The sequence below is a fragment of the Mus musculus genome, chromosome 5 (assembly GCF_000001635.26).
Source record: "Mus musculus strain C57BL/6J chromosome 5, GRCm38.p6 C57BL/6J".
NCBI classification, from domain to species: Eukaryota; Metazoa; Chordata; class Mammalia; order Rodentia; family Muridae; genus Mus; species Mus musculus.
This window is the reverse complement of record NC_000071.6, coordinates 33,584,118-33,653,639: the sequence shown is the minus strand read 5'-3', so window position 1 is coordinate 33,653,639 and position 69,522 is coordinate 33,584,118. Positions and strand designations below refer to the sequence as shown.

The following is a 69,522-nucleotide window of genomic DNA, read 5'->3' as shown; positions in this document are numbered from 1 at the left end:
TTAAGGTTCTGATGGACGCACATATACATAGATGTACTCACTTATCTATGGTACAGATGGGTGGGGAAGAGGTTGCTCTTTACTCTCCATCTCTGACACAAAGTGTAGCTGCTAGAGGGATGACCTCTCCTTCAACTTGTCCTGAAGCACTTACATTTAGTTGTTGAAAGCAGTAGTAGCAGACCAAGCTAGCCCCTTATCCAGCCAACACTGCACCTAACCCCAGGGATTTGCTACCAGAGCAAACTCAGTTCTGCCTGTCCCTGAAGTATGACCAGGAGACAGCCAGTTTCAAGGGCTGTCTGCCTAGCAGAGGCCAAGTGGTTTGAAGTTATTTTTAACCACAGAAGAGTTAATTTTATACAAATAAATGTAAATGTAGTTAAATGATACAGTATTTAATAAAGTGTTCCTTTTCAAGTGATGTACTTCATTTTGTTTAACCTGGTAGTAAAACCAAACTTTTGCAGTATTTTACATAGTGGCTGCAGGATGTTGGGAAAGTCAGATGAATATAGTCACAGATCAGAAAGTCGTATAAGAAACCAGTGTCAGTGCTTGGTACGTTCAGAAGGACAAGCCCTTAGATGGCTCCACATAGTTACCACCATCCCACCCTCTCACGCTGCTCTGGGCCAGATCCACTCTTAAGGGAAGGGTCATGATTGCCCACATAGGACAGGTGGGATCTGCAGGGGCCTGGCCTGCGTGCTGGAGACTCAAGCACCAGAGGCAGGGCAGATGGCCTTGCGGGGAAAAAGAGGCCACTAAGTTATTTGGCTGTTAATGGATGGCTTGTACGGTTTTAAAGCTATGGGTATAAGCTAGAGGCGGGCTCTCCCGCCTTACTGTGGCGGTGGGTAGGAGGGGCCGGTCGGGATCTTGGACTGCATCTCGGTGGGCCGGCCCTCGCCGTGGCCACACCTCCTGACTTTGAGAGGCAGTGGCGCGCACTGCCCAATCTCCCGCCAATATCCCTCGGGCCCGCGAAGGGGCAACCAATCAGAGGCCCAGCTGCTACAGCGCCAGCCTCCTGGAAGGCCGTGGGGGCTGGGGGAGGTCGCCAGTTCCTTTCCGCCTTAGTCGGGCTGTTCCATTTCTCCCGCCCTTCGGACGGCCGCATTAGGCGTTGTAGTTTAGCGACTGCCCGCAATCCCAAGGCTTGGGTTGGAGCCGGGTCCGTCAGGCGGGCGCGCAGAGCTGAGAGGGACTCCCCTGCAGGTGCGCGTCTCATGGTTTCGCCCTTCGCCGCGCGCGCGCGGGAGTTACCGAGGGGCGGGGCCGCTGCGCACTTAAGGGCGGTTGGGCAAGGCGAGCTCAGACCTCGTCAGTGCTGTTGCCGAGTGAAGTGCTTGCCGCCGAGCTGCCCTTCAGACTTCTGCCGCCATGGCCTGCAGACCTAGAAGCCCACCCGGTTATGGGAGTCGCCGCGACGGTGGTGCGAGGTAAGCGGGTCATGCGGTCTACGAGTCCTCGACTTCTCGCCGTCTGTAAGCTAAGGGTTCCCTGAACCATCGGTGCTTGGGGGCCCCGCCCACTGACCGCAGTCTGTGTCCTCAGCCCGCGGTCCCCTGCGAGATGGAGTCTCGGACGGAAGCGCAGAGCGGACGGAAGGGACCGGAAGCCCGAGGACTCCGAGGAAGGCGAGCTCCAGACTGCGGACCACCGACCTGAAAGGTGGGTCCCGACTCCTTGGAAACGGGTTGGTCACTCGGGGGGTTTGGAGACGGGCCAAGGGGACCCTCATCCCGTGGCACTCGGGTTTTCGAAGCTGGTGGAGTAGATTAGCTTACTCTGGAGATTCTCTTCAGTTTTGCTCAGTGTTAGAAGCATCTTACCAGCGACTGATAGGTGGCAGCAAAACTGGTTTTATCCGGAGTGGGTCAGCCTTTATATTTTTCACTCATAATGTCAGTAATGTCAAGGACTACTACTATGAACATCTTGTTAAAATGTTTCGACCTCCAACCCTCCCCTGCTTCCGGGGCGGGGGTGGGGGGGAGAGAGAGAGTGAGTGTGTGTGTGTGTGTGTGTGTGTGTATGTGTATTGGGGCGAGAAATTAGGTTTTATTACCTGAGTGAAAGCGAGATACAAACCAAAATTGAGTCCTAGATTATTCATACTTGTAGTTGGGTCCTTCCATTTGATAAGCTTTTGCCACGGTGTTTAGATTTTTTTCCCTGAGGCATTGTGCTTAAGTCAGTGAGGTCCCTTGGTAGCCTGATGGAGGCGGGCTAGCAAGTGAAATAGTAATTCAGAGAGACCAGGAGTGCCTTAAGAGTAAGCTGGTGATGTGAACTCTTCAGGGAAGTGCTCTCTTTGGGGACCTTTGTGTAGTGATTGATGAGAAAAGCGATCTCAGAAATTTTGACCATACCTTCTTTTATGGGCTATGGTGTTTGCTAGATGGCTGACTAGAAGGGAGGATAAGATAAGCATGGGGCTGCCAAGCCCAGTGAAGGGAATTAGTGACTTAACTCAGTGACTTCTGAATACACAGGCAATGTTGATTGAGGATAGAAAAGTCAGCCTGATTGAAACCCTTGACCATTTCTGTTGATGCCAGTCATTTCTCATGATAACAGGAGCAAAGGATGGGCAGATCTATTTTGGGAGGAAATCTTGTTAACCTTGGGGAAACTTTCAGGTGAAAATGTGAAATTACCAGCACATCTCTGAAGACATTAGACTAGTTGTGGGAGTATAGGAAAGGCCAGAGGCCAGCCCTAAGGTAGATTAAAGGAAGGTGATAGCGTTTATATCAGTGATCTCAGGTGTGATCAGGAGTTACAGGCAGGAGAATTAGAAGTTCAAGTTCTTTATTTGCTACACAGTGAGACTAGACTATCTTGTCTCAATGAAAGCAAAACAAAACCAACCAAATAAAAACCTTATTGAGCTGAAGCTTCAGACCCTGTCATGTTCCCAATTATCTGAAAATAAATGTTAGGGTTTGTTTGTGTGTGTGTTTGTTTTAAGACAGGGTTTTTCTGCATGACCTTGATGTTCTTGGAATTCACTAGGTAGACTAGGCTGGTCTTGAACTCAGAGCTCCACCTGCCTCCCAAGTTTTGGGATTAAAAGTATTTTTATGTGTATGAGTGTTTTGTTTGATAGATGTGTACCGCATGTGTGCCTGGTGCCTGTGGAGATGAGAACATTGGAGCTCCTAAAACTGGATTTATGAGTGACTGTAGGGGCTAGGAACTGAATCCATGTCCTCTGTAAGAACAGCAAGCATTCTTAATTGCTGAGCCATCTCTCCAGTCCCAAATGTCAGATTCTTAAATTCTGTGGGTCTTGATATCTAGACACCCCCCCCCCCCCTTTGGTTCATAGGTTGCCACATAGCCACTTCGTCATGCCAATGATAGGAATGCTTTTAAAGACTGGGTCCCATTTTGTAGCCTTGGTAGACCTATAATTAATTCATGACGTAGGCCACCAGGCTGGCCTTGAACTCGCAGAGATCTTCCTGCTTTGAAGTGCTAGGTTTACAGGAATGTTGGAGTATAGGAAATGGATGCATGAGAGTTTTCAAGACTGTATTGTGAGACTTGTCTCAGAACATAATGCCAAGTTCCATAGTAGGTCCTCTTCATGGTACTGACAGATCTAGCACTGATTCATAGTAGCCAGGTAGATTTCTAGTGAAGTCCAGACAGGCTTTGAGAGTATCCAGACACACCCGTTCTGCCAAAGCCATGGCATATTCTTTCCTAAAAAAAAAAAAAAAAGAAAGAAGACGACAGGAATACTTACGATTTAAATGCATTTTTATTTTGTTGTAGCTTTACAACTCCTGAAGGCCATAAGCCCCGTTCTAGATGTTCTGACTGGGCCAGTGCAGTTGAAGAAGATGAAATGAGGACCAGAGTTAACAAAGAGATTGCAAGGTACACACTTTGTTGTGGCTACTTTGTGGATTCTTCTACCTTTTATCTCCCTCCCCCGTTTCACCCTGTCACTAGGTAGGAGAGAAAGAAGCATAAAGGGGAAAGAGGGAGGGTCCTTTTTGAATCTTTCTTTCTTTGCACACACTACTAACAACCTCAATAACCCTCTGGACAACCAACAACCCTGCCTCATTTCACTCTAGCATTTATAGGCCCTCTGAAAAATTCCCAGAGTTCCAAACATCACACAATCGCAGAAACTACTGCAGCTGTCAAACCCATGCTACTGTTAAAGCGTGAGGCAAATCACAGCTGCTGCTTTGCAGCCCCATAGCCATACCTGGTATTAAGATGAAAACAGAGCCATCTAGTATTTTGTGGTTCTTGTTTTGCTTAGTTTTTGGGGTTTTTTTTTTTTTTTTATTTCAGAGTTTCTGTGTGGTCCTGACTGTTCTGGAACTTATCTATAGACCAGGCTGGCCTCAACTCAGCTGCCTGCCTCTGTCTCCCAAGTGCTGAAGTTAAAGATGTGCGCCACTACTTCCTGGTTTCAGCTTATTTTTGTGTGTGTGTGTGTTTTGTTTTTTTTTTTTTAAGGAAACCAAGATTCCAGAATTCTTTTTTTTTTTTTTTTTTAAGATTTATTTATTGATTATATGTAAGTACACTGTAGCTGTCTTCAGACACTCCAGAAGAGGGAGTCAGATTTCGTTACGGGTGGTTGTGAGCCACCATGTGGTTGCTGGGATTTGAACTCCGGACCTTCGGAAGAGCAGTCGGGTGCTCTTACACACTGAGCCATCTCACCAGCCCAATTCCAGAATTCTTATTAAACTTTTGTAATATTTTTTTCAATTACTAGCAATTCATAGGATATTTTAGAATAAAGGTTCTCAAAAATCTGCTCCTTGGTAATGAGCTTGCCTAGCACGATGAATCCCCGAGTTTATTGATCCCTTTACAACACAAAAAGGGAAAACTCTAGTCTTTAGGCCAGCATCAGCTTCCCTTGGAAGCTTGTTAGAAATACACATTTGCAGGCTTCTTGGGCTGCTGGAATAGGACTAGGTAGTTTTGTTTGAAAAAAAAAAAAAAAAAAAAAAAACCTTTAAGTGAGTGCTTCCTAGTTTGAAACCCCGTCTTAGTAGTAATAGGACTGAGTGGTGGTGGTGGTCTTTCTCTTTTCATCTTAATGTGTGCATGTGCGCATGTGCAGCTGTACAGTGAGAGCAGAGGTTGCCATCAGGTGTCTCCCTCAAATTGCTCTTACTGAGTTCAGACCTTGATAATTTGGATACTCTACCTAGCCAATTTAGTATGGGGAGCCCATATATCTGCCCCTCAAGCACTGGAATTCAGAGGTGACTTCTAAGCCCACCCAGGGTTTTTTTGTTTTATTTTTTTTAAGTAGGTGGTATAGATTCAAATTTTGGTTCTCAAATTTGTATGAAAAAAAGCTCTATCCATGAATTTATCTCCCCAAATTCTATAAGCTTTTTATTTTTTATGGCAGTGCTAAAAGTTGAATCCAGGGTTATGCTTGGATATGCTCTCTCATAAAAGTACTTTTTACTCAGTCGACATAAAGAAACTAGTCCACATCGTCACCCATAGTAGCCTGAGGAGTTGCTTTATTTTTTAGGGACCACCACTCAGGTAAAGCTAGATCCTTGGCGCTGCCAGAGAAGAGTTTTAAGTTGGGCCAGTATGAATCAAAGTTGGAGATTTATTAAAAGACATTTCTAACATAGATCATAAGCACAGGGACTACTAGAAAGAGATGCTGGGGAAGAAAGCAAAAAACTCCAGAGTTTGGATATGGGCTTTCTAGAGTGTAGTCATTTGTTATCTTACTGTAGTCAAATACAGTATGTTGGTGCTCTGGAATGGTTTTTCAGAGGATTGAAAAGATCTTGAGGTATGCCTGACAGAATTTCAATTACTAGTGTAAAACTAAGTCAGGGGAGGGGAGATGTCTCTGTGGATGGAGTACTTGCTTCACAAGAATGACACCTGAAATCGGGATCTCTAGCACCTTCATAAAAGCTGGGTGGACATGGTGGCTTGCCTATAATTAATACCAGAACACTTGGGAAGCAGAAATGGAATTCCTAGTAACAAGCTGGCTAGACTAACCAAACCAAGGCCAGCAAATGGCTCTGTCGGGAAAGGCACTTGCTTTGTAATGACCTGAGTTCAGTTCCTGGGAACCAGCTCCTACAGATTGTCCTCGTGAGAGCACACAGGCACACACACACACACACAAATACAAATGGAGTAGACTAGCTGAACTGTAAATTCTGGATTCATGCAGAGACCTTGCCTCAGTAAAATAGAAAGTGCCTTTGAAAAACAGCTGATAGATTCTCAAGGCCTGCTTGGTCTACATAGTAAGTTTCAGGGGTTATACCTAGAAGTTCTGTCCCAAAAAAGAAAAAAAAAAAAAAGATCTCAGGGAAATCTGGAAGAGTAAGAACCGACTGAAGGTTGTAGCACATAACCCTTTTTTTTTTTTTGGTTGTTGGAGACAGGGTTTCTCTGTGTAGCCCTGGCTGTATGGAACTCACTCTGTAGACCAGGCTGGCCTCGAACTCAGAAATCCGCCTGCCTCTGCCTCCCAAGTGCTGGGATTAAAGGCGTGTACCACCATGCCTCGCAGCACATAATAACCCTTAATCCTAGTTTATTGTTGGTGGGTGTTTTCTTGACTAGGGACAAGGTTTAACCTTGAATTCCTGATCTTTCTGCATCCACTTCCTGAGTGATGGGAATAGAGTCATGTCACCATGTCCTATTTATATGTGGAGCTAGGGAATCATATTTTTATACATGCTAAGTAAGCATTTCCAACTAGGCTATATCTCTAGCTAGAGAAAGGGAAGGATTAAAACTTACCTGGGACATAAATTGCAAACAAATAGACTTAAAGAAATAATGCTGACCCATTTCACCCATAGTTCAATGGGTGAAATTTGTTTCTAAGCTCCATGACCTGAGTTTGACCCCCAGAACTTAGATGAAAGGGGAGAACTGGCTCTCATAGTTGTCCTGGACCTCTGCACAGGCGTGGCATGGATGTACAGTGTCTGTACCCGCATGGTAGTTCACAGCTGTTGGTAACTCAGACCTCTTGTATATGAGCCTGTGTGTGGGTCCCCCTTCCTCCCCACCCCACCCTGCCCCCTGAGACAGGGTTTCTCTGTGTAGTCCTGGCTGTCCTGGAACTCACTCTGTGGACCAGGCTGGCCTCAAACTTAGTGCTGAGATTGAAGGCGTGCGCCACCACTGCCCACTGTGTGTGTGTTTGTGTGCTCCACATATGCCTGGTGTTCATAGAAGCCAGAGGAGAGCATCATATCTCCCTTTTGCTGGAGTTAGCCACCGTATGGATGCTGGGAATGGAACCTGGGTCCTCTGGGAGAGACGCCAAGTAATCTTAACTGCTGAGCCATATCTTGTCTCCAGTCCAATATGTTTTTAAAGAAAAAAGTAGTACATTTCCTGTTGTAGACCAAGTCCCTATGGTTGTCAGGGTCTAACATAATGAGCCCAGGCTTTCCTCATACTCAGCACTCACCCATTGCCAAAGCATGTTGTTCAGAAAAAAGGCTTCGTTTGTTTGTTTGGTGTGCGGTATGCTTTTAAAAACAGCAGTATTTTATTCCGTTCTCAGGTACAAAAGAAAACTGCTCATAAACGACTTTGGGAGAGAGAGGAAGTCATCATCGGGAAGGTGCGCCTGAGACATTCCTCGCTTGGGAATGAACACTTTCAGGGATGATTGCCCCAGCATTTATTGGTTGTTTTTCATTATTGTGTACTGGAAATTTCTATAGTACAGCACCTGAATTATTTTGTTGTTTGTTTTTTTGGTTTTTTTCAAGACAATTTTTCTCTGTAGCCTTGGCTGTTCTTGAACTCAGGTCTGCCTGCCTCTGCCTCCTGAGTGCTATGATTAGAGGTGTGTGCCACCACCTCCTGGCCCAAAATCTGGATTTTGGTAGGATTCCTATCATGTAAAATGGAGAGGGGGGACTGTTTCAGTTTTTTTCTTGGCACCTAGTAATCTTAAATTCAAAGCTTGTTTAATCTTCATTCTTTTCAGTTCTGATTCAAAGGAGTCTATGTCTTCAGTGCCTGCTGATGTGGAGACGGATGAAAGTGTCTTGATGAGAAGGCAGAAGCAGATCAACTACGGGAAGAACACTATTGCCTATGATCGATATATTAAAGAGGTGCCCAGGTAATGTCACATAGGCCTGTCCCAATCCTGTCCCACAGCGTTGTACCTGTTAAAGAGCTGCTTATAGTAGACACACATGCTAGGAAGTATTTATTAGTAACTCATAAAAATTTACTTGCAAACCAAGAATAGATCGACTGTGAACATGAAGATGTTACAACTTTGAATGTTAGGTAGCATTTCATCCTCAGGACTTACAAAGTGTGTCATTTTATAAAGTATGTAGTTATTAAAATGCACAGTAGGAAAATACAAGTCAAGTTAAAGAATGAAGTATCTTGGGGCTGGTGAGATGGCTCAGTGGGTAAGAGCACCCGACTGCTCTTCCGAAGGTCCAAAGTTCAAATCCCAGCAACCACATGGTGGCTCACAACCACCCGTAATGAGATCTGATGCCCTCTTCTGGAGTGTCTGAAGACAGCTACAGTGTACTTACATATAATAAATAAATTAAAAAAAAAAAAAAAAAAAAGAATGAAGTATCTTAATTGGAGAGCTGGGCATGGTGGTGGTGTAACGATTATGTGTATGAAGCCTGGCTGAGGCAGGCAGATCTCTGAGTTCAAGGCCAGCCTGGTCTACAAAGTGAGTTCCAGGACAGCCAGGGCTACACAGAGAAACCCTGTCTCGAAAAACCAAAAAAAAAAAAATATATATATATATATATATTTATGTTGGGGGTGTTTTGTTTTTGTTTTTTCCTCTCTACGTGAATGTGCAGAATACCATGTGTGTGCCTGGTACCTCTGGATACCAGATGAGGGTGTCAGATAACCTAGAACTGTAGTTACCGGTGGTTTTGAGCCACTATGTGGATACTGAGAGTCCCTAAGTGGAGAAAAAAACTCGCCATTACCCGTTTATTGTAGGTAACACATTCTGCTTTTATTTTCTCCCTCTCCCCTCCCCTTTGCCTTCCTCTCCTTCCACCTTCTTCCTTTCCTCTCTTCTTTCTTTTCTAAGACAGGGTTTCTCTGTGCAGCTTTGGCTGTCCTAGAACTCACTTTGTAGACCAGGCTGGCCTCAGAACTGAAGAGGCAGTGCCAGCTTTATTATTCTCTTGAACAGACATACAATATGGCTGTGTGTATCTGTGTCTTTAAAGCAGAATTGGAATTAAAACATTTTCTAGAATGTGGGTTTTAAAGGAAGAGTGAGATTTTAAGAAAGGGTCTTGTTCATTTACCATTCTGCCCCAGCCTCCCAAGTGCTGGGAGAACCTCCCCCCACCCCCCAAAACATGGTTTCTCTGTATAGCCCTGGCTGTCCTGGAACTCACTCTGTAGACCAGGCTGGCCTCGAACTCAGAAATCTGCCTGCCTCTGCCTCCCAAGTGCTGGGATTAAAGGCGTGCACCACCACCGCCCTGCTGAGATACTGCTTTTAATGGACTTCTTTGTTCAACTTATGGAATCTCAGTTATTACTGGGTGTGGTGGTGCATGCTTTTCATCTCAGCACTCAGGAGACAGAAACGGGAGGATTTCTGAGTTTGAGACCAGCCTGACCTATATAGCAGTATGAAAAAATAGAAAGAATAAAAAGAAAAGAGAATATGAGTTATTTGTTAAATGTTAACCCCAAAGTGTTCTAAAGTAATGTTATGTCCTGCAGACACCTGCGACAACCTGGAATCCATCCCAGGACCCCCAACAAATTTAAGAAGTACAGCCGGCGGTCATGGGACCAACAAATTAAACTCTGGAAGGTGGCTTTGCATTTTTGGGATCCTCCTGCTGAAGAAGGATGTGATTTGCAAGAAATGTATGTCTTTCTTTATCTCTTGTCACAGTGACAGGTTATCCTGAACATTGCTGAGAACAGGCATTAGCCTTTAGGCCTGATCTATTACACAGAGTTGTGGATGCCAGGGAGGAGTTTACCTCCTGTTCTGTATTTAGTCTTTGAGAGTTAGAAAACAGCTCAGTCTAGGACAATTGGCTGTGTGTGCACTTCAGAGGACAGCTTTGGGTGTCAGTCCTTACTTTATACCTGTTTGAGGCAGGTTCTCACGTTTGTTGTGTTTGTTACTATATTGGTCGGGGGCCTGTGAGCTTTCTTTGACATGCATTCTGGATTCCAGAATTAGGGCCTTATGCCTATTTTCCACTGAGCACTCTTCCCCAGTCCTATCTGAGTGGTTTTGGTTTAGATTTTGGAGATAGGGTTTCTCTGTAGTCCTGGCATCCCTGGAGCTGGTGGAGGTGTAGACTGTGTGGGCCTTGAATGCAGATGTCTTTCTGCGCTCATGAGTACTGGGATTAAAGGTGTGCACTACTATCTCCTGTCCTCTGTTTTATTCTTTTTTGTTGTTGTTGTTGTTTTGTTTTTTTTGTTTTTCAAGACAGAGTTTCTCTGTATAGCCTTGGCTGTCCTGGAACTCATTCTGTAGACCAGGCTGGCCTCGAACTCAGAAATTTGCCTGCCTCTGCCTCCCAAGTGCTGGGATTAAAGGTGTGCGCCACCATACCCGGCCTCTGTTTTATTCTTATTTATGCATTTTTTACATATGGGTGCTTTGCATATATACCTGCACAACGAAGGTATTGGATCCTATTATAGATGGCTATAAGCCACCATTCAGTTTCTAGGACTTGAACTCAGAACATCTGGAAGAGCAGTTAGTGCTCTTAGCCACTAAACCATTTCTTCAGGGCCTGTAGACCCCATTTGATTCATGTTAGGCAAATGTTCTTCAGACTGGGCCACACCCCTAGCTATATTTTTGGTGTTTTGATCAGGGTCTTAACTTTAGCACAGGCTCACCTTGAAGTTCTGACTTAGAAGGTATTGAGGCTCTATCATCATTCCCCTTTTGCTTTTCAAGAATGTTTATAGGGCCAGGAATTAGTTCCAGGACAGTCAGAGATAGATAGATAGATAGATAGATAGATAGATAGATAGATAGATAGATAGATAGATAGATAGATAGATAGATAAACAAAAAAGGAGCTTGGAGATGGCTCAGTGGTTAAGAGCACTGGCAGTTCTAGAGAACCCAGGTTCAATTCTTCACATCGCAGCTCACACCTGTCCTACTCCAGTTTTGGAGGGTCTGTCACTCTCACACAGACATGCAGCAAAACACCACTGCAGGTGAAATAAACAAAAAAAACCAAAAAAGGATATTTTCGGGTGTGTGTGAATTCTCAGACTAGTCCTCTGAGCTGGGTAACCTTTCTTTTTGTTTTGTTTTGTTTTTCGAGACAGGGTTTCTCTGTGTAGTCTTGGCTGTCCTGGAACTCACTCTGTAGACCAGGCTGGCCTCGAACTCAGGAATCCGCCTGCCTCTGCCTCCCGAGTGCTGGGTTTAAAGGCGCGCGCCACCACATCCAGCTTGGGTGACCTTTCACTTTGAGTTGGTATCAGTATTTTGTGTTGGGTTGATTGGTCAGGAATTAAATTTATCAAATATGAAGTGTTCCTTAGGAAACAACACTGTTGTCGTGGTGTTTGGCTTTAGCAAACTTTGTGATAGCAGCAGGTAATTGACAGGCTTGTGTTGTTTCATTTCTCAGACAACCTGTAGATCTTGGGGAAATGGAGACTGAATTCACAGAAAGCAGCTCTGAGTCTCAGACAAGTTCACAGGATAACTTTGTAAGTACTTTGGATCTGTCTCTTATCTTGGGTGTTTGAAGTCATTTGAGAGTACATACCACTTTACATACCCAAGGTTAGAACTGGAGTTTGATTATAATGCGTCTGAATAAAGGACTTTTTTCCATCAAGAAATACCAAATTGATCACAAATTGGGTTCTGAGCAGTTTACCTCAGTTTGGGCTTACAGTGGTGAGCTCCTGGTGTAGGGATCACCTGAATGCTTCTTAAGGGAATTGGTTAGGTTTTTTGTCTTTTCAAGATAGGGTTTTTCCAACAGCAATGCTTGTCCTGGAGCTCACTCTTTAGACCAGGCTAACTTCAAACTCAGACCTGTGCAGTCCTGGTTGTTCTGGAACTCACTGTAGAAACCAGTTTGGCTTTGAGCTCACCCAGGTCTTCCTGCTGATGCCTCCTTCATGCTGGGATTTGCCTGGCCTAGGGGCTAGTTTTTTTGTTTTTTTATGATAAAGCTAGGTGTGGTGGTGCATGCAGGAAGATCAGAGATTAACTCATCCCCAGTAAACTGTTTGAACTACACAGAATAGTCTTTTCACTGGCTCAGTAGTTAATGATCTGGTATAAGGTACCTTTATGTTTGTGATTAAGACCTTCCATTACTTTTATATATATATGTAAAATATCTAGGTTCTGAAGTGGCAAAATGCGAAAGACTTAAAACACAAGCAACTATAAGCTGTTCTTATGCTTTGTTTGACTATGGCAATAAACAAAGGTACCTTATTCTGGTTCCCATCTGTCACTCCAGGTGTACTCAGGTTTATTGATCTTTTTGATAGCAACAATGGTTGGGACAAGTCAAGTAACATAAATGTACACTATTGAAATGTCAAGACGATGTTGGTCTTGGCTTTGTCCTGCTCTTCTGGGCAAGTTCACTTGTGCTCAGGGTAACTACAAGGAAGCCTGTGTGATGGACTGATGCAGGTATGACTGCCTCTGTTTTCTAGGATGTGTATGCTGGCACACCCACCAAAGTCAGACACGTGGACTGCCAAGTGGAGGATGAGTTTGATTTGGAAGCTTGTTTAACTGAACCTTTGAAAGACTTCTCTGCCATGAGTTAACTGCCACCTGGTGGTTACTCAGAGAAATACGTGGCTCTGCCTGGCCACCTGGAAGGCCTGAGTTGCTCTGCATTTGTTTTTGTTGTCTCTGTTAAGAGTTTATTTTCTCATGATAAATTGTTTTTCTTGCCTTATTTTTATGTATGGTAAATGTGTTAGGCATGTTTTAAGTTGTAAATGAAGCTAAATGCAGTGGAGACTTAGCCCTATTATATTTTTGCCCCCCAAGTTAGACAACAGGAAACTTGAGCCTTCAGTTGCCACTTTTCAGATGTGTTGGCAGTGGATTTTAACCATGTGTCTATGGGACCAATTTAGAATCAGTTGCCTTTCAGGTAACTGATAAAGAATTCTCAGTCAGGCAGCTGCAATGACTCTGTAAAAACTTATTTTCTGGTCTTTTATCAATGTGAATGTAGTTTTCCCTCATACAGAGCTCTGGACAAAGGATGCTAAGCTATTATATTAATGGGCTGTATGTAAGTTATATAGTTTTAATTTGGAACTTGAAATAGCATTAGTGTGAGGTAAGTATCTTAGCACATGCTCTATGAGAGTTGAGGCAGAAGAGAGGGACTTAGAAAGAACTTTGTTTTTTTAATGATCAGTTAATTTACCATGTAATATTGCTGTAAATGATAATGTGTACAGTTACTCTGTTCATGTATCCAGTTGTAAACTTGTCAATATTTGCATTTCTATTGCTTTTGTATGGAATGATAATTGCAAAAATAAAGACCCTTTAACTGACTTGTAACATTGCCCTATACTGTTTGGAGGGTCAGGGCAAGCCTTTCTTTTGTACCTGAACCACTTGTATGGCATATGGGAATGTTACTTCCCTTCCGTGAGAAAACCATGCACAAATCTGGTCGGTAGTGGCCAAGTACAGACACTGTTTCCTTGTTAAGTTCCTGTCCGTCGGATCTGTATGGAGACCATGATGATTATAATGCTCTGACATGGGACCTGCTTACATGTTCAGGGTAAAGCTTCACCATTATGTGCCTAAGCACAAAGGGCGGGTGCCTTGGTATTCTTGACCTCTGTCCACCTGCAGGTTCTATGTCAGCCACAGTAGTGGCCCTGAAGACTTATAGTAGGGCTGAGACCATCAGGTTGAGATGAGTGAGCAGGGGGTAGGGGGTCTAGTGATGCCGGGTAGGTGGCATTGAGTCATGCCTTGAAAAGCAGCCAGTGCAAAGGCCCTGAGGTGGAGTCGAGGAGTGGATAAGTTGGCTCTCTGAGACTAAATGTGGAGGCTAGGAGGACTTGAAACAGTAAAAGCTGGAGGAAAGTAGGGGGAGCAGTACCTCCTGGCTCTTGCCCTGAATAGTGTGGTTACTGATAGTTCGATAGGCCTGCTGAATCCGGAGTGGAATCTGAGTGACTTCTCTCCAGATGGCAAACCTGGACCTAAAATTAGATGTATTCCAGAGTACAGGTTTTCTGTTAAAGCTAAGAATTAAGATCTAGAAGGTTGAGACCTCTAAGCCATAGTGCTGATGATCTTACGTGTTCCCCAGGGGAAGCCCCCGAAAAATAACACTTCAAGAGCACATACATGTATACAGGAAGGTTAAAAAAATTATTTTGATAGTTTGGCAGAAATATTAGAGTTGAGAGTAACAGGAACGGGCAGTGGAAGTGCAATCAGCCTTTTAGGCCTGGGAATCTTGTAAACAGGAAGCAGGCTCCAGAACCCGAGGCACATAGGTTATTCTCCATGCACAAGAGGGAGTACCTAGCCACCTAGGGAGAAAGCCAGGAGCCCGGAGTCAGCCCTCCGGGAGGAGCTAAACCCTGCTTAGGAATGCTTTCATGGCATGAGCTGATGGGAGTTGAAGATTTCAGGGTTGCTGTGGGCTGGCCACCACAGACAGAGCATGTTCCTTCTAGTATGCCAGCTGTAAATTGTGGAGGCAGGCAAGCCTGTTACCAGGTCTTTAGCTTGTAAAGGAGCACAGGAGCTCATACCCACCACTTGCTAAGTTCACACCTGATGACCAGCCAGCCTCAGCAGGGTGGCACCTGCTTTACTCTGAGTGGGATGGGCAGCCAGGGAAGCCTGGAGCCCAGGGATGACTCAAGTCTAGCAGTGCCTGAAGAAAGCTACTAGACTTGCCATGAGTTCTAGAAATCCCACTCCCCTCCCCCGTGCCCCGTTTTTAAATACAGGATCTTATTAGATAGCTCTGGCTGGCTTGATAGACAGTCTAGAAAGACCAGGCTGACCTCAAATCAGTCCACCTCCCTAAAGGCATACCTTATTACACCTGACTCTAAGTTTTGAGTGTTCTTACGCAGCAAGAAAAATCAGTCTTCAGCCTTCAGGCCCTGCCTCTCAATGCTGGTACTATAATCTAATACTCTAAATCTACTTTCTATATGAATTCCTATTTTAATAACCAGTAAGCTAGGGACCGAGTTATCTTTTTAATGTGTACACTCTGTAAACACGTGCTATTGTGTGCATGTGGAGGTCAGAAAACATTTTCAAAGGTTGCTTCTCTCCTTTCACTGCATTGCTGAGATTGAACTTGGGTCATCAGGCCTGAGCAGCAAGTGCCTTTACCACTGAGCCATCTTGCTGGCCCTAGCTGACTGTACGACACAGAGGCAAGAAATGTCAGAACTAAATTAAGTTGGTAGCAGCATGATTAATTCTTCACAGTCCAGGCTGATTGCTATCTCCTCTGCCTGTGTGTCTCAGGGTAGATGGGTCAGCTTATCAGGGTTGTCATCCCTCAGCCTCTGGCTGGTGCTCTTTGTTGGGAAGCTGTCCTTGTTTCTGACTGCCGTCAGGATCCTGTCTTTTTAGCAATTCTGCTGCTGAATTGCTAACATGTCTCTTTGGATGGAGGCTGTCAGCTGAGACTCAAAGGCAAGTAAGTAATCAACTCTGCCTGGACCTAAGGAGTGTCTGAGCTCTGGGCAGCTCTTCTGGTGAGCTCATGAGGCCCAGGGTCCTCCCTGTCATTGGCAGGGCATATTATTGTCATTGGCATGGACAACTGGATATTTGTCCATTGGCATGGACACGTCATTGGCAGGACAAATGACATCCCTTGTAGGTTGGCATGTGAGCTTGTCTACTTTGAGGCTACACTGGTGCACTCTGCATACCTCAATATATTTTAAAATGTTGGTTTTATTTTTGTTGTCATTTTAAACTTACTGCTTCATTATGTGTACTGCATGTATGTCTGTATACCAAATGAATACAGCATGCTCAGAGGCCAGAAAAGGGCATCAAGTCCCTTGGGACTGGAGTTAAAGATGGCTCTGAGCTGCCTGCCATGTGAATACTGGGGAACTACACTTGGATCCTCTGCAAGAGCAGCCACTTTTCTTAACATTAAGTCACCTTTCCAGACCCTCTGTTTGGTTTTTAATATTCGGACTTTAGACATCAGCCACTTTATAAAAGCCATACTTCGGGGGCTGGAGAGACGGCTCAATGGTTAAGAGTACTGACTGTTCTTCCAGAGGTCCTTAGTTCAATTCCCAGCAATCACATGATGGCTCACAACCATTTCTAATGGGATCCGATGCCCTCTTCTGGGGTGTCTGAAGTCAATGACAGTGGACTCACATACATAAAATAAATAATTCTTGATAAGAAAGCTGGGGTGGTGGTTCGTGTCTGTAACCCCAGCACTTGGGGTGGTGGTGGTGCAGGATCAAGAGGTCTAGGTAAGTTTCAGATTCATTAGACCCTATCTCAGTAAAACAACAAAGATGCCTTGATATTTTTAGAAAACAACAAAACCCTTCCTCTAAGTAGAAGTGCGTACAGGAAGCAAAGCTTCAAATATGGGTCTTTAGGAGTTGATGGATAAGGGTCCAATACAGAATGACTACTCTGTCATTAGTGTCTGTGGCCTATCATACATGGGAGTTTTCAGTGTGGTGAGATCTTTCCTCCCAGTCCTGTGGCTTTATGGCTGCAGAACTTATCTTCAGAACTCCATTTATAAAATTGGCACAATAACATAATCTCCCCCCCCCGGGATGAGGATTCCAATGCCATGGGGTGATGATGCCCAGAAGGGATACATTGGTGCCTCTGAAACACCATGCTCCTGAACTCAGGACATACTGAATTGTGAAGTGGTGTGAGTCACCCTCTCCAGGCCTCCTTTAAGTGCTTTTTCTTTATAGAGACTTTGGTGATAATGAGTACTCACTATTCAATCTGAGGTAATGTGCTAACCAACCACAGGAAATAGGCTTCCACTACATAAGTGGATGCGCATGTGCCACCAACACCTATCTGCAGGTTCTTAAAATCAGGATTCACAGGAGGGCTCACAACTGCGTTCACTCCATTCCAGGGGATATGTTGCCCTCTCCTAACCACTGTGAGCACTAGGCATGCATGTAGTGCACATGTGCACATGCAGACAAATTTATAGTTGTAAAATTACAAAACAAAAAAAGACTTACTGAGCCTGGGAAGCAAAGACAGCTGGATCTCTGAGTTTGAAGTCAGTCTGGTCTACAGAGTTCCAAGCTAGCCAAGAATGCGCTGTGAGACTCTCAAGACAAAACAATCAAAGATCACATTTAAGGTTGTTTTTGGAGTTGGGGATGGTGTTGAAAGGGTTTCTCTGTGTAGCCCTGGCAATCCTGGAACTCACTCTGTAGAACAAGCAAGCCTTGAACTCAGAGATCTGTCAGCCTCTGTGTAAAGGTGTGCACCATCACCAGTCCTAGCCATATTGTTGGCATGTTATTGTAATCTATGTAAAGATTTTCCTTGTATTGTTCAAATGCTGATTTCCGTGCCCCCATATCTGGCTGCAATTTAGACATGGCATTGTTTTTTGTTTTTTTTGTTTTTTGGTTTGTTTTATTTCAAGACAGGGTTTCTCTGTATAGCTCTGGCTGTCCTAGAACTCACTTTGTAGACCAGGCTGGCTTCGAACTCAGAAATCCACCTGCCTCTGCCTCCCAAGTGCTGGGATTAAAGGCGTGCGCCACCACCGCCCGGCTGGCATTGTTTTTGTTTTTTAAATTATTTGTTTATTTTTATATGAGTGCACTGTAGCTGTCTTCAGCCACACCGAGGAGAGCATCTGATCCCATTGCAGATGGTTGTGAGCCATAATATGGTCTCAGGACCTCTGGAAGAGCAGTCAGTGCTCTTAACCGCTAGGCCATTTCTCCAGCCCCCTAGACATGGCATTGTAATGCTTAATCTAAGACTCTCCTGCCTTTATGTGTAAACATTGCTCCCCACCTATCTCTGGTTGTTCATTTAAAAAGCCAATGACTGGGCAGAGGAGATAATTGAACAGGACTTCTGAGGGGCGGGGCAGAAAGGGAGAAGAAGAGAGGATTCACACAACAAGGTGGGGGGGACCAGAGGCCACCTTGAGAACACACATGGAGCACAGAGAGCCAGATCAATACTAAAATGCAAGTAGTTCAGGGGTTCTGGTTGGGAAGTAGCTGGATTAGAGGATTAGGATAGATTAGTATCTACTCAGTTATTGTGCCTTAAAGCCTGTGGAATAAATCTAATAATCTCTGTTGCAATTATTTGGAAGATAGCCTGGTTAGATGAAAAAACTGCCACTTTTTAAATTTGCACTAACACCATATTTAAACTTTTTTTCTCTCATGTTAAGAACCAGACACACCGGGGGCTGGAGAGATGGCTCAGCAGTTAAGAGCACTGACTGCTCTTCCGAAGGTCCTGAGTTCAAATCCCAGCAACCACATGGTGGCTCACAGCCATCCGTAATGAGATCTGATACCCTCTTTTGGTACATCTGAAGACAGCTACAGTGTACTTACGTATAATTAATAAATCTGAAAAGAACCAGACATACCTATAATGTCTGTCCTGGGTAATCTTTCCTATACTACTGTGAGTCTGTGCTACACCCTTCTCCATCCTACTGAACCCCAGGATTGCATCAGTTGTCTCTTTGGTCCCTGAATGATTTAGATGACACCTGGAATGCATTTTAAAGGAAGGAGAAAAGGAAGGCTAAGCATGGCCTCCTATGGAGGTGGTGGTGTCTCCCCAGGACCTGCTAGCTGCTTTGTCTCCAGGCCCTTTGCAGCTGGTAATAATAACAGGAAGCCGAGGCACAGCCTTTTCCCTGTGGTTTCTCCTGCAGTTGAAAATGTTGCTGGGGCGGTGGTGGCGTATGCCTTTAATCCCAGCACTTGGGAGGCAGAGGCAGGCAGATTTCTGAGTTGGAGACCAGCCTGGTCTACAGAGTGAGTTCTCGGGCAGCCAGGGCTACACAGAGAAACCCTGTCTGGAAAAACAACAACAAAAGGAAATTGTACTGGCTAGTTTTGTGTCAACTTGACACAGCTGGAGTTATCACAGAGAAAGGAGTTTCAGTTGGGGAAATGCCTCCATGAGATCCAACTGTAAGGCATTTTCTCAATTAGTGATCAAGTGGGGAGGTCCCCTTGTGGGTGGGACCATCTCTGGACTGGCAGTCTTGGGTTCTATAAGAGAGCAGGCTTAGCAAGCCAGGGGAGGCAAGCCAGTAAAGAACATCCCTCCATGGCCTCTGCATCAGCTCCTGCTTCCTGACCTGCTTGAGTTCCAGTCCTGACTTCCTTGGTGATGAACAGCATTGTGGAAGTGTAAGCTGAATAAACTCTTTCCTCCCCAACTTGTTTCTTGGTCATGATGTTTTGTCCAGGAATAGAAACCCTGACTAAGACTAAAATGTTCTGTAAACTATCTTGACTTAGCTGGGCATGGTGGCGCACGCCTTTAATCCCAGCACTTGGGAGGCAGAGGCAGGGGAATTTCTGAGTTCGAGGCCAGCCTGGTCCATAGAGTGAGTTCCAGGACAACCAGGGCTACACAGAGAAACCCTGTCTCGAAAAAAACCAAAAAAACGACAAAAAAACAAAAACAACTATCTTGACTTTAGGGCTCTCTGTATCCCCTGGACCTGCCTTTATAACCTCTGACCTATCTCCTGGATTTTTGTTTTGTTTTGTTTTTTGTTTTTGATATCCAGAATTTTAGTTACATGCCAAAAGGTATCCACCGTCTCTGAATCTTGTAACTGAGGCCTTATTTGGTATGTTACTTCTCTGGTGACAAATAATTGACAAAACCAATTTAAAAAGGAGTTCAATTCCCAGAACCCACCTGGCACCTCACAACTGTTTATAACTCACAACTGTTTATAACTGTTATATTAGGGTTCTCTAGAGGAACAGAACTGATAGTATGAATATCTGTCTGTCTGTCTATTGGGAATTTGTTAGAATGGCTTACAGGCTCTGATCCAAAATGTAGTCTAAAAGTGGCTGGCTGTGAAAGGTCCAAGAATATAAATGTAGTACACTGTTCAGTTCATGAAGCCAGATGTCTCAGCTGGTCTTCAGTATACATCAAAATCACAAAGAAGTAGTCTCTAATACTAATGAAGGAATGGACTTGCAAGCTGGCAAAGAGAGCAAGCTTCTTTCTTCTATGTCCTTTATATGGTGTGCAGAAGGTGTGAACCAGATTAATGGTGGATCTTCCCATTTCCAACAATCTGGATTAAAAGTGGGTCTTCTGGGCTGGAGAGATGGCTCAGCGGTTAAGACCACTGACTGCTCTTCCAAAGGTCCTGAGTTCAAATCCCAGCAACCACATGGTGGCTCACAACCATCTGTAATGAGTGAGATCTTCTAGTGTGTCTGGTGTGCTTACATGTAATAAATAAAATTTTTTTAAAAAGTGGGTCTTCCCATTTTAAATGATGTAATTAAGAAAACTCCCTTACAGGTGTATCAGCTGCTTGGGTTTTACTTAATTCCATATGTAGTTAAGTTGACCACCAAGAACAGCCATCACAACTGTCGTCAAATAAAGTACATAAGTCTTTTTGAAAAACAAAACAAAAAAATAAAACAAAAACCAAAGGAGATTTATCTTGGCTCAACAGTTAGATCAGAGGGGTAGTCTTTCAGGACAGGATAGGGCTGGTGGCTGGTGCAGCTCTGTCCTTGTCAGCTGGAGCTTGTGTAGCTTGTTCACATCTGCAGATCACGAAGCAGATACTAAGCCAGAATTTGGGTTGTAGCCTTCAGACAGTGCCTATGTCTGCCAGCTGGGCACATGTTCCAAAGGTTCCATAGCCTCCCAAAATAGTAGCACCAGCTGGGGATCACTGGCTAGACAATCCTGTAGGGACTGTTGTTTTACATTCATACTGTGTTTGGGGAAAAGGATTCTGCAGTGTACTTTAGGGGCTTGAAAGTACTGAGTTACTCAAATGACCCCTTAAATCTAATAATCAGTATCCTAAAAAATAAAAAATGAAAAAAAAATGCCAAGGGGGCTGGTGAGTTGGCTCAACAGTTAAAAGTACTTACTGCTCTTGCAGAGGACCCAGGTAAGATTCTCAGTGCTCAAACAGTGGCTCACAACCATCTGTAACTCCAGTCCCAGGGGGTATGACACCCTTTCTGGTCTCCTCGGGTGTGTGGTGCCTACATGCAGGCAAAACACTTATACACATCAAGTAATTTTTTTTAAAAATTAAAAATATCAAAGAGGAAAAAAAAAAAGTCCCAAAGAGGAGGAAAAGTGTCGCAGAGGAGAGGAGACAGAGACTGAAGTGACAGGGACACAGGAAACTGGAAGAAGCGGGAAGGATCCTCCCAGGACCCGTGGGAGTGCAAGTCTGGGACAATGCCATCTCATAAGTCCTGACCTCAGCAACAGGAGAAGAGGTTTCTGGAAGGTTTTCATTATATTTTGTGAGATTGGGTCTGGTTCTGTAGCTAGGCTGGCTTTGAATTTACAGTCTTCTTTCCTTAGCCTCCAGAGTGCAGAGAGTCCAAGCATATTTGGTAATTCTTTCTGTTGATCAGTGTCTGCTTGTAGCAGTTTTTTTTTTAATAGCAAAAGTACAGAAAAATAAGGCTACTGTTGTAAAATATTCAGCATCTTTGGACAGATAGGGTCTTCAAAGACTGTCTCAGACATAGCTGACTGGTGCAGGCGACAGCCATAATGGAGGGTGGCACTGGCCAGCTGGTTTGGCACAGAGATGTCATGCATTTGGGATACCTGTCAGCTCACTATGTCCCCTCTGGTCTGACCAGCTTCATGGGAGGCAGAGGCAATGTCCAGCAGCCTGAGGCCTTTCTTCAGGCCACCTTCCTCATCCTAAGCACTGTGACATCTAGACCCTGTGCTTAAGTGTGGTGGGATATGCTAGAGTCTGGCGGCGATTTGGGCATATTATATCTAGTGGTTGGGATTGCTGAGGTGTGTTGGGGTAAGTAAGCTGTTGTGGACCAAAGTGAGCTAGGGTCTGCTGGGGTGAGTTAAGGTGTGTTCCTCTGGCACCCATTGTTGAAACTGCACCAGCAAACTCATGTACTAGAGTCGTCCGGGCTGTCCCCATGCTTGTAGTAGTATACCACTGAGTAGTGGAGGTTTGGAGTTAGGCCATCACTGTCTTTCCCCTTCACATGGCCCACTGAGGTACACATAACATTCTCAGGGAGATGGAGGCAAGCATTGAGGAGACAGGCTGGTGACATTGCTATTCTTTGTCATGGAGGGAAAATGGCCCCTTGGTGGAGTAGCAGCCTAACTGTGAACCAAGGATGATTTTAATATCTTCCCTTGGCTGGTTACCTTTGGGACATGATAAACACTGATACTGGCACCTGTCCTCAGCATCACCAGTGTGGTTTATGTGGGACTATCAGACATTGGGTGAAATCCCACAGCTGGCTTGCAAGCCATTCTCTGCAATCTGATCTGTGGGAGAGTTTGAAATACTTTCTGGTTTTATGTGAATTCATCAACTCCCTGAAAATTACCCTAAAAGGGCACACACTGAAAGCCTTTAGGAATTACTCAAATACAGCTGAGCTGTGTGGCGTATGTAACTTAATCAGCTGCAGGGCTTGGGAAACACAAGGTGACCGTGGTGATTTGAGAAGGCCACCATTGGTCCAGATCTGCCCAGGGAGAGTGTGGTTGAGGACTGTTCTGGGCAGAGTTCCTCTTAGGCACAGGTGCCTGCCAGATGTCTCAGTCCTTATCTGGCTCCTGCCTGCTGTGATCCAGGTCGCAAGTCCCCTGTCCTCAAGAAACCTGGAGGAGGAAATGAAAGGTCTGTCGCAGGTGATGCAGCAGGTGAGGGCACTCATTCTAGTTGATCTTGGCCTCCCTTGGCTGGGCCTCTGAGCCTGTACAGAACTGGATTTACCAGACCCATAACGTGGTGGCCAGGGCCCAGACTTCTGGTGTGCCCCAGGAATACCCAGTGGCTTTCTAATGTCTTCCTTTTTAGGTCTTATTCCAGATGAGAACTATTCCATTTTCTACATCAAGTAGCTGTACCTAACCCTGCAACATTTTTTAAAATTACTTTTTGTTGTTTGGGAACAAGGTTGTCTAGGGATTACAGGCTTGTGAAATTGCAGCCTATTCCTAGCCAAGTCGGCAGGCGGTTTCATTTTGCTGCGCCTGGCCTCTAGCACCCTGAGAAGTGCTCCACCCCAGTCACACCCACCTGCAGAGCAGCTTTCCTTCACAGCACCGGTACCCAATGCACAAAAGTGCCTTCCAGTCACACGGTAGGTCCAGAAATGAGACTCCCAAAGGGAAGGGTCCTGCCCAAAGGCACATTACCAGCAAAGGACAGGAGAAGCTGGGCATTGGTGGCGCCTGTCTTTAATTCCAGGGCTCGGAAGACAGAGGCAGAAGGATCTCTAGGAGTTCGAAGCCATCCTTGTCTACAGTCCGAGCTTCATACTGAGATTTTGCTATAAAAGAAAGAAAGAAAAAGAAAAAAGGCAGGGAGATGAAGGTGGTCACATCGGACTTTGGAATCCGGGAGCCTATAGGTACCACTACCGGCCTTCGATGCCCCGCGGACACCCGAAGGTTAACGTCACACCCGGCGCGGGCCAGCTCGCACAGGGGGGCGGGGCCAGCAGCGGCGCACGGTACCCGTAGGAGGGAAGTGAGAGGAAACGGGGGCGGGGCGTCACGAGGCCACACCCACAACACGCCGGGCAGTGACGTCGCCCGCCTAGCGGTGCGGCTGAGGGTTGATTGCTTGCGGCGGCTTCCGCGGGCGGGTGCGCGAGCGGACGGCTGACGGCTCGGGGCGGTGGTAGCGGCGCGGCGACCAATGAGGGCGTCCGGAGGGGGCGGGGCGTCGGCTGCGGTTTTGTTCCGCGGTGACTGAGGCTCACCGTCCCCATGCGCGGAGCGCGGCCTGCGCGGCCGGCGCCCTGCCCCAGCTACGGAGCTCGGTGCTCACTCGCCTCGCGGAGAGTGCTCTGCGCCGTCGTTCGCCTGCTCATCGCTAAGAGCTCCAGCCACCGCAACGCCGTGTCCTTGCGCTGCGATCCCGGAGTCTCCGTACGTCGGCCGGCGCCGCGCAGCCGCACGTCGAGAGCCGGGTGCATCGGCACAGCGCGCGGAACACCCTCTAGGGCCAGCCGGCGTCTCAGCACCTTAAGGTCCCCGCGCGCCCCGGGCCCAGCACTGTCCTCGTGTCCCGTGTCCCCGACATCCTAAGGTCCTCGGGGACCCAGCATCTGAAAGAACCCTGGGCCCCAGCTCCCTAGAGTCCCCTGGGCCCCAGCTCCCCGAACTCGTGGCGAGTCCGGGGACCCCTCCAATTAGGCCAGGCCCCAAGCATTCTGTTGTGCGCGCTCCTGCACGCCAGGCGGTAAGGCCTGCCCGCTGCGCCTGGGGCGCGCTGCCACTTGTTGAATCACTTTTCATGTCGACTTTGAGACCTGTTGTCGCCATGCTGAGTCCGTGGGCCCGTGAACCCGCTGTTGTTGAGACTCAGTGATTGTTATTTTGTATTCAGGAAGCAGGAAGTTTGACGAGATATGATGGTCCCTTAAGGGAATCCCAAGAGCAGATCCTCCCCAACGACCTGTGGAAGGTGACTTGGAAGTCTATTCCGAAGCCACTTTCCTGCGTAGACTGAGGGTGTGTAAGTCCCTTTAAGACTTCCTGTGTGGAGGATGGGATGTGCGATGTTCACAATGTATTTTACCGCTCCGAATGCTATTGCCTTTGTACATTAGTCTTAATTACAGATCTGTGATCTATCACTCCAAATTAAAATCACTTTAATTTTTTGCACTTCAAGGTATTTAATCATTAGATATATCTTTAAGTATGAATCTAAGCTTATTCTAACCCTCCAGCCCCACTACTTAAGTTTATAATGATGTTTCAGCTCTGAGAATTTTGAAGATGGACTAGTTTGACTTGAAAGGTGTACTTTAGTTTTTACATTAAGAAATTTGACTTGTGCTCACTGATGCTGCTGCTTCAAATACATATTTGGTCATCTTAGGAAAGTGGGTCTTGGAAGGGAAGTTCAGCATCTCAGAACAAGGTAGGACCGAGGATAGTTTTTCCAAATTCTGAATATTACGCCAAGGTGGAAATTGAAATTGATTAGGAAGAGTAGATGGACTTTGCTGTTTTGGTTAGTGGTTGGTCGTTCTTTCTGATGACTCCTCTGGCACCTGTTCTCCTCTTTACGTCTCTTTGTTTAGTGAGCATAGCAAGCCCGGTCCCTTCTCATGGCCTGATAAATGATTCTGCTTGCTGTCCCTGGAGCTTAGATCTTGGTTCTGGAACTTTTTCCTCTGGTGTGTGAGCTTGTGGCTTGGACTGGAGCCATACCAAGTCACATGGCCTTTCAGATCTTCCCCTAGGTTGGATTTGGCAACCGTAAAAGAGAGAATTTTAGTTGCTACTCTTGAGACAGAAGATGCTGAACAATCCTTTTTTTTTTTTTCCTTTTTAAATTAAAACACTTGTTTCATGGGTGTGGGTGACTGTTTTGCCTGATTGTGTGTCTTCATCACGTGCATGCTTGGTGTCCTTGGAGGAGGGAAGAGAGTGGTGGTCCCATAGGACTGGAGTTACAGGAGTTTATGAGCCATCATGTAGTTCCGAGGGATCTAATACAGTCCTCCGCAAGAGTAGCCAGTGCTCTTAACCAGTGAGCTAACCCTGTAGCCCAAACAATCTTCTTTTCCCTTTCTTTTTCTTTTTCTTTTTCTTTTTCTTTTTCTTTTTCTTTTTCTTTTTCTTTTTCTTTTCCCTTTCTTTTTCTCTTTCTCTTTCTCTTTCTCTTTCTCTTTCTCTTTCTTTTTCTTTTTCTGTTCTTCAGGACATGGTTTCTCTGAGAACCATCTACCCCTGCCTCTGCGGTGCTGGGACTAGAGGTGTGGACCATCACTGCCCAGCTTCCTTTTTTTTAAAAGTAGTTGTACTTCCAACTTCTAGTTATAGAGATTATATAGACACACACACACACACACACACACACACACACACACACACTCGAGCACTCAGGGTTCAGGAATATCAAGAACTCCAGTCTGAGAATGAACATGATTTTATTGATTTAAAGTAAATCCTTAGGTATTTTCCATTTGTGCTTTGGAAACACTTAAAAATTTTTTTAAATTAAGCAATCCTTTACTTCCCAGGTGGTGATGGCAGACACCTTCAATGCCAGCACTTGGGAGGAAAAAGCAGGCAAAGAGAGATTTCTGTGAGTTCAAGTCTAACCTGGTATACAGAGTGAATTCCAGGACAGCCAGGGTTAGACAAAGAATCGCTGTCTCAACAAAACAAAACCAAACAAAAAACCTTAGTGTTTTTGAGACTTGGTATCCCAATGTAGCACAGGCTGACCTGGAAATTGTAACCCCCCACCCCTGCCTTTCAAATGCTGGAATTATATGTATACATTACAGTGTCTGGGAGCCTTTATTTTTGGGTGCAGTTTTAGGTTTACAAGAAATTGAACTCTACTCTTTCCTCCTCTACTTAGTCTATACTATTATCAATATCCCTATTGGAGTGGGATATTGATTCTGTTGATACTAGACTTTTTTTTTAATGTCTCTTTTAAAGAAAGATGCTATCTCTTTTTATGTTTTGAGTGTTTTGCCTGCATGTATGTATGTGCACCATGTGTGTGCCTGGTGCCTGCAGAAGTCAGAAGGGGATGTTGGGTTCTCTGGAGTTGAAGTTGTGGATGATTTGGAGCCAACATCTGGTTGCTGGAAATTGAACTCTGCTCCTCTGCAAGAGCAACAAATACTCTTTAGCTGCTGAGCCGTATCTCCAGCCCAGATGCTAGTCCAGAGTTACTGTGTTCATTCCTTCAGGTTTTCCCTGTGGATGACCCTGTGGTTTTGTTTCTTAAGCTGTTGGCTTTTTAATTTCGTTCTTTTTTATTAGAACTAACTAGAACTTGTAGTATGATTTTGAAAAAAACGATGATGAGGGGACATTTTTGCTTTAGTCTCAGTGCTTTGAGTTTTTGGCTATCAATTAGGAATGCTGTTGGGTTTGTTTTAGTTGTCAGTTGACTTTTTGTTAAACAGAGTCTCATTTTTATCAAGTTCTCATTGTAGTCTTGACTGGCCTAGAACTCACTGTGTAGAGCAGGATAACCAAGAATTTAGAGATCCATCTGTCTACCTCCTAAGTGCTAGAATTATAGGCACCACCACATCTGCCCTCTAGCCCTCAGTGTTTTTCTTTGTAGCTCTGGCTATCTTGGAACTCATTCTGTAGATCAGGTTGGCATGGAACTTGGAGATTCTCTTGCCTCTGCCTCTTGAGTTCTGAGTTTAAAGGTGTGTGCCACCACCGCTGTTTGGCTGTCTTTTTGTGTTTTTAATGGGGACTTTTTTGCATAGACATGATTGAAGCAAGGACAACCATGTTAAATGGGATTGGACACAAAGACAGTGACCTCATGCTGGCAGTCTCCATGGTAGCTGCCCAGATTCTTGAAGATGCCTCTCTTGAGCACATGGACAGGACCAGTTCTTAAGGGGGAAACCTTGCTATCTAAAGAGAACTTAGTATTAGAGTTTCTACTATTAAGTCATTTGGGGAAAAGATCTTAGCAGGTGAGGGAGATCAGAGACTGCTTCTAAGACCTGTTCTAACCTTATACTAATAACTTAGGTAATAAGTCCAAAAACATGAATGAGAGCCAAACTATATATGTAAAGCATATTACACTGAGTACAAACGTATATTACTAGTTCTGGAGGCTGGGAAGTTCAGGACAGAAGTCATTCAGCAGGGTGGACCACGTCCAAATGAAGCCTTGCAATTGCATCTTCTAGATGGAGAGAAGGATGCATTCTCGCCTGGTGGGAGTGAGGAAGGCCATGTTGTCATGAGGCAGGAGGGAGAAGGCTATGGCCTTACAAAGTTTAAGGCAGGAGGAAGGCTGCCCTTAACGTGGTAGGAGGGAGAAGGCTTTGCCTTGTGAGAAAGAAGAGGCATGTCCTTCCTTTGTGCAATAGATGGAGAAGGCTATATCTTTACATGGTGTGGTAGAGGAGGCCATGTTTTAACATAACACGATGGAGACAGGAGGCTGTGTTCTCATGTGATAGAAAGCAGGGAGAAGCCCATGTCCTTAATGCAGTAGGATGGAGAAGACCATGTCCTCACATGTACTGGAGGGAGGAGACCATGCTTTCACATGTGATAGAGGATGCCATGTTTTCATGTAGTGTGATAGCGGGAGAAAGGCATGTCTGTCTGGTGCAAGAAAGGGAGGCATGTCCTCACATTAGGAAGGAAGGACAGAGTCATGTCATTTTGTGATTGAATGGAAGGAGAAGGCTTTGTCCTTATGTGGAAAGGGAGGGAAAGGTTTTGTTCTTATAAGAGAGGGGAGGGCCCTGTCCTTATGTAGTAGAAGGCAGGGGAAGACCTTGTTCTTCTGGGAAGGTTATTTCTCTTGTAGAAGGGAGGGAAAAACCATGTTCTTGTAGGATGGGAGGGAAGGGAGCCTACAAGAAGGAGGTTCAGTCCTCATGAGGGAAAGAAAAGAGAGGAAATGCCGCCTCATGAACTGGAAAGCAAAACGGTGAGCTGCAGAAACCTCTTACATTTCATTAGGGAAGAGTTCTCATGATGTAATAACACTGAGACGGCCTGAGATATAGAAGGGACCCTCCAAATAGTAACACCCGTTTACCCTCTTCCTTTTTTTCTTTTCCTCCTGGTACTAGGGAGTGAAACCCAGATCCTTGGGTGTGCTAGGCATCTGTTCCTGTGGGGTTTTGTTTCCATCTATGTATGTATATTTTTTTAAAGATTTATTTATTTATTATATCTAAGTACACTGTAGCTGTCCTCAGACACTCCAGAAGAGGGCGTCAGATCTTGTTACAGATGGTTGTGAGCCACTATGTGGTTGCTGGGATTTGAACTCAGGACCTTCAGAAGAGCAGTCAGTGCTCTTAACCGCTGAGCCATCTCACCAGCTTCTATTTATTTTTTTAAGATACAATTTTTCTGTGTAGCTCTGGCTGTCCCAGAACTCATTCTGTAGACCAACCTGCCTCTGTAGACTCAGAGATGCCTCTGCATCTCAAGTGCTGGGACTAATGGAGTGCACCACCACCTGACCCTGCTTGTGTGTGTATGTGTGCGCGCGCCCCTCTGTCTGTCTGTCTGTCTGTCTGTTTCTCTGTCTCTCTGTGTGTGTTTATTACAAATAGGTTGTCTCCTGCATTTTATCAAGTGCTTCTTGGCATCTCTTGATCCCAAAGTGTGGTTTATTTTATTTTATTTTATTTTTGAGCTTGTGAGGGAGTACATGAATTGATGTTTACTCCTCTACACTTTTTACATAGACACCCTGCTGGCCAAGTCAGCTAGTCATGGGTTTTCATACTATCAAGACCTTGATTTGCCTTGCTGGGGGAGGTTTTGTCCTTCCCTCATTTTGTTTTGAAAATGCTTTCCAAAAAAACTTGTACAGTTTATCAGTAAGACCAGCTTTGTGGCACCCAAACAAGGCTTTGTTCCAGACACTCCAGAATCAGCATGACATCTAAATGTAACATTTCGGCCCCAGCTGATCAGTGACTGCCAAAGAAGGACGGTAATCTAAGTTGGTAGTCTGTACTGTTTTCGTTTGCAAGCCTTGTGTGGCACATGAGATTCCAGCCCTCCATCTTCCCTGGTTTCCTGTAGGAGTGGTGACTGGCCCCAGGAGAAGAACAGGGCATTGTTTGGGCTACTATGGCAGCATAACAAATCACCTCCACAGTTGGTAGCTGGAAACGGTAATAATCATTGATTTTTGTCCATTGTTGCTGGGGTGTGGAATTCTATAGCAGCTTAGTGGGGTAGCGCCATGTTTAGGATCTCAGGAGGGTTGGTCAGGTGGGTCTGGCTAGACCTCACATACATACAGGGATTCCCTAGGCCACTGTCACATGTCTCCTCGCATGCTGCCTTTGGGATTTGTCTCTAAGAGCCTGGCAGATGGAGTATCCTTTTCACTTTAGTCTGTACTGCCTAGCTTCTGACCACTGTCAGGGTGGTAATAGACTCTGCTTTTCCTGAGAGGAGTGTAGGTGTCTCAGGCCTGTTCTAACGCCTCTGCTCATGACTTGACAGGTATAACTGATGTGCAGTCAGATTATTGGTTATTTTTCAAGTGCTCTACATTAAAATTATTTTGTGTGTGTGTACGTGGTTTCTTTTTTTTTTCTTTTTTCTTTTGGTTTTTCAATACAGGGTTTCTCTGTGTAGCCCTGGCTGTCCTGGAACTCACACTGTAGACCAGGCTGGCCTCGAACTCAGAAATCCACCTGCCTCTGCCTCACAAGTACTGGGATTAAAGGTGAGTGCCACCACGCCCGGCATGGTTTCTTTTAAACACAGAAATAAGTTGATCGTGGTGGCACGTGCCTAGCATTCTGGAGAGAGAGGCATGTGGATCTCTGTGAGTTTGAGGTCAGCCTGATAGTTCCAGAATATCCAGGGCTACAATACAGAGAAAACTTGTCTTGAAAAACAGAAACAAAAACGCACACAGATGTACTGTTTTCATTTTAATCCCAGGAGTGGGGAATATGGTGCTGTTTCCAGCTGTCTGCAGTGATTGACTGCTTTGCCTTGTGTTTTAGCAGAGGTGTGGTTTTGCCAGCTGCAGATAGTTTCTGTAATTGTGTGACATTTGGAATTCTGGGAACTTTTCAGAGGGTATATAAATGTTAGAGCCAGAAGAGGAGGTGGCTGGTTGTTAGTCATTCAGGGAGAGGAGGTGGTTGGTTTGTTAGTAGTCGTAAGATATAAGAAATAAGTTAGATTCAGAGATCTCTCTCTCCCCTCTATCCTCTTTCTCTCTTACCTACTGATAGGAGGTGAAACTGGGGAGGAGTGTGATAAAAGGTGGGAAAAAGAAGAACCCACAAAGTAGTAAAGACCAGCTATAGTGTAGGAGTCAATTTTCTACCATTTCCGTTCTAGGAAATCAAACTTGGGTTGTTAGGCTCAGAGGTAAGCCTTTTACTCACTCAGCCATCTTGCTGGCCATCTTGCTGGCCCTCCTACGTTTTTTTTTTAAGATTTATTTGTATGTGTGAGAGCATTTTGTCTGCATGTCTGTATGTGAACCAGTTGCATGCTTGATGTCCTGAAGAGGCCAGAGAGGTCATTGGATCTCCTGGAACTGGAGTTACAGATAGTTGTGCAAACTGCCATGCAAGGGATTGGAATATAATCCAGGTCCTTTGGAAGATTGACAAATGCACGTAACTGCTGAGCCCGTCTCTCCAGTCTTGTATATCTCTATATCTACCTATATCTTTACCTGTATCCATATCCGTATCTGTCTATATTTTAAGAGATGAAAGTCTCTATCTGTTGCCCAGGCTAGTTTCCGGTCACTAGATTTGATACTTTTCCTGTCCCAGCCTCTGGAGTAGCTGAGGTTATAGGTGTGTACCATTGTGCTTAACTTTCAGATGGTTTTTTGAAAGAAAACTAAAGAAAGAAACTGAAAATCTGGCATTGTATGCCTGTGTTTTGGCTGCCTGTTGGATCTTGAATTTGAGATGACTTTGGTGTAACAGAACTAACTGGTGGGCTTCTTTGTTAGAACTACCTCAGGCTATGTGCTTTTGTCTGTGTAGTGGGAGCAGCATGATGCAGATAATTCTCTGTTGCCTAGTTTTTGTGGTTTAGGCTCCAGGTTTTGTGCTTAAAGTCAAGCTGTTTAAGCAGGACTTGAACACTTTTCTTCCTATGTAATACGTTAGGAGCCAGAATGGAGACGATGGAGTAGCTTACCAAGCGTAGATTTGAACTTGGTGTCAAGGTCTGTGTTGGCTGGGTACCTGCTTTGAGCCTGCTGCTCAAAGGTGACTTTCTCCACCTGTCCTTGCTATTTCCAGACTGGTCTGGAGCCTGTTGTTCACACAGATCCTATTGTGCTGCAAATCCTTATTAAATTCCACGTCAGGTGGCCTGCCTGTGGAAGTGCCAAGATGAGTTCTTCCCATTCAAAGGGTTTGTGACCCTGCAAGCTGGAGAACCCTCTGCAGTATGGTGGCAGTGGAGGCTTCTATCTCATGGAGTAAACAGGATGACAAACATCAGAGGAAATTCCTGCCTGAAAGCCTAGAAGTCCAGGGATCCTGAAGTCTGTAGAATGGGAGCAGTGTGGAGAAGTAGTGTAGCAGGTTAGGTGTTGTGTAGGCAGAGAGGAGAGACGGACACCAAAGCAGCAGAGATGAGGACGCACTGGGAGGGAGGCCAGGCACACAGGGTGCTTAATTGTCATGAATCAGAAAGCTTAGGATGAAGATGTGGATGGGCTCTAAAAAGAAGAACAGTGGCAACCGGAAAGATTGGAGAGGTGGCAGGAGAGACAGATGAATTCAGGGGTCTGAATAGAACAGTCTGGGACCGTTTCCAGAAGAGCACTGAGGACACTCAGTAGCCACCAAGTGTCTGAGGCCCCAAGGGACTTGGAAGATACCTGCAGTTCTTGCTCATTATCCTAACCCTGGAGAGAAAAGATACTGAAGCCAGGCAGGAGCCAGAGGTGTAAGCTTCCTGTGAGCACAAAGAAGCTACCTTGTTTGGGGGTCACCATTCCTAGGAAGCTGCAAGACGAGGCCAGTCACAGTGGGTAAGAAAGCACTGCTTCCCAAGATGACACAGGTAACTTCAGTGAGCCAATAGAAGTTAGCCTAAGAGCTTTACAATCCTGCTGGAGACTTGTGGGGGAGACTACTAGGCAGAGGCATTGTATTTGAAAATATAAAGGACTTAGGAGCAGACCTCAGTATGTCATTTAATTGGACTGTTTGTCATAGTGTGGTGTTGAGAGTAGTTTACTGAAAGTGTTCAGAGAGAGCTGGCAAGATGGCTCAGTGGGTAAGTACCTTTCAGTTTGATAACCCAACTTGAAGCTCCAGAACCCCCAGTGTGGGAAGAGAGAACCAACTCCTGCAAGTTGTTTCTGATCTCTACACGTGCTGTGCATGCATACAAAATAAATACATTAAAACTTCATTTTATGTATGTGAGTGCTTTGCCTCTCTGTGTGTGTGTGTGTGTGTGTGTGTGTGTGTGTGTGTGTGCACCACATATATTCATGATGCCTGAGGAGGCCAGAAAAGGTATCAGATTCACTAGAATTGGAGTTCCAGCTGGTTGTAAGCTGCTATTGTGAGTTCTAGGAACTGAACCCAAGTCCTCTCCAAAAGGAGCAAGTGCTCTTAACTGATAAACAATCTCCCTGGTTCCCAAATAAATAAGTAAAGAAATGTTTAACAAATTTTTAGAGAATGCTCATAGTGGCAGGCCTGTAAATCCCAGCACTTGGGAGGCAGAAGCAGGTGACTCTTGTGAGTTCAGGACCAGCCTGTACTCAGCCTGGAGAGTAAGTTTCAGGCCAGCCAGGGCTGTACAGTGATCCTGCCTCAGAAAGTCTTAACCCCAAGACCTCAGAATTGTGAACTAAGTTTAGAAATGGGGTTGTTTTACATGTGGTTAGTTAAGTCATACTGGTATGGGATGAGCTCTAATTCCAAATGACTGGAATATTTTGTACAAAATGGGACATTGGACACAGAGATGTGGGAACATGGAGACTGTGAGCCAGAATCCTGAACTCATTCATAGAGTCTGGGGAGGGACTGTTCAACAAAGGTGGGACTTTTACTGCAACCAGAGGACACTGATAGTGTTATACAGTGTCCAGTCAACTCCATGTGATAAACTGAATTAAACAAACAAAAAATAGAGAACCTACTTTGATGCTGTTTTTGAGGGTAGTTCCCCAGGTAATGAGGTCTCTGCCATTGGTGGAGCTGAGTTGGTGGGCACTCCTGTACTGTCTTTGTAGAGTACCTGCTCTGGGTGTACCAGTCTTGGTGCTGGCATGGCCATAGTTTGGGATGGAGAAGAACAACTTGGGCTAGGGTGAGGATTTTGCTCTGTATCCAGGAGTCCTGGAACAATGACTGACAGAGACTGGAGCACTAGCCTCACCTGCTGAGGTCAGGTTCAGAGCTGCCACGTGGGTCAAAGGACTGCCTTAGGAGTCAGTAGTAGCCAGGTCTGGAAGGCTGAATAAGGTGCAGTGGGGAGCTGGGTAGAGCATCATCCAAGCCACAGGCTTACTGGCAAAACAGTTTTGGTGAATGTATTGCAGAGGGAAGGGAAGTGAGCAGACTGTAGCTTGTCCTTTGTGGCATGCTCACTCTACATGAGGAGTTGACATTCAGGAGGGGTGGGTGTGGGTCTGGATGTATTTCCCTGAGCGCCTGAGTTTGCATGTCTTTGTCATCAGCTCTCATCAGAACACCTGCCCCTCTCTCCTGGGCAGGGCTGTTTAGTTCCATCATCTGAGCCATATTTCTCTGCTTTGGCTATCTTCCCTATGTCTACCTTGGTATCAGTCTTGGTCTTTGTCCCCCTCTTCTCTTGCTTACCTGTCAGTCTTGGTTAACACCAAAGAGGCTTTTTTTGGTTTACCCTTTTATTTATTTTATTATTTTTTTTGTTTTTTTGTTTTTTGTTTTTGTTTTTTTGGTTGCTCCTTTTAAATTGGCCTTTTGAACTATACCTCATTTTGTGCATTCAGGTTTCTGTAGATTCACTTGGCATTGTGGGTTGAATTGTAACCCCCAAAACTATATTCAAGCTCTAACCTCCGGATCTGTGAGTGGCCTTATCTGGAGATTGGGTCTTTGCAGGACCTGGCTAGTCCATTCCATATGTATACTAGAGTCTGTTTTGCAATGGTGGGGATGGAGCTCAGAGCCTTGAGCACCTAGGGACAGGTGCTACCACTGAGCCACACCCTAATTCCATGAGCTGCTTTTGAGTTGCCCCATCCTTGTGACCTGTGTTGCACACGTCTCCCTCAGCAGTTTCCAGCAGACTCTTTGTTCCACGTTTTAAACATCTGTGATTATGACAGGGTGACAGTCTATGCTTCATCCATTCCCCTATTAAGCAGCATGCAGAGCTTCCAAATATCCACGCCTTGCCTTACACCAGGTCACTGATAATAATAGAAAATAATGCCAGTAATATGTTGTCAGCTAACAGCAATTAGTCAGACTTTGGACGTAGTCTCTTTGAGGATCATTATTGTACATTTTGTGCCCTTCAGCCTGGGCGGGCCTTGTTCTGCTTTTTCATGACCCAGCATTTATTTTAAAAATCTCCTGGGGAGATTTTATTTTTGTTTTGTGTTAGGGGTGTCTTGGCAGCAATATTTCTGTGTACATGTGTGTGCATTGCTTGTAGAGGCCAAAAGAGAGCATCAGATCCTCTAGGACTGGAGTTTACAGAAGGTTGTGAGCTGCCCTATGAGTTCTAGGCATTGAATCTGGGGCCTCTGGAAGAGCAGTCAATGCTCTGAACTCCTAAGACATCTCTCTAACCAGACGTGCTGCTTCTAAAGAACTGGTCAGCTCTTTTGTTGATTGCTTCACTGGGTTCCCCTGATATTCTGATTAAATTGAGGTTCTGAGCTTTTGTGAAGAGCCCCACTGTGGGCTGTGATCTCCTTAGAGTCTCCTCAGGAGTCTTGTGTCCATATGTTGTGGCACTGGCTATAGTCACTTTGGTCCTGTGGTTCAGCCTGGTTTTGTTATTTTTTTCCTTTGTAGTTAAATGTCTTATGAGAAGGTAGTTGGACACTTCACTACTCTGTTGACCTTCAGAACTCACAGATGGTCCTTGATGGAGATTTCTTATATAGGATATTTGTAAAATGGCAGACTTTGAAGTGTTTCTGATATTGTAACTGTTGGTAGTTATAACTGTGCTATAGGGAAGAATTTCACTTATGGGGACTGATTTTTCTCAGACATTGACTCATTCAGGTAGATTTAGGACTTCTGGTTCATTTTGTGGGTTGGATTAAAAAAAACTTTATTTTTAATTTTTTTTTTTAAAGTTGCACTGTACTTCTGTGGCCTTTCTACATTGATGTGTGTGCTTTGTGTGATGAGGTTACAACAAGGTATGTGAGGACTGGAGAGAAGGCTCAGGGGTTAAGAGCAGTGTCTGCAGCTGGGCCTTGGAGGCTGCAGTACAATGACGGCTGCAGCACACACCTTTAATCCCAGCACTCAGGTAGCAAAGAGAGGTGGGTCTCTGAGTTGGAGCCGCTCCGGTCCACAGAGTTCCAGGCCAGCCTGGGCTATGTAGAGAAGCCCTGCCTTGGGCCAGCAGCTCCTCATCCAAAGGAGCTAGGTTCAGCTCCCCACCCTCATGGCGTCTAACGCCTGTCTAGCTCCAGGTTCAGGGGGTCTGATAACTCTCTGGCCTCAGTGGACACTGCATCTGCATGTAGTGCACACACACACACAATAAAATTAAAGTAAATCAAGGTGTTTGAGAGTCCATGTGGTGGCACGTGGGCCAGGAGGGACCACTTGTCATTACTCTTCTTGACAGAAGACCCTGCAAAGCCCTTACCCTGTTAGGGCATGGCTCAGAGGTTGGGTTGGGGCTTTCAGTTTAGATGAGCAGCGGGCCAGACTGCCCGTGGCCCTGCGTCCCAGCTGGCTCTGTCTGGCTTACGGAGGATCAGCACTTCTCCTAGGACATGGCTCGTTCAGATTCAGGTTCCTTTATTTGAAAGAAAGGAAAACAGGCTGACCCTGCTCTGTTTGCTCCTCCTCTAGTCTAAATTGGAGATGGTATTCACTGTGCTGGGGTAGACTAGACTAAATGCTGTTGTCTTTAGGCATGGTAGATGAGATTTCAGGTCAGAGAGACTAAACAGGAATAGTATGTGAGTGGTGTGATATACCCCGGGCTGAGAACATGTGTTAGTGGGACCTTTTATTGAACTGAGCTCACATGTGGGCCTGGGCTGGGTACCTGCTTCCTGCATCCACTAATGGAAACTCACAAGCTCTAGGCTAGCCAGTGTGTGGTTGGTATGCTGTTGGTGACATGAGGCCCTGATTCCTGTGCTTGCTACGTGTCAACCTTGCCTTGTTCAGTCACATGCTGGCTTTTGAGCCTCAGGTTTCAAAGTCACAGGGGGAAGTATTTGTTGTTTCTGTTGACAGAATGTATATATATTTTCAAGAATGAAAAGTTGGTATTTGATCTTATTTGAGATCTTTCTGATCTCTGTAAAAATATCCATATGATTTTCTCCTGTTGACAGAGCCCTAGGTTTGTACCCTCTTTGTTTGCCAGCATGACCCCTACCAGGCTTGTGATGTTACTTCCAGCAGGTGTGGATGTTGTGGTCATACCCAGTGATCTTGGGCAAACACTCCCAGGATTGCTCTCCTTTGGAGTGCCTTACTGGGTGGAAGGAGGTGACTTGAACCTCAGGGTGTTTTTTTTGTTTTTGTTTTTTGGGTTTTTTTGCTCATGGATACACCCTGCAGAGGCCCTGAGGTAGTTCTGTTAGGCTAACTCTTTTGAGTAATGTGCTTGTTCTGGGGTGTTGCATGACAGTGCATCATGTTGAGGCACAGCTGACTCCTGAGATATTTCATATTTATAGGTTTTTTTTCTTTGCACTCTAAGCAAGGGGTCACCACTGAGCTCCACTTCCAGCTCCATGTGTTGTTTCCTAGTTTGCCATGTTTTCCCACCCTGTGTTCTGGGTTCTTTGCTTTCTGATCTGGTAGCCCTTGTTCACACACCCACAGTGAGACAAGCTCCACATGCACAGTGGGATGGAAGCTGCAAAGGGCGCAGGGCTTCTGGATGCTCTTAGATGCTGACTTCCAGGACTGAAAAGCTAAGAGCCCATGGCCTCCCTTTTCACCATTACCATGGTGATCCTGGCCCCTTGCCTCAGGCTGGACCTGGTGTAGTAGAGCTCTGTGTGTGCCTCTAGCATCCTACCCTTCATTTTTTTTTTTTAAAAGAGAATCCCAGCATCAAGGGCTGGAGTTAGGGGGCAGTTTGGTCAACCAGTAGCTTACTGCTGGTGTTCTCATTGGATGCGGCTGCTGTTGTTTCTCTTCACGTGTTCATTGCCCTTTGAGGGACGGAGCCTGCCAGGGGCTTTCTTGCTGCTTCAGGAGAGGCCTCGGAGGCTGGTTCTAATAAGCATCGTGTCCTCTGATCTTCTCTAGAGCAGTGCTTCTCATCTTCCTGATGCTGTGACCCATTACAGTTCCTTGTGGTTTGGTGACCCCAACCATAACATCATTTTCATTGCTTCTTCTTAAAGATTTATTTATTTATTATATGTAAGTACATTGTAGCTGTCTTCAGATACTCCAGAAGAGGGCGTCAGATCTTGTTACGGATGGTTGTGAGCCACCATGTGGTTGCTGGGATTTGAACTCCGGACCTTCGGAAGAGCAGTCGGGTGCTCTTACCCACTGAGCCATCTCACCAGCCCCTCATTGCTTCTTCATAACTAATTTTGCTACTGTTATGATTAATAATGTCAATATCTGTGTTTTCTGATGGTCTTAGGTGACCCCCACGAAAGGGTTGTTCAACCCCCAAAGGTGAGAACCACTATTCTAGAAGATATTGCTAGAGGCTTCAGGAAGGAACATACTTGGTTATCTTAGAATTAGGAAGGCATTTGTCAAAGAGGGATATTAGGAACATTTTTTAAAAACAGGATGTTGTATATATATAACAGGAATATGGACTGAAGTGTATGGTCATGTGGCAATTTCTCTTTACAGAGACAAAGCCCTGAAGAGTCTGGAAATGGGTCCGCATCTTTAAGTCAGAGCTATAACCCTGAGTTTTGGCACAGACCTGATGGCTTGAGCCTGCTGATGTCCAGTGTTCTGGAAATCCAGTGCCCATAGATGTGGACTAAGGAAGAGCCCGGCCATGGTCACTCTCATCACAGAGAAGCTGCAGAACCAGAGTTTGGATGACCTCACCCGCAGGGCCTGTGAGGCTGGCCCGGTGAGTCAGCTTGGGGGTCAGAGGGGGCACAGCCCATGTGCAGAGCCAAAGGCATGAGGCGCACACTGTAGGGTGGAGGCAGAGCTGAGCTGGGGGCATTGGGCAGAAGCCAGTGTCTGTCACGATCATCACTACAAACCAAATAAACTTCTAATACAAAGCTGCCCTACACAGAATTCTGTGGCTGCTCACCAGATCGGCCAGAGTAAGTAAGTCATCCTGTGATCCTGCTACCCGTGTCCAGAACCCTGTCGCACAATTTGTCAACACAGATTCATTCACCTGCGTTAGCTTTAGGGAGTGGGTCTTTCTGGTTTTTATTTTTTTAACCATGAAGTCAATTATTTATTTTATTAATTTATAACTATTAGATATGTTGTTATTGTTTGAGACAGGGTTTCACAGTGTAACCATGGCTGGCGAGAAACTAGCTTTGTAAACTAGGCTCCACTTGAACTCACAGAGATCTAGCTGCCTCTGCCTCCTGAGTGGCGGGATATAGGTATGTGCTATCACATCTGGTGGTTACCTATTTTTAATGTTTAATATTTGTAACTTGCTTTTCGCCAGATTTATTTTGATGTTTTGTCTTTGTGCCTTGACTTGAAACTAACACAGATACACTCTGAGTACAGCTAGGGATTCCAGAAAGACAAAGCAAAGAAACTACGCAGGCAACTCTTAAACACCGTCCTTAAGGCCGTGTGTGATGATGTTGCCCAAGTTGGGCAGTGTTCATGCCCAGACTGCAGGCAGAAGTCATCCTGTATTTGGGTGTTTACTCTTCCCAATACATTTTTCATAAAATTTACTCTTGGAAAAGTAGATTCACTTTTCAAGCTAGCCTAAACGTAATTAAGAGTGTTCTTGAGCCAGGCGTGGTGGCGCATGCCTTTAATCCCAGCACTCGGGAGGCAGAGGCAGGCGGATTTCTGAGTTCGAGGCCAGCCTGGTCTACAGAGTGAGTTCCAGGACAGCCAGAGCTCTATATAGAGAAACCTTGTCTCGAAAAACCAAAAAAAAAAAAAAAAAAAAAAAAAAAAAAAAAAAAAGAGTGTTGTTGTTTTTTTGAGACAGGGTTTCTTTGCATTAGCCTTGGCTGTTCTAGAACAGACTGGCCTTGAGCTTACCTGCCTCTGCCTCCTGAGTGCTGGGATTAAAGTGTGTGTCACCACCATCCAGCGACAGTTTCTAATAACAAAACTGAATATAACTTTTAAAAGTAAAATTTCAAAGAGTTAAATTTTAATAAAGCTAAAAGTCATTAACTATTCATTGTCTCCATTGCTATGACTGTGGTGCTGGTCTGGGTGGTTTGTGCTGCCTGCTTGAGCCTCCATGTGCTGGATGGGGACGACTTGTAGTGGCAGCAGTTCTCGTACTTGGGCTACCAGAATGATCCAGCTTTTGAATCCCAAGTCAGCTGAGCTGCAGGGACCTCACCTAGTCTCTGGGCTGTGCTGGGGATAGTGTCTGACGTCTGATATAATGGACGCTGTCATTATGGCCTCACGATGTGTGCCTGGTCCTGGTCCTCTGGTCCTTCTTCAAAGCCAGTGTCCTCTAATCCTCTTGCCATCCCTGCTATCTGTGTCAATTTTATATGGTTACGTGGGCTCCTCTTTTCCCAACTTCTACACCCTGAACCTGAGGCACACTCAGTTTTTCCTAGTTTGCTTTTATGTACTTGAAGGATAGTGAATAGGCCAGCTGTTACAGAAAGACTGGAAAAATGAGTAGTTATGCCTGATTCACTGCTACCTCAAGGGAAGAGAGGCACAGATGGTTTATGACCATAGGTGGAGAATTGGTGAATGCAGTGGGCTCCTATATTGATGCTGCCAGAGACACAGAGAGCATCTGCCGTATGGTTTGGAGTGTACGTTGAAGATGGAAGGAGTGAGTGAGGGGTTTGGGGCAGCAAGGAAGGAACAGTTGACAGGTAGTGCTGTCCTTGTTTCCAGCTCTTATTGTCAGCACGAGAGAGCGGACCATGTGATGTGGCTGAGCTGGGAGCAAGCAGCACAGAGCATCACGCTGCTGTCCAGATGGATGTAGCACAGCTGCGTGGTGCCCTGTGTGTTCCCCGGCCTGTCCATCAGTAAGACTCTGCTATCTCAGCATCCACTGTCTTATCTCCAAGGAGGCTCAGCAGCCGCCATGTCTCAAGGCCCTAGGATGTGGTATAATATAGAGGCTGATCCTTGCAAAGGAATGCACTCAGCACACTGTTCTCTTGCGTTACACCCACTGTCCTGAGTGTCTGTGCCTGTGTCCTCGAGCTGGTCACCTGCACACCTCATCTCTCACCCAGCCAGAGCCCTGTAGGTACCTGCTGTGAGGTGTCTGTCTATCTATGCTGTGCCAGTCCTTGAATGTGCGCTGAGTACATCTTGTTAGATATAGGTCCACAGCTCCTCAAGGTTTCTAGGAGCTGTTTCTGTTGACTTAAGAAAAGCCTGTCCTTCCTGGAGTGTGTTGTGTTCTCATGGTGGGTGTATTCTTAGGCACACTAGGGATGCAGGCCAGGGGGAGGAGGGCTATGAAGACAGTGCAGGTACTTACTTGCTCTCGGGAAGTGGTTGAACCTCAGCAGGTGGACTGCTGGCTGGAGTGGCTACCAGCCAGATGGAAGGTGAAACCAATTTTCTGGCCCAAAGTTGGAGCATTTGCAGGGCTTTGAAAGGTGTAGGTAGCTCACTAATTATGCACAGTGGTGTAAGAGCTTCCAACCATGTGCAGTATCTCTAAAGCAGTTTTCTCTTTCCCTTTGAGCCTGAGGTGGTCCAGTGCCCACAGAGCCCAGGCTGGTCACCACCCCCATTCATTCAGCTGTATTAGGGGGAACATAACCTACTGCAGAGGAAGACCTATCTGTTGATGAAGGGGTGCACTTTCCTGAGTCTCAACCCCAACTTTTAATTCACTCGCTCTTTCTTATTTATTTATTTAGAATGGAGTTTTACCTAGCCCACTTGGCTTTAAACTTGCTAGTAGCCAAACTCCTGGCCCTTCTGTTTCCATCTCTGTGGAGTCCCAAGTGATGGATTACAGGCATGTGCCACTATACTTGTCTTGTTTATTGATTGGTTGGCTGGTTGGTTGGTTGAACAGAGTTGTCAAGTAGCTCAAGATGGTCTGGAACTTGGAGTCTTCCTCTTGCCTTGGCCTCCTTGAATGTTAGGATTATAAATGTGTACCAAACACCTGACTTTCTCTATGTGAAGCAACAAAAGTTCCCCAAAACTTCAGGTGCAGTTGGTAATCTCTGAGACTGCTAGTAGCTTATCTACCTTCCTGGAGGCGGGTCACCCTGCTGTCTGGACCCTTCTCAGTACTGCGACCATTAGGCTAGGGCTTGGATCTTATATATGGACTGTCACGAGCTCTTGGGTCTTGGCTTAGCCTATTTTTCTAAGTTATTTATTTTTATTTTCCATGTATGAGTATTTTGCTTGAATGTATGGGAATCATGTACCTGGTGCTCAGGGAGGCCAGAAGAGGGCATCTGATTCCCTGAATGGTTGTGAGCGTCTGTGTCAGTGCTGGGAATTGAATTGGAATCCTCTAAAGATGAGCCGATGCTCATAACTGCTGACCTATCTCTCCAGCCCTCAGGTCTTTCTGAGAAGTGACTGTGTGGTGAGGTTTGAAAGACCATTAATTAGCACAGGTCATCCACAGGAAAAGGCCAGAGCTTCAAGAGTAATCCGAGGAAGCCTGCAGTGGCTCAGGACGGTGCCCATTTGTTCTGCTAGAGTTTGTTAGGTGTTACAAAGGCTTGTCCTGGGCCAGTAACCAGGCTCAGTGGTGAAGGCATTTGTTGCCAAGCCTGGCAACCTGAGTTTGATCACTTGTGGAAGGAAATAACTGATTCCCATAAGTTGTTTCTCGTTTTAACATGTTCACTGTAACATATGCACAACCCACTCTATATCACCCCACACAAAATAAATGTTTTTTTTTAATGTTAATTCTTTTTAAGAAAATATATTTTCTAGAACTCAGTGCTTTTAATTTTAAACCCCAATGGACGTGTTAGGGAGGAATAGCATTACTGTGGTAAACGCTTGAGTTTTCACATGAGTACTGAGACTTCTCTCTTGTCACTTTTAGTATTCTGCTGAGAAGCTGAACAAAAGTGGCCATTTGTTCCCTTTGGAGATCAGCGGTAAGTGTCTCAGAAGCCCAGGGAGGGTAGTCTAAGGCTGAAGTAGCTGATGATGGAGCAAGGTGGCACTGGGTCTTTGGCCAGGAGGGGGGCTTGGAGCTGGACTGAATTAGATAGTCAGAGAAGCTTCAGGGAGACCTCTGTGTGACCTACATGTGGGACAGGAAGATCATGAGCCACCACCCTCCCTGCTCACAGGCCAGGAGTCAGAACTGGTCTCTCAGCAGGATGTGCCAGGGTCAGGGCTCAGCAGAGCCTCTGCTCTTGCTGCTGATGGTGGTGTGGGAAGCTGAGGACTGTTTTACCATGCTGAGACATGGGTCTACGTGTGCCTTCCTTCAACTCTCAAGAGAAACGATGGTCAGGTGGTATGTGGTTCTGGCTGCCATTCTGCTGTAGTATACACTGGCTGAGTGAGTACTCCTGACACTCACTTCCTGACACATTGCTCTTTAGCAATTAGAGAGGATAGTGGTCCCTAAGTGTGGAGATAAATCCAAGCAAAGACCCTGGGTTGGAATTACTCTGTGCTGCCTTGACAGTTGGAACACCTTACATGGTAGAAGCATGTCAGGTTCACCTTGCTGACTACCAGATTTCTAAAGTATTGTCAACCTTTTCACAAGCAGCCAGAAGTAAGAGGTGAAGTCTCCATTTGGTTCCCACTTCACCTGGCCCGTGCTTTCACTCCTCTTGGCTCCTCCAGTCATCTTGCATATGAGACCACATTAAGTACCTCAGTCCCTGCTCAGAGTTTCTGAGGGCTTCTTATGCACTCCTGTCTTCCCTTCTTTCCTCAGTCTCTTGTCTTACCTTCTTTCTGTCTCAGGTCACCCCAAGGCCCTTGATGTATCTTTCCCCAGAGGTGACCTTGGCTGTGTGCTATTGGTCTCTGTGGCCTGTACTTTAGTGTCTCGTAGCCTGTCAGTGGTTGGAAGGAGCAGGGAGAAGCTGAGTGACCTGTTGGATGACCTCCCATTAAGAGTGTCAGAGCATCCTCTGGTCAGGTCATTGGATATTTGAACCTTACAGCTGGGCTGAGTCCATTTGAAGACACCCACATACTTGACTTTGCACTTCTGTTAGGGAGGGCTAGAGTGGGTGCCTGCTCTTACAGCCAACAAGAGGAACTAAGAGTAGGGCCATGGCAGCTCTGAGAAGCTCATGCAGGGTTTGGGTGCCAAGTTGTACTGAGTGGTCAAGCTGACCAGAGGGGAGCTGGACTAGGCTGGACAGCTGTGTAGAGAGCTCTCATGTGGGCTATGCCCTGGGGGAAGTAGATTTGTGTTAGCTCCTAGGGTATTGAGTCTTGTGAGCTCAGATGTCTTAAGGACTCCTAATCCTCCTCAAGGGATGTGATGGAAGAAGCAGAGGAAGTGTTCCTTATGCTGCTCTTACCTGTGATGTCTTGGGCACATGGTTTTACAGGATGACCAGCCACCAAGGCACATTGCCAACACCCTGCGTTAGGGCCGAAGAAGTAGAGGGTTGAAGATTATCAGGGAGGTCTCTGTCCCAGTCCACTGTCCAGCAGGCAGATGTCCAGGCCAAGTCTGAGACAGGAACTCACTGTGTATCCCAGACACAGAGCGCAAATGCTCATCAGTCCTGCAGTTGCCTCACAAGGACTGAGATCTCAGGGGTGAGCCATACACCAGGCTCAGCTGAGTCCTCTGTCTGTAGGAAGACTTAAGACTGGCTGTCCACTTGGGTCATTAAGAAAGGAGGCTATTTTCAGGAAGTAGCTTTGTTTGGTTCTTAGCTGGCAAAGGTCTGTCTTTAGAGATGGGCCAGGGGTAGTGGTAAATAAAGCATTATAATGACACATTGCATTAATGAAATGGGAGTAATATCAATCAGATTATTTTCAGGAAATAGGTAGGGAGACCACTCCTTACGACCAGATGAAGCCAGGTTTGGTGGTATATGTCTTTAATTCCAGAACTCAGGAGGCAGAGGCAGGTGGATCTATAACTTAAGGTTAGCCTGGTCTACATAGTGAGTTCCAGGACAGCCAGGACTACATGGAGAGTCTCAGAAAACCAAAAACATAACGAAAAAGGACTGGATGAAGCCTGGCCATTCAGATGCCGTGGCCCATGTGAGCAGTGGCGTTTTTGTCCATGTGTCCGTGAGCCTGGGAAGGGAGGCAGCGGGTATACCTATTGCTCACCGTTTCTTCTCACACCTTTGTGTTTCCCTAGTGGATAAAAGTCCCTGGAAGGCCTTACGTGGAGGATGGCCCACTGGAAGCCAGGCAGCCTCAGGCCCCTTCTCAGTGGGCCCACATGGTGTGTCTCACACCGAAGGTCTCAAGTGGCAGCTGGAATCCCCAGGGCCCATGGATGTGGGCCATTTCCTGGACCTCCATGATAGCACAGGGCCACCTGCAGCACCACCAACCAAGCGACACTGCCGGTCCCTGTCAGAACCAGAGGAGCTAGCTCGATGCCGCTCCCCGTGGCGCCCTGGTAGCTCCAAGGTGTGGACTCCCATCTCCAAGAGGAGGTGCAACAGTGGTGGGAGTGCCACACTTCAGTGCTGCAGCGGCGTGGGCAACCCTACTCTGCAGGGCACTCTAGTCCCTGGCCTACCCAGGAGGCCTGTGTCACCCGCTGGCCCTACCTCACCCCTGACGCCCCGGCCAGCTTCAGCCAGCAGTGGCTTTGTGGATGGCAGTGAGGGCAGTACAAGCTCAGGCCCACCCTGGCTTTCTACAGGACCCTGCCCATTTTCTTCCAGGCGCCGACTGTCCCTCTCACAAGAGCACCTTGTAGATACAGGTGCTTGCCTGCCTTCAGCCAGCAGCACCCCCACTTCCACACCTGAGCTAGGCCGGCACCATGGCCTGCTCCGGTGCCGCTCACAGCCTTGTGTATTGGATGGGAGGAGGGTCCGGCGCAAGCGAAGACGGGAGGAGGATGCCAGGTGGACACGCCCGTCCTTGGACTTTCTGAAAATGACACGGGTGAGGCCACATCTTTGTTCTTGGGTGCTTAGGAAGCCTGTGTTTTGCCTTATATTGGTCTTGGAGTGAGCACTATGTCTATGGACAGCTCTCCTGTAAGCTTACTTGACTAGTTTCTTCTGAGCCAGCTTGTCAGGGAACATGGCGTAGCTTGGGTTGGTGAGGATGGCCTTTCTCAACTGACCTCAAAAACCTCAGCCATACCCTGCAGGCAGAGCCCCCACATGTGTGTCCTGGACCTTGAGCTCTGAGAGGACAAGGAGGGAGGGACTTCATTTGATTTAGCCTCATCTCTTGAGAGCCCTAACTACAGTTTGGGGTGACAGTTGTTTATAAAAGGGGAAGCTATCCCTGGAGGCTGACACCAAGTTTGTCACCACTGAAAATGCAGTCTTTTGGCTTGTGATGGTTACAGAAACCAGAGCTGTTGGCTTGAGCTGTGCCTCATTCAGAGACCTGGCTGTGTGAGCTCTCCTGGCACATCCTGGAGATTTTGAGGGAACATTTTAGCTGGTGTTGTAGACCACTGTGTCTGGCAATACCACTGCCTGCTCTCATGTGGATCCCAGAGAGGTGCTGACTGCTGGCAGTGGGGGAGAGAACAATGAGACCGACCTCACTGTGGCCGCGAGGGCATGTCCTCTTGGCTGCATCTGGAGCCTGGGCAGAGTTCCTCGGCCCCTCTCTGAGAGCTGGAGTGGGCCCAGCCGTTCTGCTTCCCTCCGGGTTGTTAGGGAGGAGGAGCAGAAGTAATAGACCCTCGTGCTGTTTTTCCCCTGCCAGGGCCTCACTATGGAGTCTTGGCTGATTTGGAATTCATATAGACCAGACCAGCTTAGCATTGAAGTCAGAGATTTGCCTGCATCTGCCTCCTGAATGTTGAGATTGAGGCATGCCACCCTGCAGGAACCAGATCTGTGGGTATTGGGGGAGACAGTGTTGTCTCTTCTCTGGGTGACTAGCATTGGCAGTTTCCAGACTCCCCATTGTCCATCCCTTTCCCACGGCTTTTGGCCTGTCTTGTCTCCTATAGGCATTACTGTGGATGCATGTCAGACTCTGAGTTGTGGGTGGTGCCAGGGCTGTCCTGAGCAGAGCTGCTTTAGTGTGTCTGTTGAGCCCATATGGGGATGGTGCAGATAGGTCAGCCACTGCCACCAGGTTTGGGAGAAGCCTGTCTGGCAGTCTCAGTCTTGTGGGAGGTAGCCTGGCTCTACAGATGCTGCAGATGGCTATTGTGCAGCCTGCTGATGTGACTGTTGACTCTGTCTGACAGGTTTTCCAGAGGCTTCTTGCTGGTGGCTGCGAGGGGTGTAAGCCCATTCTTTCTGGTATGACTGAGGAGGGCTGACAGAAAGGAAGTGGTGGTGCTTTGAATGTGATGTTGACTGTTGAGAAGTTGGTAACAAGTTCTGGATACCCAGGCTTTCCCTGTTAGCCAGTGCTATGGGTGTGGTTTGTGCCATCACCCTGTGGTGGCAGAAGGGGGACAGCAGCATAGGATGAGGCTGCTAGCAGAGAAGTCCTTGACTTGGTGCTTTTGGGAACAGGGATGGCTCATAACAAAGATGGGCTGATGACCAAGGGTGGTCCTGATCTGGAGATGCTGTGAACACTCTGGGCTCCTTAGGAGGTGGAGGGAAGTAAATCAGGCCAGGGTGATGCTGGGGCTAGGACATTGTAGATGGGCTCATCCTGAGGGGCCCCACCTCATCTCTGCTCCATTGTTCAGTCCTCCTCCTGAGCTGTGCCTGTTACTTGGATGTTCTCTGGTCTGTTCCTTCTCCTTCCCTTCCCCGCTTTTCCGCCTCAGGACTCAGATGTCCTCTGTTCCTGACATGGACACTATTCTTGCCAGCCTCACTTAGTCCCCACATCACATTGTAACTTAAACTCAAAGGTCAGGATTGCTGTATCGTTAGCTGTTGCTGGCCGAGCCATGCTGCCTCTCTGTCCCTCAGGTCATGGGACAGGAAGCTCAGCAGGAAGGTTCTGGTCATACTTGGCTGCAGGACCTACTGCCCAGCTCCCTCCGGTGGCTCCTGATCATTGGCCTTTGTGGACACATTAGTGTTTTTTATCTTTCCAGAGTGGGTGATCTCTAGAGCTGGCAGGGAGACACTGTAGTGTCTTGAGGGACCTAGTTTCTGTGTGTCATGTCGTCCACATGCACCACACTGACCTGCTTAAAGGCCCGCCTTGCGGTGGCTGTGGTAAGCGCTGCGTTCAGAGCAGGCACTGTCTCAGACACCTGGGATTATGCAGACAGATGGTGTTGTAGGGACAGGGGAAGTGGTATAGGAGGCTCAGGGAGAATAGCATTATGTTTTTTTTGTGTATTTGTGTATATGCTTTTATTTTTATTTCTGTTTGTATTTATGTGTGGGTGTTCATGTGAGTGGTGCGTGTGGAATCCAGAGGTCAACCTTGGTCATATCCTCTACTTCATTTTTTGTTTTTGTTTTTGTTTGAGACAGGATTTCTTCATGTATCCCTGGCTGTCTTGGAACTCACTGGGTAGACCAGGTTGGTCTCGAACTCACAGAGATCTGCCACCTCTGCCTCCAGAGTGCTGAGATTAAAGGCCTTTGTCTGCCACCACACCAGTCTTCCACACCAATTTTTAATTTTTAATTTATTCTTTCATTTTTGAGTTTATAATTACATCTTTTCCCCATTCCCTTTTCCATCTTCCTCCAAACCCTCCTATATACCCCTCCTTGCTCTTGTTTAAATTCATGACCTCTTATTTTCATTAATTTTTGTTATGTGGATATACGTATATGCACACATATTCCTGTTGTTCTTTGTGTAGGCTTGAAGCCTGTGGTATTTGCCTGGTCCTGTCTAGCATGTTGTACTTGTTTAGCTCATGTCTAGGCAGTCATATGGTGAGACTATGCCGTCTGACACTAGTAGGAAACAGTCTCACAGCAAACTTCCTGATTCTTTGTCGCTTACAGTCTTTCTGCTCTATCTTCCCTGATAGAGGGAAGTGTTCCCGGAGCCTTACGTGAAGGACCTGTTCTGTAAATGTGCCCATTACGCTGGACTCCACAACTCTATTTTTGATTACTTGTGATTCTCTATCTGTTGTAGAGAAGTTTCTTGGATGAGGGGTGAGGACTACACTTATCTGAGGGTACAAGGAAAAAATTTTATGATACTGTTAGGGATTATGCTAATTTAGTAACCACTTCGTTTGTTTTAATGGAACAAGGTTTCTCAGTTTCTGTCTGGGACCTGGGCTCACCAGTTTGGCTAAGCCAAGTGATCAGAGGCCCAGGGACCCTCTGTGTCCCCAGTGCTGGGATTACAAGCATGTATCGTCATACTTGTTTTTTTAACATAGGTGCTGGATGTCAAACTCAGGCCCTCATGCCTGTGTGGCCAGTGCTTTCCCGGCTGAGCATCTTCCCAGCCCCCCGAGCTTGCTTTCTTAAGTGCCTCTCACACAATGACTTTACACTTTTTTCTAGATTTTGATCAATTAAGATGTGTTGGGGTGGAGTCAGTATCCTGCTCATAGGGCTGAAACTCTGCTTTCTGCCTGACAGGCACATGCCATTTCTGACATTGATACATACTCAGTGTCAGACTTTTGACAGTGCAGCCAAGACAGAGGCACAGGCCTGTGGTTTTGTATTGTTGAAGCTACCATCTTCTTAATCTTACCATCAGAAATCTTTCAAATTAAAATAACATCTGAGACTACTAAAGAGCAAAGTTTGTGCCTCTCCCCCCCCCCCCAATGATTGGGTAACACTTTACAGTGCTTTCTTCAGTTGCCTTTTTAATGAACAGAGTGGCACTAGGACCTCACAGAGCTAAACCCTGCCCTAGCTTGGGTCATACAGTCTAGGTGTCTTTGACAGCTGTGAAGTACCATAGGGGCACCGTTAGTCATCCCTACCCCTTGTCTATAGCACTGTTTGGGTTAGAGGCCCTCAGTGTAAGCAGTGAGAGCAGGGCTTCCTCTCCCTCACAGGTAGGAGTTCATGCTGACTCACAGGTGAAGGATCCAGCCGGCAGGCTGTGTCTTCAGACCTGCCACCCCTGGGTGCTTGTCTCACCTGTCTGTGTGAAGCTGCCTCATCATAAGCTGGTCCCACATTTCTCCTTGCCCCATCCTCTGCTCCCTCTCGGTCCCTGAGCTAATGGTTCCCACCCCTCCTCATCCTTGCCTGCTGGTGTTAACTTTAGAATTGTCTACTAGGGTTTTGTTTGTTTTTTTGGTTCACAGTTAAGATGGTTTAAACTGTGTGGTGGCGCACACCTTTAATCCCAGCACTCAGGAGGCAGGGCAGGTGAATTCAGTCCAGCTTGGTCTATATAGTGAGTTCCAGGCAACCAGAGTTGGTTATATAGGGATATACCCTGTCTCACAAAAACCAAGGTGGAGGTGGGGAGATCACATTTTGTAGAGTGAGGTTTCTGCACGATGCCACAGCACCAGTGTGTTGGATTTATGAATCCGCAGCTCATTGCAGGACAGACCCAGCATATTCACTGCACTCAAGGACCCACCTCTGTCCTTTTTTACTCATTGATGCTGGGCTCTTGTGGCTACATCTGACTGGTGTGTGGCTACCAGATGCTGTTACCTTGTTCTGCAACAGCTGTCCCACCCAGGAAAGTCCTGTTCCATCATTTTCCCTGTAGGAGCCAGTGGCTGCCTGGTGTTCTGTGGGGTGTGGCTGTGGTTAGGGTACCAGGCTTGCCTTTTCCCCAGTCTGTAGTGGGGTGTTAATGGATCACTGTGATCACCATGGTGGTCAGCTTTACTGTGTACCTAGTGTGGAGTACTAACTGCCCTCACATCCCCTTCAGGCCACTCTTCCATCTTCCTGAGACCTTGACCAACCTTGTGTTTCTGTTGGAGTAGCACTTGCCTGGTGGCTGAGCATCGACTTCTGGGATGACTCTTTTGAATGTCCAGTTTGTTGGCTCTGTTCTGTCCTGTCTTTGTTACCAGTACACTTGACTCACTCTGGTTTCTTCAGTGGTGCTGGGGCGCTGAGCCCTCCCTGAGCCCTTCATACCCATTCCTGTCAACTTGGTGTCAGTCTGCTGCTGCAGTGGTTCTTCTGGAGGGCTCGGGATGTCTCACCTCTGCAGACACTCTGCACCTTATTGGGAGAGGATGAACACTGGGTGTGGGGGGTCCTGTCCTTACAGCTTGCTTCCTCCCATGCTTGTTCTGGCATGCTGTCAGGTGGCATGTTTTTTCTAGTGTTTGGCAGTAGCTGCCATTGCTCCTGTTTGACACAAGAGTCTGAGCACACCCCATCTTTGAGTTTTATGGTTGTAGACTAATGTTGGGACTCGTGTGTTTCTGGCTAGTTCTTTAGCGTCTGAGTCCCTGGGAAGACTGTCAGTCTCTGCCTGGCGAGTGGAGCCTTCTGGAGCTTCGGCTCTACATTTGGGGTAGAGGTGTTCTCACTTCCCTTTTCCCCACTGCTCTTAAAACCTTATCCATTTTTGAAATTAATTCTTTCCTGAGAGTAGACTTCTCTTCTTTGACAGAGCTGGGGTCAGACACTGTAGGGTGACTTTGTCATCTGCCAAGGCATAGATGCTCCACGTATCCCTCAGGCGTCTGTAATGTGGGACAGGGTGATCCTGCCCCTCCCTGACACCTGAGGAAGGCCCTCTTGGTTGTGTCCAGATGCCTGTTGGTGTGTCTTGGCCATCCTAGGATCTTGTCCTGACACAGACACACGGCTAGGCTCTAGGCTGGCTTACTCAACATGGCTCAGACTCTGGCTCTACCTTGGGCTGTGGAGCAGCTTTGCTGGCAGGAGGTAGAACTCGTGAACACAGGTTTAGGTGTCTTCCTCAGCACATGGAGAGGAAAGCTCTGGGGTGCCTGCAACAGCAGTGTCAGGATAGCTGTAGGATGGTGTTGTTCTAGGATTCCCCTGGCTTCATCATGGTGAGGAAGTTTGCAGTGGTAACTGGATACAACAGAATATTCCATTTTGAGATCCCGCTGCCCTGCAACTCTCCTGAGCACTAGATGACAGCCATGTGCATAGCCAAGTGCCGTATGCCTAGCAGAGAGTCACTTTCGAACATCCTGCAGTTTGTCTTATTGAGACAACTAATTCCTGCAAAAACACAGCTCTAAGGAAAGAAGCTCTGTTCTCCCTTGGGCTTATGTGTTTACGTTCATTTGTGATGGGCCTGTTTCTAGTCAAAAAGTAGATTTTTGCCAAGAGTGGTAGCAAATCTCTGAAACTCCAGCATTGAGAAGGTAGAAGGAGAAATCATAAATTCAAGGCCACTCTCAGTTACAAACCATAGTGGCTTAAAGCCACCCTGGGCTACTTTGTCTGTCTGTCTGTCTGTCTGTCTGTCCTTACTCCAGACACATTTAGGGTGGTTCTCTTTTTTCTGTTGTTTTGTGGCCCTGGTTTCTGATGAGGCTAGGGATGAGATGAGCAGAGTCCAGGAAACAGTTCTAGGGCAGTGACTGGTGTCTGGTGACTGGGGTGGGCTAGACACCCTTCTAGGCAGGCACAATGTTGTCTTGCACATCACCTACCAGAAATGCCTTCAGTCCGTGTGTTTTCTGTTGCAGACTTTAAAAAACTCCAAGAGCCTTTGCTCCCTGGACTATGAAGACGATGAGGATGACACCCAGGAGAAGACTCTTGTGTCCTCCCCGTGTAACTCACAGGGCCTCGTGGGCATCATCACACCGAGCTCTAGCCCAAGGATTCCCAGGCCTGGCCCTGACAGCCCCAGTATCTGGGCGTCAGGGGAGCCAGAGGCCAACCCAGGCGAGGGTGGGAGCAGTGGGGACCCCAGTGACTGGGACAGTGCAGGAGAGGAGGGCATCTTCCCACTGGACCACGGCGACCTGGACTTGGAGCAGATTGAGAACAACTGACTTTGGCTGAGCAGGATGACTGTGGTTGCTGTCTGTCACCTTGGTGCCTGACCAGTGGAAATAACTTGTGTGTTATTTTGAAAATTGAGGCGTAATTTTGATTCAGTTTTTCCTAAAGAAGTATTTTGCATTTTTATGGCTTCTACAGTTTGAGAGAGCTTCTCTATTTTGAAATGGGTTTCAGAGGGCATTCTATTAAACATGATTCTGCCTAGAGATTCTGCCTAGATTCTTTTTGTCAGAGCCTACTGTGAAAATTAAGTATGGTTTTCTGGACAACCTTGGGGCTGATGGTCTGCAGGCTCCCTGGGGAGGGATCACAGCCTGAGAGCTTGGAATGTTCTTGTCTGACACACTTACTTGGACAGTTGTGACAGGACCGTCAGGGTTTCCTTTCCATTGATGTCCCAGGGGGCTTTTTTTTTTTTTCGTTTTTTTAGTTGTTGCTTTGTTTATTGATTTTCGTTTTTGTTTTTTTTTAATCTGGGCTGCATCTGAAGAGCCCTCCGAGACAGGCCTTGGCCCAGCTAGTTTGACCACACCACAGCTTCTAGAATTTGGTTCTAGAACAGCCTGCCTGGTCTGTTTAATGGCTGTCATCACAGCGTGTATTACTCAGAAGTCACTCAGGCCAAAGATTGAGCAGTGTGACTTCATAATTCTGCAACCAGTTGGCCAGCATATATTTACTGAGTGAGCGAGGGCTGATGAGTTCTGTACTACCAGGTGCTCAGACTCGTGGCCTAGCACTGAGAGCTGCCCCTCTCTGGCTTCTGGCTGCAGCTTTATAATGACTGTCCTACTCCCTAGCTGCGGACCACTAGAATCCTGTTTGTGATCACCCATTCCTTGGCCTGACATCCTGAGGACATCACTCTAAGGCTGCTCGGTGTCTCCCATGCCAACGAGGGCCTCTTAGCCACCTGGCCTACTGGAGGGGGTTGTCCTCATGGAAGACTGTAGGGACAATAGGTTTGCTTTATGTCCCATCAGCATGCCCAAGTGGCTCCATGCTTAATCAGCTCAGGCGGGGCTACCTGCCATTCTCTGCCCCTTTGCCCGTGGCTTATTTTTAGTTCTTAGAGAACTCAGACCTCCCAGAGGCTACTGGGCCTGCCTGTCATTTCTTCTGTTTCCAAAGCCCTCTGTTGCCCCTCCCTCTTTTCTTCCCCAGTTGCCTCTGTTTCCTGCTCTGGGCCTCTGAGCCCTTCCCTGCCCTAACTTCTCAGCCTAGGTGGGGCCCTCCTGGAGCTGCGTAGGTGCCCTGTTTCCTGCCCCCTGACTGCAGCTAAGCAGCTGCTGGCCACAACCCTGCCAGACTTCCTCCTGTATCCTCACCTCTGCCAACATCCATGTAGGAATACAACCTGCCTCTATTCCCCCCCAACCCCCAAGACTCCTTGATGAGGCGGATTTCCCAGCATCCTCAGAGGTGCTGTCTGCTAACTGTCCTACTGCTTTAGGTACATAGTTCAGTGACATCAAGATGGTCACATGACTTCTATTTCCAGAACTTTGCATATCTTTCTTATTTTTTAAAGTTATCATTTACTTACTTGATGTCTATGTGTGTTTTGCCTACATGCTTGTCTGTACAACATATGTGTGCCTGGTCTCCTGGGACTGGAGTTAGACAAGGTTGTTAGCTAGCTACCACGTGGGTGCTAGGAACTGAACTCAGGGCCTGTTTCAAGAGCTCTTAACCTCCGAGCCATCTCTCCAGCCTCTGAACCTTTTATACTTGAAGCTAAATCCTTTTCCCCCCATTTGTCAACCTCGACATTTCCTAGCCCTCCTCTGAACCAAACAATGGCATTATGTGGGTTTTTGTCTGTGACCTATAGGACGTCTCAGGCGTTTGTATGTTAGAGTCTGTTAGACTTACTGTTTTGCAAGGACAGACTAGATGGGAGGCCTGAAGCCTGCTTATCCTTGAGTCCTGTTGGGATAGATGTTGGTTCTTACTGCTGTGAGGGGCAGAGACATACCCTGGCACCTTTCTCTCTGCCCAGCCTGCTATGGACCCTGACTACCTACTCAGGCTCCCAGCTTCTGCTGCATGGCTGGCTCCTACCTTTTGAGTGCCATCTTCATAGGGGGTATCCTCTCGTGGGCCAAGACCTCTTGCCTGTCCATGGATACAGCTGAGGATCACAACATTATGTGGCTCTCACCAAGGCCTGGCAGGCACAGACACCTCTGGACGCTCACCAGAAAACCTGGTCTCAGGCATCCATGTGCCCTGTGCTGTTACCTGGCTGGTGTCTGGGCACTGCGTACTGCTCTTGACGTGTGTGTGAGAGGCGTCGGAGGAGGCATGCTCTGCTCAGGGAGAACAGATGGTGGTGTAAAGGCTCTGGGGAAGAGACAAATTTGAGGTGCTGCCTGCCCCAAGGGAACCTGGACTTCAGAGGAGATTACGGGATTGGGGGCACGATAGTATATTTAAAATGGGTTTAAACTCGCAAGAGTAGACTCAAATCTGTGACTAGGAAGAAACCACAGATATAGCTGTTCTCAGAAGCTGTATGCCATGACAAAACTGGACAGACTAGAGGGAAAAGGAAAATCACCAATCTCCTCTCCCAGGGGGGCTTCTGGTAAGTGGTGAGGACAGACTGGGCTCATGTGCATCCCTCGGTGATGCTCCTAACAATAGGAAGTCAGAGCGTTTGAGGCACGGGCAGTCTGAGTGTGACCAAGAGGATCTGTCAGCACACGCCTAAGAATTGATACATACCCAGAACTGCCTGACCATAAGTCCATAACAGATACAAAACTTCATTGTAAAATTGGTAAGAGGGCTGGAGAGATGGCTCAGCCGTGAAGACCGTTTGCTGCTTTCCCAGAGGATCTCAGTTCAATCCCAGCACCGTATCAGGTGTCTACCAACTTCTTGTAATTCTGACTCCTGGGCATCCAACACCCTCTTCTGGCCTCTATAGGCACCCACATAAGAGGCATACAAAAGTATACATGTACACACATAAAATAAATTCTAAATATTCACAAGAAATGCACCTGTGTCACTCCTAGGTCAAAGAAGAAATAGGAATTTAAAAAAACCATTTAGAGCTAACAGAGTGAGGCTCGGGGACAACTCTTGTTTCCACTCCTCCAATGAGGGCCTGGGCAGGACTGGGCAGTAGAGTGAAGGACTGGGGCATAAATTCTGACCTGGAATCTGCCAGGAAGAGGCAAATGACATGGCTTGATAATAAAGTACTGGCTTAGAGTCTGCCCGTGAGAGGCTTAGAGGTGTGGTTTGCTGACTGAGTCCTGGCCTAGAGTCCACCACTGAGGGCTATGGTTTGGCCTCAGAGCATTTGCCTGGCATGTCTGAGGCTCTGGGTTCATCCCTAGCACCAAACAAAACCAACCAACTAAACAAAAGAACAAAACAAGAAAACTAAAACAAACAAACAAAAAGCCCAAAAACCCAAAACCCAAAATTTAAAACAACCACCCACCAAACCCCCAGAAAATCTAGGACTAGGTGCTGGAGGAGAGACTACACACCAGAATTCATAAGACATATATGAAGTTGTATATAGAAGGGCATTTATAATAGGTCATTATACTAGAAAAAAAGAGTAGAACATGAATAAGCTAAGGTTCCAGTTTGAGAAGTGAAAACGAGAGTGGCAAGTTGCTTTTTTCAAGCATCAGATAGTATTCTGGTTTTACCCTCCATAGGTGCCCTCCTGAGTAGCAGTATCCTTCCTTCTCCTTAACCTTTCAAAAATATGAAAAATGTGCCGGGCAGTCGCTCATGCTTGTAGTTCTAGCTCTCAGGATGGGCAGGTTTGTCACCAGGTCATAGACATGGAGTTCAAGGTCATCGGGGGCTTTACAGTAAGATCCTGTTTTAGAAAAGAAAAAAACTTTAATAAAAAATAAAAACCTATTCTTAGTTCCTGATCTTTACTCAGGAGACATTTAGCTTAGCAGTAGTCATTTGCTTAATGAGAAAGAACAAATAGATCTTGAGAAGAGAAAGCTCGAGATGGCAAAGAAGGGTGAGGAGCACTGGCTGCACTTCTAAAGTCCTGAGTTTGGTTTTCAGCATCCACATGTCAGCTCACAACTGTCTATAACTCCAGATCCAAAGGTTCCAGTGTCCTCTTCTGGCCTCCGTGGGCACTTGACACAAGTGGTACTCAGACATACACTTTCTCTTCCTCCTCTCCTCCTTCTTGTTAAAAAAGATTTATTTGAGTGCTCTGTCTGCATATACACCTGCATGCTAGAAGAGGGCATCAGATTACAGTAGATGGTTGTGAGATACCACATGGGTGCTGGGAATTGAACCAAGGACCTCTGGAAGAGCAACCAGTGTTCTTAACTTTTGAGTCATCTCTCCAGCCCCAGCCCCTCCCCACAAATAAACTCTTTTTTTAAGGGGGATAAGAAATAGTAAGATGAGGGCAGAGATGCCAGAAACTGCTCACCAAGCCGTAGTGAAACAGACCTGCAGGCTATTCTTGCTTTCATTTCTGTTGCTGTAATAAAATACCCCGAGAAAAAGGTAATTTACAGGGGAAAGGGTTTATTTTAGTTCATAACTTCAGGTGATCTCCATTATAGCAGTGAAGTCAGGGCATCAGAAACAGCTGTTACATCACGTCCACAGTCATGAGCAGAGATGTTAATGCATCCTTACCTACTGCTCAGCTCACTTTCTCTACCCCTACACAGTCAGGACACAGAGCTAGGGAATAATGCCATCCATAATGACTGGGTCTTCCCAAACCAACTGAGATCAAAACTGTCCCCCACAGACGTGCTCACAGGCCAGCCTGATCTAACTCCTTGAAACTCTTCATTGGTGATTCTACATGGTGTCATGTTGACATTAAAACTTAACCATCATGGTGATCAAGGTTTCAAGAATGATAAGTACTTCTAGGAATGGAAGGAGGGACAGTGCCAAAAAAGATCACAAAAAGGGAGATAATATTAGGGGCAGCTCAGAGGAGATGGACATATCCTTGAGAAGTAAGGCCAGGAACTGACTCAAGAAGAAAGAGAACCCACAGATAGTCCTGTGGCCATAAGCTCATCTGAATGGTAGTTAGAAATCTTATTACAAAGAACACTTGACCTGAGATGGATATGATAGCGTATACCTGTTAATATCAGCACTCAGACTGAGGCAGGAGACCCATGAGTTCCCTGCCAGCCTAGGCTACAAAAGAATGCCTTGTTTGGGTTTTTGCTGGGGTGTGGAGATATAGGGGGATGGAAAGAGAGCTCTTACAGAGGTCCCCAGCACTCCTAGCACCCACATGGTGGTTCACAGCCTCCCTAACTTTAGTTCCAGGACTAGCAGCCATGTGCTTGGTGTATATACACACATCAAGTGAAACATTCACAAAGCAAATTAAATCTTTTTTTAAAAGATAAGCATAGCTCTGGGTGATTTTTTTTTTAAAGAACAACTTAAAAATTACATTTATGGGGCTGGGGAAGTGGTTTAGCAGTTAAGAGCACTTGCTACTCTTGTAGAAGACTTGGGTTTGATTCTCATCACCTACATGGCATCTCACACCATCTATAACTCTAGTTCCAGGGGATCCAGTGTTCTCTTCTGCCCTCTGCAAATCCCAGACTCACACATGGTGCATGGACATACATTCAGACAAAATACCCATATGTATATGTGTGTGTATGTGTGTATACATGCATATGTAGCATCTATGGATTGTGTATGTTCACACATGTGTGAACACCCAAGTGCATGTGTGTATATGAACATTCATATGCACATGAGCCATCTTGAGTGTATGGAAGTTAGAGGACAACTTGTGAGAGTCAGTTCTCTCCTCCCACTATGTGTTTTTAAGTACCATACTTAGGTTGGCAGCCTGGTGGCTGGCATCTTTTCTTGCCCAACCATATCACCCACACTGCTCTGAGTGATTTTTATAGGTCAGGTCGTCGTCGTCGTCGTCGTCGTCGTCTTCTTCTTCTTCTTCTTCTTCTTCTTCTTCTTCTTCTTCTTCTTCTTCTTCTTCTTCTTCTCTACCTCCTCCTCCTCCTTCTCCTTCTTCTTCTTTCTCCTCCTCCTTCCTCCTCCTCTTCTTTCTTCCTCTTCTTTATCTTCTCTTTTTCTTCTTCTTCTCTTCCTCCTCTTCTACCTCCTCCTCTCTCTTTTTGAAACAAGGTCTCATGTAACCCAGGATGGCCTCAACTTATAACCAAGGATGACCTTGAATATCTAATCTCTTCCTACAAAATTCTGGAATTTCAGGCATGCACCATCAAGCTCAGCAAAAATGTCATAGTTTCTGAGAACAGAGAAAAAGAAGACCTTCTTAGAGCAGAGCACAAGGCACACACAATCTCCACGTGAAACCAGACAGAATCTGTGAGCCGAGTCAGAGGGCTGGTCCTCTCTTGTTATCCCTGCATATCTGGATGGTATGGAGGAGGGGGATTGTGGCCTCATACTCACGTCCAATGGGGGACTTGGATAGAGGTCAGAGGGTAGCTAGTCTCAGCTGGTCCTGGTGATGAGTTGCTGTCACCACTAGCACACCTTGCTCTCTTTCCAACACCTAAACAAGGATTCTGGTTGCACAGAGAAACTCTGCCCCTCTCATCATCATCCAGGATCAAGGCTGCAGACAGGCAGGTGGTGCCCACCATGGCCTCAGGTCCTCAGGTCCTCAGGTCCTCAGCCTCCAGCCCTCTGCACAGCCAGGAAGAAGCCCCACCCCTCACAGTAGCCACCAATCTGCCCCTAGAGGGGGATGTTGAGCTGGTTCATCCGCCATTCACTGCCCACTGCAGAGCCTCTCCCTGGTCCCTAGCTGGGTTTTGCCCCTTTAGGGGTACTAGATCCTGCAGAGGTTGCTCTGAGGGGTGGATTTCTGCCCCTGTGTTGTGTTGGTCTGGACGCAAGCCCACCAGCTGGAACCTAACAATACACCTCTTTCCATTGTTCCGCATTTGCGGGCTTGCACTTTTTAAAAATGTATTTTTAAGTTAATTTTGGTAATTTATATTGTCTTGAAATTGTCAATTTTGTCAAGAATGTCAACTGTATTAGCCTGTCACTTTCAATCTCCTCTGCCATTCTGACTTCCCTCTCCACATCCTTGTGGGCTTCTGTGTGCGTCTCTCTCTTTGCGAATTAGACTGGCCAGAGGTTTGTTTATTTTATTTATTTATTTAGAGGAACCAGCTCTTGGATTTACTGACAGGCACTCCCATTTTTCTTGTTTCCAATTCATTAATCCGCCTTTATCTTTACCCCCCTCCTGCCTCCTGTGGATTTACTTTATTGTTCTGTTTTTCCCTCCTTGTGTCGAATGTTTAGTTCATTTATTTTCAGTCGCTCTTGCTCAGTAATAAAAACATTTAAGGTTGTGAATTCTCCGCCAACTCCCTGAAGCTGCTCCACGAACGTGCAGTTGCTCTTCCAGTATAATTGTAAAATTGCCTGTCACCCGCCTTTTATTAACTCTCTGCCTTAGGAATAATTTAGGAGAGCATCTCCCAGTTTCCAAACCATCTGGCTTTAGCTTTTAGATCCTCTCTTGAACTTTTCAGGTTTCTTGCTTTGGTTTAAATAATGATGTCTATAGAGAGCTGTGTGTGTTTGCAGGAAGATAGACCCTCAAACACATATGTACATGCATGCAAGTATCATGTGCATCCTTGTGCTTCTGTGAACATGCATGTTTATACACTGCACGGCTCTACATACAAAGCCATGAATATGGGCCTAGATGGTGGCCGTGTGTGCCTGCCTCTCTCTGTGTAGGGTCCACAAACTCATTCGTATGTACTTTGTGTGTGCCTGCATACTTTTATGTACCTGTGTGTTTGCATGTGGGTCTATGTGTGCGTGTGTTTCTGTGTATACAATATACTATGTGTGTATCTGTGGAACTATGTAGATGTTTATATACTCAGGTACAGTCTGCATCCATATCCAAGCACATGTGTGTGCGTACATGCAGAATGAACTGTGGCTTTGGGTGAACATGCCATCTGTAGAGTCCTAGGACCTGTGAGCCTACAGCTGCCCAGTCAGGGCCTGTGAGACTCACTCCAGCTTAGTTCTCTCTCTCTTTCTCTCTCTCTCTTTTTTTAAAAAATATTTATTTATTTTTATACATAAGTACACTGTAGCCGTCTTCAGACACCAGAAGAGGGCTTTATATCTCGTTACAGGTGGTTATGAGCCACTATGTGGTTGTTGGGATTTGAACTCAGGACCTTTGGAAGAGCAGTCAGTGCTCTTACCCGCTGAGCCATCTTGCCAGCCCCAGCTTAGTCCTCTTGGTTGAGGGTTTCTGGTGAAATCCAGCATCATCTGGGGTGGTCTGAAGACAGGGTGGCCTCCACCTTGGAGCTGGAGCCTGCACCTGTGCCCATCACACGGGTCCCAGACTCATGGTACTGTCATGATCAGGGCTGAGGGAGGGACTACCAGAAATTCTCTAAACTCAGTAGAAGACAGACATCTTTGATGTTGTCACTGGCTCACCCTGAAGAGGCCACCTAGGAATGTGAGGTCTCTTGCACAGAATGTGTTAGAGATGGGCTTGGCCTGGGGGCCCTATGCCCTTCTTCCAGTTTGGCAACTCATCATTAAACCACAGAGCTCTATGGAAGGGAGATCGTCAAATACAGCGTTTCAGTCTCTCCTGATTTTGTTAATTAAAATAGTGAGTGGAGCTGGGGTTTTATTCTCAGCAAAGAGATTTTATTCTCAGCTAAGATGGTCATGTGACATCTTGGGTTGCCATCACACAATGCCACAGACCAGGCTGGGCCTTGATAACCTTTTCAAAGACATTGAAAGTAATGGCAGAATTTGCCATTTTAAACATTTTTTTTTTCTTTTTCTTCTTGAGACAAGGTTTCTCTGTATAGCCCTGATGTTCTGGAACTGTAGACCAGCCTGGCCTCTAACTGGGAGATCCACTTGTCTCTGCTTCCTGAGTTCTGGGATTAACTGTGTGCATTACAATTACCAGGCTCTGTTCCTGGCTGTTGGAACCCCACTCTCCCTCCCCATTATGTGTCCCTCATGTATTTGTCAGTCTCAGGACTGGCCCGTTTTATTCTTCATAATTTCTCAGGGTTTATACATGTCGTGGGAGTGCCTAGCTTTCATTTCTTTTTGAAGCAGAGCCATATGGTATCAAACTGTACACAGTTTCCTTACCCACTGATGACGGACACTGACGACGGGCTATTGTGAGTCTGTAAGCAGTGGTGTGCATGTGTCTCCTTGAGACCTTGCTCCATTCTTTTTGGTCTGTTCCTAGAAGTAGAGTTGCAGGGTCACATGTGATGGTTAATTACCTCGTCTGCCTGACAGTGATGTCCTCTGAGTAGAACCCTCACCTTGGTAAGATCAGCTGTGTCTGCTTGTGAACGACTGTCACAGTTGGGCTTGCTACCTGTTGGCATTTCCTCTTAGAAGGAGGGAGCGTGGAAGTCAGGGGTGGGACTGAGGTTAAGGGTCACACTCATCTCCCCCAGCACGGATGTTATCTTGAGACTGTTACGCTGACTTCACAGGCGCTCCCCTTTGCTAATACATATGAAACGCACTGATCTGGGATATTAATTTTATACATTGCTATATATGTGAACTACCTGTCTTCTTAAGACTTTAAAAATTCTATAATGTAAAATTAACCATTTTAAAGTGCTCAATTTAATAGCATTTAGTATAGTATATTCATAAGACTATGAAGACACCACTTTTCTCAGTTCCAAAACATTTTGCCCTAGAATGAAACCCACTAATGACTCTAAAATCAAACCCCCTGGAGAACTCCGCCCCAGCGCTGGGCACCGGGCACCTCCTTCCATCTGGATCCATCTGCAAAACGATTTGCTCAGCCTATACATGTATGTTTCCACACATTGTAGTTTGGGGGTTTTATTGTTGTTTTTGTTTTGTTTTGTTTTGTTTTGTTTTGTTTTGTTTTACTAAGCGTGTGTGCAGGAATATAAAGGTCAGAGGGCAACTTTGTGGAGCCAAGTCTCTCCTCCTACCTTTGCATGGGTTCCAGGGATGGGACCCAGGCCATCAGGTTTATACAGTGAGCATCACTGGCTCCCTCTCTCTCTCTCTCTCTCTCTCTCTCTCTCTCTCTGTGTGTGTGTGTGTGTGTGTACACTATATGTGTGTATGTGTGTGGAGGTCAGAGGACAACCGGTAGAAGTTGGTTCTCTCTTTCTACCACATGCGTCCCTGGTATTTGAACTCGGGTCATCAGGCTTGGCAGCAAATGCCTTTACCCACTGAGCCATCTCATAGGGCCCCACATTAGTGTTTTTAAAGCGAGTCCCAGGCCTGAGACGTGCTGGGCCCTTGCTGGAGGGTCTGGTAAGGTGGAGGAGGCTGTGTTGTGCTGTGTCGGGCACTGGATCAGCATGTTCCAGATGTAGCAGAGGCCCGATGAGCACAGTGCATGGTCAAGGGGATTTGGGGCAGTAGGGCATTTGGGGCCTTGAGTGACAAGATTGTCCTTGAGTCAAAGGAATCCTTGCATTCTGATGAGCCACCCCTCATCAGTGGGCTGAGGACACAGTGAAGACAGGTGTGGCCCTTCCTGTGATAGCCCAGCCCAATGCCACTGTGAAACTAAGAGCCTGGGCCTTGTAGTCTGGCCCTGTTGTATGTCATTCATTGTGAACCTGAACCCATGGCAGATGAACACTGGGACACATGATGCTGAGGGCAGAAAGACCCCAGATAGATGGAATGATCATGCCCAGAGGCCAGCCTGGCCTCCACAGCTCCCTACTCCTTCCTGGCTAGCCCCAGCCCTGACTTTAGGCTGGGGGCTAAGGCCTTGTGATTCTGCCTCCTTTGGCCAGTCTTCTGCCCTCAGCAGCCACTAGGTGGCAGCAGAGATCAGCCCTGGCAGTACCTGTGCCTTTGGCATGCTGTAGTTGGCCTAGCCTGCGGTGCCCCAGAACAAGAGCCTGAGTGGGTAATCTGACTTTCTGGACCTTTGTGGTGGAGAGAAAAATATGTCGTTCCCACCAATCTTGTGCTCCATGGGCCTGGCTCCTTATTCCTAGCTTGTCTAGACCCCAGGGTCACCCTGAAGGCATTCTAGGCTTCCTAGAAGAGAGCACAAGAGCATCCTGTAGCGCTATGGATGGGAAGGAGACCCCTACCCATATCCATGGAAACCAGTGCATCAAGGACTGTTCATTAGTTCAGGGAGGAGGAAGCCCTTGTGTGTGGCACCAGGTATAAACCCCTGACCTGTGGAATCCCCACTCTTTGTTGCGTGCTCCGAACTCTGAACACAGAGATGAGGAGACACTGCCTGGTGTTACAGCACACAAGCTGAGATGGGACTGTTTGTCAGAGTCATTTCAAGGTGGGTGGGAGCCTGTAGGTTCAAGTCCAGGCTCCCTGGTGTGATGCATTGTCCTATCCCATGCTGTTCCTACCTTACAGAAAGCTGGCTTCTTCCCAGGTAGGATCTACAATGAGACAGTTGGTGGCAGAGAGTCCTGGGCTCTGTTATCTTTTGGACCCTGGAATTCCTGTCCCCACAGTCCTGAGTCCTTCTATGCTTTCTCCACCAAGATAAAGCCATTCTTGCTCTGTCCCAGCCTGTCTTTGTAGCTGGCTGGTGATGCTGCTTTGTAACCAGTGACACGAATCCCTCAGATCCAAGTGTCTGAGTCAAGTCCCCGAGTCACCTAATGTGAATGGGGCTAGTGCAGATTCCAGCATCTTTCCCGGCAGGTGCGTCATTTCATCTGTCCTGCAGGATGGCAAGGATGCATGGGTGCCATTACCTTTCTGTCTGCGTGGAGGACTCCACCAATGAGGGTGCACAATGTCCCAGTGTGTCTGGGGTGATCCTCCCATGGGGGCTTCCTGGGTGACTTGCTCAGATCCTCTGAGGTGGTCATGTCCGGACACTAATTATCTTTGAAGCTCTGGGTGTGTGGAAGCATCTCCTCACCGAAATTCTGATTTGCTTGGCGCTAACAGGGATACTCAGGAATACCATACAGCCGAGACTCTGGTGTCTTTGCAACCCTGGGCCAGTCTTTTGGAGATTTATCTTCCTTCATATGTAGAAGAACGTTTGCGGACTGACCCAGAACACCTGGTAAGCCCTCGGCCAGCAGTGTCCTGGCAGTGATGTGGCATCTTATTCTAGATGAAGAGACAGGGTACAGAGAATTGACCAGGCATCAGGAGGAGGGGCCAGGGGCACTGTCCAGTGCTCATGGTGCCAGCTGGCCCCAGTCTTGCTGGGCACGGGCTTTTCTGTTCTTTGGTGATGGGAGGGGCCTGGCAGGAGTCCACTGGCTACCCCTGCAAACTGCAAAATCCAGGCTGCTCACAACTGGACAGGAGCCACGGAGACAGGAAGTCCTGGCTCTGAACCCCTTCCCCAGCAATGCTAGCACCTGGACCCTTGGACATGCCTTGTGGGTTCCTTGGGATGGAGCATCTGTCCTGCCTAGGGACTGTGCTTAGCCAGTTCCAGTGCGTCTCACTACCACTGGAGACAGAGCCCAGCAGCGCTGTCCTCCTCAACTTTTTTTTTTCTCCTCTCCAATTAATTAATTTAAATTGACCATTAAGTCAGCCGAGTTTTTGATTGATATTTTCATTAGTAGCCCTGTCCGACGCCCCAGGAATGTATGGTGATGTCCAATCTAGGGGCGGCCATGCTCCTCCTCGTACTGAGTTATGGCTGGCACCAGCGTGTAGCTCCCAGGGTAATTTGAATTCAGATGAGCTGCGGTGGCGTTCCGGAGGCTGGCGGCCGGCTGCTGACGGATGGCACTTGGGTTACTACAAGGTCACCGTGCAGCCGCCACCACACTAGAGGAGTGGGCCAGGCCTCTGGGGGAGATGGCCAGTCTCAGGGTAGGCAGCCACGTAGACCCCAAAGCTGCCTAGCCCTGTGACCCTGCCCTGTTATGTATGGCACAGTTGCAACCCTGGCTCTCAGCCTCACAGCCACTGTTCATTCAGTGCACCCCCCTCTGTGGAAGGCAGAGCCAGGAAAGCCCACGGCCGAAGGGCACCTGTCAGTGATGGCAGCAGGGACAGTGTGACATTGTCTGCCATGTCCTGAGGAAAATGCTCCAAGTCCTGTCACACCAGGTAGGCAGCTGGACCAGCTTCACTCCTACTGCCCAGCATGGGGACTGATGGCAAAATGTCATGTGACCCGCTGTGCACCTACACCGCTGTGGCTATTAACTATGGTACCAGTGCTTTGTTACCCATCGCTACAATAGTGCGAACACGATGCCTACTGCTTGGTTTTGGATGAGGATAATGGCTGGTTTGGCAAAGCATACAGCCCTGGCTCTGTGCACGCTCAGCCCCTGCTCCGTGCACACTCAGTCACTGCTCTATGAACACTCAGCCCCTGCACTTGGCACACTCAGGTCCTGCTCTGTGCACACTCAGCCCCTGCTCTGTGCACACTCAGCCCCTGCTCTGTGCACACTCAGCCCCTGCTCTGGGCACACTCAGCCCCTGCTCTGGGCACACTCAGCCCCTGCACTGGGCACACTCAGCCCCTGTATTATGCACACTGAGCCCCCGCTCTGTACATCCCTCCTGCTCTGGCTGCATGGTCACAGGAGGCACTGGCCGATGGAGGTAAATCCAGTTCTAGATGTAGTTGCTCCTGGGGTTGGAACTCCTTTGTCCTTGTGTCTGCCCCTTCCAATGTGAACTCGGTCACATGGCTGACCTACTAACTGAACAGGAACTGGGCAGGGAGGTACCTGTGTCCAGCAGGGATCTGTCTGTCATTTGTCTTCTGCTCTGCATTTCTGGTCTCACTTACCTGAGCATGGTGAGTGAATGAGGTCCTGAGAGAATGTGGATTGTTTGACACAGGCAGGGTCTTGCCAAGAACTGCAGTGTCTTGGATCCAGGGGCATGGCAAGCTTTCCTGGGTGATGTTCAGGGAGAGGCAAAGCCTTCCTCTTGTCTGAATGGGAATGTTGATGGTGTGTGCAGGAACCACCAACCACCGCTTCCTCCTCTGGGATGATGGCAGCCTGGAGCTGCTCCACTACAGAAATCCCCTCAGAGATCAACCAAACATGCCTCCTTGTTCAGCTGTATACAACAAGCCCAACTCCTCTATTCAGAGGTGTAAACTCATCCAGTTTCCCAGTTGTTACACTTTTGATACTGTATCTCTATCAGAGAGCACGCAACTCACCAGATCCCAGTTTTTCTGTGCATGTGTCTGTGTGCCTGTCTGCTCTTCATCCCTGCATCACCTCAGTCAGGTCTCCAGGACCAGTCCACGCAGGATGTGGCAATTGAAGTTGCCTTTCATCCGAAAAAAATATTACACCAGAAATGCCGATTCCTAATTTAAATTGTGACCCATGCCTAGTGGCATGATGGGATTGTGCACAATCTCGTGCCCTCTCACCCTCTGCCTGCCATGTCCACAACACTTGTGCCATCCCGTGGTTGCCTAGTAACCACCTGTTATCAGAGTCAGCCATTTCTGTATCTCTGTGGATACAGGGCTTGTGTATCCATGGTCTAAGGCACCTGTCAGGGTTTGGAACCCATTTCCCATATGGGGGACACAGTGACGGGCAGTGTTGCCTCCAGTGATGTAGTTATCCCCAAGGTTTCCATGATGGCAAGGCATCTGCAGGACCTTTGGTATGCCCAGTGGCTGGTATGTTGCGTGTGGGTGATAGAGTTGATGATGTTTTAGTTAGCATTGTTCTGTTGTTGATGGATTGGCACTGCTTTGGTGGTGATATTGATGGCAGTATGTTCTGGTTGTTAGTGATATTGGTATTGAGGGTGGGTGTTAGTCGTCCTGGTGGGAACACTGGCCTGTTGTGGTTGCTGGAGGTGTTAGCATTGCTAGTGTTATTGGTGGTGATGGTGGTGTGGTGTGCTATTATCGATGGGGGTGTGTTGTTAATGTTATTGTGGGGCTGTTGTTTGTTAGGATATTGGTAAGGATGCTGGTGTGTCGTGATGGTTTATTGGTGGTGGCAGTGTTACTGTTGTTGGTTGTGTGTGAGTGAGCCTGTACAACACCAAGGATCCCACTCTGTGAGGAAACATCCCTGAGATCTCATATCTAGAATCACCAACAAGGTGAGAGGAGAGGCCTGAGGCGGGCCCTGGGGAATATCTTATAGAAAGAGAGTCATTTCACTCAATACCAGCTATTGAACACACACAGAAAAGGTTTGTTATGGAAACAAGAAGGCACTTAATAACACATTAGTGTGGAGCCATTGAGACAAGAGAGGAGAGCCAAATGGTTATGGCTCAGAGGGAGTGGAGCTAATCCAGGAGGCAGCATTAGTGTGGAGGTTTCTTTCCTCTCTGCTCTTCTGCCCAGACCTATTATCTATCTGTCTGAGTTTGTCCTAGTTAGGACCCCCAATTCACCATCCACCCTAATTCCCATGGTTCCCGGATGGACAAGAAAGGAAAGAGGGTAGGCCATTGGTGTGGGCTGATCCTGTAGAACTCTGGGTCCTGCCCCACCTTCCCCCTGCACATCACTACAGGCCTCTTCCCGCTGCCCTGACCCACACAGGGTGCAATGGTGACCTCTTGCCTATATTGGCAGCTGCAGCCAATGTTGATGTCAATGAGCTACTTGTTGTAAGAAGGTGCTGGAACTGGAAGAGAGCACATGAGTGTGCCTAGCCTCAGCCCTGCTGCCCAGGGGGACCCTGGTCTGTTTGGGTGCCCCCTTCTTGCTTTCAGCCCCATTCTGAATGTCTGGTGTTTCACAGATGTCTCCATCCCTTTATAGTATCTGTTTAAGGGCTATCATGCTGTTGCTCAGGGCTCACCACTGTGGGTCAAGTCCAAGGCACTCGACTTAGGTCAGTAGGAAGCTGCTGGCCAGGGAAGAGCCAGTCTTTATATTCTACAGCTCCATGGCCAAGATCATGCCAGGCTCACAGCATGATCATACTCCAGCCTACTACTCATTACCGTAAGGCCCCAGCTCATAACCCAGACAAAGCGGAGTACCAGGGGACCTGGAGTTCTATGACCAGGGGATCTGGTCTCATTCTCCCCTCATGGCATCCAGGGCACAGAATTTCCCTAGGCTGGTTTCCCCTGGAGCTTGACTGCTCTTTGCCCACCGGCCTGTGTCAGGAGGAGCATCCTTCATGCCTGCTTGTTCAGTGCCAGCCCTTTGAGGCCCTGGCTCAGTTCCAGCTAACTCCTTACTAGGGTCCCAGCTGCCCTGTTTGTCACTCAAAGGTGATGGCTGACCCACTTCTGCCACCTACTCTCAGGACTTTGCTTGCCCTCACTTCTTTCCAAGGAATTCGTGTGACAGTTTTCCCACATGTCTTGTTGGTGCGTAGCTCAGGCCTCTACCTTCTCAGTGCCCCATCCATTTGCTCACTGGGCCTCTCCATGCCAGGCAGATGCTTCCGGTGTCAGCTTTCGCTGAGGG

The 69,522-nt window shown here is 46.9% G+C and overlaps 3 protein-coding genes and 1 non-coding gene across 12 annotated transcripts in view; 3 read left to right on the top strand and 1 right to left on the bottom strand.

The window, feature by feature from the left end:
• Nucleotides 1–424, top strand: part of Tmem129 (transmembrane protein 129) — a 4,762-nt gene extending 4,338 nt beyond the window's left edge. For all 3 annotated transcript variants that reach the window (NM_026698.3, NM_001356985.1, NM_001356983.1), the window contains exon 4: nucleotides 1–424. This exon is cut by the window's left edge and continues 975 nt beyond it. The gene's annotated coding sequence lies outside the window, so the exon portion shown is untranslated.
• Nucleotides 425–1,065: 641 nt separating this feature from the next.
• On the top strand, nucleotides 1,066–13,585 carry Slbp (stem-loop binding protein). Of its 3 annotated transcripts, NM_009193.2 has the most exons (8): nucleotides 1,066–1,445; nucleotides 1,561–1,677; nucleotides 3,793–3,897; nucleotides 7,571–7,630; nucleotides 8,003–8,140; nucleotides 9,754–9,903; nucleotides 11,658–11,739; nucleotides 12,712–13,585. In NM_009193.2, exons 1-8 carry the CDS (start codon nucleotides 1,387–1,389, stop codon nucleotides 12,826–12,828), a joined length of 828 nt encoding a protein of 275 aa, NP_033219.1. In that variant the 5' UTR covers nucleotides 1,066–1,386; the 3' UTR covers nucleotides 12,829–13,585. The 3 variants fall into 3 exon arrangements, with proteins under 3 accessions (NP_033219.1, NP_001276654.1, NP_001276653.1); NM_001289725.1 differs by lacking the exon at nucleotides 3,793–3,897; NM_001289724.1 differs by lacking the exon at nucleotides 7,571–7,630.
• Nucleotides 13,586–20,596: 7,011 nt separating this feature from the next.
• On the bottom strand, nucleotides 20,597–24,027 carry Gm9903. The gene is made up of 3 exons (XR_104924.5): nucleotides 23,346–24,027; nucleotides 21,184–22,924; nucleotides 20,597–20,847 (listed from the first exon to the last, which is right to left on the bottom strand). It is a non-coding gene; the product is annotated as a predicted gene 9903 (transcript).
• Fam53a (family with sequence similarity 53, member A) lies at nucleotides 23,965–53,289 on the top strand. 5 transcript variants are annotated; one of them, NM_001359463.1, is made up of 7 exons: nucleotides 24,005–24,051; nucleotides 24,663–24,787; nucleotides 38,806–39,037; nucleotides 43,154–43,208; nucleotides 45,151–45,309; nucleotides 45,413–46,176; nucleotides 52,760–53,287. In NM_001359463.1, the coding sequence occupies exons 6-7, from the start codon at nucleotides 45,550–45,552 to the stop codon at nucleotides 53,069–53,071; spliced, it is 939 nt and encodes a 312-aa protein (NP_001346392.1). In that variant the 5' UTR covers nucleotides 24,005–24,051; nucleotides 24,663–24,787; nucleotides 38,806–39,037; nucleotides 43,154–43,208; nucleotides 45,151–45,309; nucleotides 45,413–45,549; the 3' UTR covers nucleotides 53,072–53,287. The 5 variants fall into 5 exon arrangements, with proteins under 5 accessions (XP_011239078.1, NP_001346392.1, NP_848477.2 ...); NM_178390.3 differs by lacking the exon at nucleotides 45,151–45,309 and having other exon boundaries at nucleotides 24,005–24,303; NM_001359462.1 differs by lacking the exon at nucleotides 45,151–45,309 and having other exon boundaries at nucleotides 24,005–24,303; nucleotides 24,663–24,791.
• The last annotated feature ends 16,233 nt before the right edge of the window (nucleotides 53,290–69,522 follow it).

Excerpts from the sequence above, each read along its gene's own strand:
- Slbp (NM_009193.2), top strand. The coding sequence starts at position 1,387 with ATGGCCTGCAGACCTAGAAGCCCACCCGGTTATGGGAGTCGCCGCGAC. Across the intron at positions 8,141-9,753 it reads TATATTAAAGAGGTGCCCAG|ACACCTGCGACAACCTGGAA; the intron begins GTAATGTCACAT and ends TATGTCCTGCAG. Across the intron at positions 9,904-11,657 it reads GGATGTGATTTGCAAGAAAT|ACAACCTGTAGATCTTGGGG; the intron begins GTATGTCTTTCT and ends TTCATTTCTCAG.
- Fam53a (XM_011240776.3), top strand. The coding sequence starts at position 38,960 with ATGGTCACTCTCATCACAGAGAAGCTGCAGAACCAGAGTTTGGATGAC. Across the intron at positions 39,038-43,153 it reads GGGCCTGTGAGGCTGGCCCG|TATTCTGCTGAGAAGCTGAA; the intron begins GTGAGTCAGCTT and ends TGTCACTTTTAG. Across the intron at positions 43,209-45,412 it reads GTTCCCTTTGGAGATCAGCG|TGGATAAAAGTCCCTGGAAG; the intron begins GTAAGTGTCTCA and ends GTGTTTCCCTAG.